The 63,940-nt window shown below is 36.0% G+C and overlaps 2 long non-coding RNA genes and 1 other non-coding gene across 3 annotated transcripts; 1 reads left to right on the top strand and 2 right to left on the bottom strand.

Moving 5' to 3' along the window:
- The first annotated feature begins 3,592 nt into the window (after positions 1-3,592).
- LOC116595163 lies at positions 3,593-54,132 on the top strand. The gene is made up of 3 exons (XR_004287546.1): positions 3,593-3,808; positions 45,795-45,945; positions 53,684-54,132. It is a non-coding gene; the product is annotated as an uncharacterized LOC116595163 (long non-coding RNA).
- LOC116595156 lies at positions 23,538-45,137 on the bottom strand. The gene is made up of 3 exons (XR_004287544.1): positions 44,732-45,137; positions 33,942-33,995; positions 23,538-23,772 (listed from the first exon to the last, which is right to left on the bottom strand). It is a non-coding gene; the product is annotated as an uncharacterized LOC116595156 (long non-coding RNA).
- Positions 54,133-61,725: 7,593 nt separating the features above from the next.
- On the bottom strand, positions 61,726-61,855 carry LOC116581777. The gene has a single exon (XR_004282222.1). It is a non-coding gene; the product is annotated as a small nucleolar RNA SNORA20 (small nucleolar RNA).
- Between the last annotated feature and the right edge of the window lie 2,085 nt (positions 61,856-63,940).

The raw sequence follows: 63,940 nt of genomic DNA, 5'->3' as shown, positions 1-63,940 counted from the left end.
GGCATTCTAAAAGGGAACAAGGGATTACAAATTTAAGATTGTGACAAAAAAGAATGCTCTTTGTAACTGTTTCCATAACTTTCTAAACTTCTTAAATGACTTTGATTTATGTTGTGCCAAGAATTGAATACCATGTTTATCACTAGGATTGTGAATATCTATCTATCTATCTATCTATCTATCTATATATATATATACCCTTGGCAACTGGAATAACTATATGTATGGAGGCTTTTTTTTTTTTAAGAGTCTATTTATTTATTTGACAGAGTTCACAAGCAGGCAGAAAGGCAGGCAGAAAGAGGAGGAAGGAGGCTCTTCACTGAGCAGAGAGCCCGATGAGGGACTTAATCCCAGGACCCTGAGATCATGACCTGAGCTGAAGGCAGAGGCTTTAACCCACTGAGCCACCCAGGCTCCCCATATTGTAGGCTTTTAGTTTTTATTTTTTTGCTATGTTTTTAGGTTTGATTGACAGATTCCACAAATGAGTCTTGAAGGTTAAATCATCTTCTTCATCTCAATACCTTCCAAGCATGTTTAGCACAATTCTAAAGTTTAGAATTTGCAAATTTATTCTTGTTCTACCCTATTTTATTATATACACCAGGGATACCACATTTCTTTAGATTTTCAAACTTTTGTGGCTATAATTTTTCCCATTTTCATGAATATGAAAAGCCCATGGCTCCTTTTAGGATCGTTGTCCATCCATAGATTGCTGTATCCTGTGATCCTCACCCCTCTCTCAAGTCTGGTTGCAGCTTCTCCAGCAAAAGAATATTTGTCTAACCGAGAGATAGCCACCTAAAGACTAAGCAAAGGCCAAAAAAGGGTCCGGCTAGAGAACTCTACACAAAATGGTGGAGTGACTGATCCCATCAAAGCTCTTACTTGGAATCTGGCTGGGAGTTGTAGAAAGACAGTGAGCAGTGGGAAAGGACTTGAGAAATAAATGAAAGAAAATAGAAGATACACAAAAGGGTAGAAGCCTGAAGGCAGCAAAAAATATGTAGAGAACAAAGCAGAAGGAAAACTGAACCATGAACATGACAGAATATCATTAGGGTTGCCATGTATTACCATGGAGATTATTAAAAGTACTGTTCCATTCTGATTCTCTAGGTCTCTGTCAGTTTAGCTCTGGAGTTGCTGAGACTGGTTCCATTCCTTCTTATAACACATCTCTGTTAATAGGGATACAAAAACAGGCTTGTTAGAGTTTCTGACAAGTGTATTAGAACCTAAGTCAAAAATTCATTTACTATGAAATGAAGCACCTATTTTATAGATAAATGTTCTGACAAGTTCTATGAGGGCTATAAAGATGAAATTTGCAATTACCCTTCTAAGGGGATCATTAGTTTAAAGAGTAAGACCATAGACTACTGATGAAGGCAGTGAAGGGTTAAAATTGGGCACTTTGAAGACATACTGCCTGCTTACAAATCCTGTACCAATATCAACTAGCTGTATGGCTGTCTCCTTGAGGTCAGGTTTCCTAATCTATAAAACGGGGCACCACTCTCCAAACTACCAATTAATGTTCTTGTGAGGATTATAAGAAGAAAGTTCTGTAAAGGGTTTGGAACAGAGTTCAGAATAACTGAGATTGCCCACACCCTTCCTAGGTATCTGAGGCCTTCATGGCAAAGAAAGGAATTGGGTGGATTAGAAGCAACTCTGCACAAACCCATTCCTCATAGGAAGACATGCCGTACACGAAACCAGGCAGTGTGGTTGGAGAGTTACACCTGTATCCCAAGGCAACTTTCTATAGAACAGATATCCACTTGGTGACCTTGATCCTTGGCACAGAGGATTCCTCCTCTCATCGGTCACTCATATTCCAAGGAAGGAATTTGGCTGTCCTTCCTCATCACCCTCTCTTTGCTCCTCTCTTTGCCAGACATCTGCTACATATGCTGGTCTTGTGTCTGCTTCATCTTTCCCCACATGATCTTCATCTCTCCCCTTTTCTTTCCTCCTCATACTTTCTTACAGGAAAGAACCAGGGGCAATTTTCTTGCAACATACTTAACCACACAAAACATATATTTCCCACTTGGCTCTGGTGTGTTCATGAGTCGATCAAGACCATCTGCGCTTGCATATCCAATATCCCCCAGTATACCCCACCCCCTAAATCTAATCCTTTCTGTGTAATGTAACAGGGTCTTTGTGCTACAAAGCCCTTAATAATTTTTAAACAAAATTGCCTTAATATATAGCAATTGCTAAATGCAATACGGAAATATTTATTTCTCTTGCCAACTATAGATTCCAGTCTGTGGCTGCTTTGCACAACTTGCAGAACTCTATGTGATACAAACCATACAAGACACAGGTCTTAAAAGCTACTCCTTTGGGGAGTCTAGCAACACATCATATTCAATTCTATAAGAGATGAACATTGCAAATTATCAGCAAATTAATTGCCCAGGGCAAGAACCCAAGCCAGCTTTATAATGTTTAATTTCCTCTTGACCCTTCTATGACTGATATTTGATAGGCAATACTGAGTCTTTCCTGTGGCACCTGATTTCTAAGTGTGGACTTGTGCTTATCATCATGGTAAAACAGTCAGGCATAAACTCTACTGACAGAAATCCAGTTGGAAATTAACACCATCAGAATATCCTGGAATGTAATATATTATTGTCATGTATAAGCACTAAAAATAAAAAAAGTAATTTTTGTAAGCTAATGTTCATAAATTTTTTAATGTTCATGAATTTTCCTTATACGTGGATATATTAAATTACTATTCTTATAGGAATTCTTAAAACCCCACAATATCATGTGCCAATGAATCTTTTAAATTTTCTGAATTCTACTGCATCATTCAACAAATGCTGGTTGAACCCTTTGTTGTACTCAATACACTTGGATAGTATTCTTCTGTGAAGAATACAACAAATCAGATACACATTTTGGTCCTAAAACTTTATGATTCAGTAGAAGAAATGAGACAGACATACATGTGGTAGGCAGATTATTAACCACACAAAGATGTCCACTCCTCAGTCTCTACAACCTGTCAGTATGTTACCCTAGATGGCAAAAGGGACTTTTGTGATTTGTGATTAAGATTAAGCACTTTGTGATGAAAGTGATTATCCTGGATTATTTGAATGGGTTTGAATTAATCCCATGATTCCTTAAAATCAGAGAAACTTCTCCAAATCTGCAGTCAGAAGGAGATGTAAATGATTCACATTGCTGGTTTTGAAGGTAAAGGGGGCCATAAGCCAGATTGTGAATAGCCTCAAGAATCTGGAAGAGGCAAGGAAATGAATTCTCCCCTAGAACCTCCAGAAAGAAATACAGTCCTGTCCACAACTTGATCTTAGCCAAGTGAGAGCCATGCCAGATTTCTGACTTCCAGAACTATAAGGTAGAAAATGTGCATTGCTTTAAGTTATTAATTTGTGGTAATTTGCCATAGTAGTAATAGGAAACTAATATAATGGATAATTTATACGAGTTAGAAAGGGCCAATTGTTATAGAAGAAATACAATGAATGAGATATTAAATTAAGATTAGCATGACAAAATTGACTATTTTTATCCTCTTTCTTAACTCCAGATTTGTATTCCTTTTGTATTTGTAACAAATAACACCCATATCAAAATAGCGTCATAATGTCTTCCTTATCTTCCCGGGAGCTCTGCAGCAAAAAGCTAAGAAGACCATGCACATGAGGTGAGTGACTCATACAAGATGGGAAGCTGGCTAACTGGTTAGCCCTGAATTGAACAAAGTTAACACCCAAGAGAAAGTTTCCAAACTTTGACTAAGCCAAAAGTAAGTTTCTGGGATCAAAATGACAAGTTCATGATAGAATCCTACATGGTATTTATTTAAATACCATGCTATTTAAATAAAACCTTGTTTTCCCTTTAAAATGTATTCATAAAACATTCCTCGAGTCCTCAGCAAGATAAAGAAACTGGGACCAAATATTGATACTTTTGCTGTAGTCTGCATGGTGAGTCAAGGATAGAGTTGTAATTGCTAAAATGTCTGGCCAAATGGAAAAGATTTAAAAAACGAAAGAAGGGGGAAAAAAGTAAATCCAGGTGGGATTCAATAAAAATAATACCTTGTACATATATATATGCATATTTATGTATGATCATGCTTAATATTTATAACAGTGCTGAAAAGTTATTATCCTGGCTCACTGATGAGCAAACTAAGGTCCCATAGGTTCAATGACTTATTACTAAGCAGCAATGCCCAGATTTAAAATCAAAGAGTAACTAGAAATTTATACATCTTTTTTTTTTTTTTTCTAATACCATCCAGAAAAAGGTACTAGATTGTAGGTCTCTGGAGGACAAGGGCCAGGAATATTAGTAACACTATTATATATCCAGCAGTAAAGACAATGCCTGCAATAAGAGGAACTCAAAAATAATTGTGAAATGAAAGAATGCTATTCTCCCTGTATGCTCCATCACCATGCAGTTCTTGGCAAGAACACAAGACAGCATACATTTTGATAAACCCCTCAAGTCATTCTAGCCACAGGTTTTAACCTTTCAGACATATCTACATCACCTGTGGAGATTTTAAAATTCAGACACCTTGATGGATAAAATAAAGAACCCATCTCTAGGTTGTCTACAAGAGACTCAGTTGAGATATAAAGACACACACACAGAGTGAAGGAATAGAAGATATTCCATGCAAATGGAAATGAAAAGAAAGTTGGTATAGTAATATTAATATCAGACAAAATAGGCATTAAAACGAAGGCTGTACCAAGAGAAAAAAAGAAAGGGATTACATAATAATAAGAGAGTCAATTCAACAAGAAGATATATTTGCAAACATTTATGCACCCAAGAGAGGACTACCTACATACATAAAGTAAATATTAACAGATGCAAACAGAAAATAACAGTAATGGAATAATAATAGAGAATTTTAACACCCCACTTAAATTAATGGATAGATCATCCAGATGGAAAATTAATAGGGAGACAGTAGCATTGAAAGACACATTAGACCCGATGGACATAATAGATATATAAAGAATATTCTATCCAAAAGCAGCAGAATACACATTCGTCTCAAGTAGACATGGAACATTCTCCAGGACAGATCACATGTTAGATCACAAAATAAGTCTCAATAAATTTAAAAAGCTTGAAATTGTATGAAACATTTTTCTAACCACAATTCTATGAAACTAGAAATCATTTACAAGAAGGAAATTGGAAAAAAAACAAACATGTGAACACTGAACATGCAACTAAACAACCGTTGGTGAATAAGGAAATCAAAGAGGAAACCCAGAAATACATAGAGACAAATAAAAATGAAAATCCAATGCTCCAAGATCCATGTACTTAATAAAAGCATCTCCAAGAGGGAAGTTTCTAGCAATATGGGCCGACTTTGAGGAACAAGAAAAATCTCAAATAAACAGTCTAACCTTATACTTAAATTAGAAAAAGAAGAACAAACAAATCCTAAAGTTAGTAGAAGGAAGGAAATAAAGATCAGAGTGGAAATAAATGAAATAGAGGCTACAAAGACAATAAAAAAGATTAATGAAACTAAGGGCTGGGTCTTTAAAAAAAATACAGCTGATAACCCTTTAGCCACACTTATCAAGAAAGAAAGAGGGCCCAAACAAATAAAATAAGAAATGAAAGAGAAGAAGTTACAACCAATACCAATTCTATGACCCTATAGAGGGTCATAGAAGACTACTGAAAATGATTATACACCAACAAATTGGACAACACAGAAGAAATGGATAATTTCCTAGGAGTATACAACATACTAAGAATTGGAACATACCAAAGAAGAAATGGAAGATATGAACAGACCTATTATTATTTCTATTATTTCTATTATTACTATTATTTTTTATTTTTTATAAACATATAATATATTTTTATCCCCAGGGGTACAGGTCTGTGAATCGCCCGGTTTACACATTTCACAGCACTCACCAAAACACATACCCTCCCCAATGTCCATAATCCCACCCCCCTTCTCCCAACCCCCCTCCCCCCAGCAACCCTCAGTATGTTTTGTGAGATTAAGAGTCACTTATGATTTGTCTCCCTCCCAATCCCATCTTGTTTCATTTATTCTTCTCCTACCCCCTTAAGCCCCCATGTTGCATCACCACTTCCTCATATCAGGGAGATCATATAACAGTTGTCTTTCTCTGCTTGACTTATTTCACTAAGCATGATCTGCTCTAGTACCATCCATGTTGTCGCAAATGGCAAGATTTCATTTCTTTTGATGGCTGCATAGTATTCCATTGTGTATATATACCACATCTTCTTGATCCATTCATCTGTTGATGGACATCTAGGTTCTTTCCATAGTTTGGCTATTGTGGACATTGCTGCTATAAACATTCGGGTGCACGTGCCCCTTCGGATCACTACGTTTGTATCTTTAGGGTAAATACCCAGTAGTGCTATTGTTGGGTCATAGGGTAGTTCTATTTTCAACATTTTGAGGAACCTCCATGTTGTTTTCCAGATAGGTTGCACCAGCTTGCATTCCCATCAACAGTGTAGGAGGTTTCCCCTTTCTCCACATCCTCACCAGCATCTGTCATTTCCTGACTTGTTCATTTTAGCCATTCTGACTGGTGTGAGTTGATATCTCATTGTGGTTTTGATTTGTATTTCCCTGATGCCGAGTGATATGGAGCACTTTGTCATGTGTCTGTTGGCCATCTGGATGTCTTCTTTGCAGAAATGTCTGTTCATGTCCTCTACCCATTTCTTGATTGGATTATTTCTTCTTTGGGTGTTGAGTTGCTAAGTTCCTTATAGATTTTGGACACTAGCCCTTTATCTGATATGTCGTTTGCAAATATCTTCTCCCATTCTGCCAGTTGTCTTTTGGTTTTGTTAACTGTTTCCTTTGCTGTGCAAAAGCTTTTGATCTTGATAAAATCCCAATAGTTCATTTTTGCCCTTGCTTCCCTTGCCTTTGGCGATGTTCCTAGGAAGATGTTGCTGCGGTTGAGGTCGAAGAGGTTGCTGCCTGTGTTCTCCTCAAGGATTTTGATGGAGTCCTTTCTCACATTGAGGTCCTCCATCCATTTTGAGTCTATTTTTGTGTGTGGTGTAAGGAAATGGCCCAATTTCATTTTTCTGCATGTGGCTGTCCAATTTTCCCAACACCACTTATTGAAGAGGCTGTCTTTTTTCCATTGGACATTCTTTCCTGCTTTGTCAAAGATTAGTTGACCATAGAGTTGAGGGTCTATTTCTGGGCTATATATTCTGTTCCATTGATCTATGTGTCTGTTTTTGTGCCAGTACCATGCTGTCTTGGTGATGACAGCTTTGTAATAGACCTTGAAGTCCGGAATGTGATGCCACCAACTTTGGCTTTCTTTTTCAATATTCCTTTGGCTATTCGAGGTCTTCTCTGGTTCCATATAAATTTTAGGATTATTTGTTCCATTTCTTTGAAAAAGATGGATGGTACTTTGATAGGAATTGCATGAAATGTGTAGATTGCTTTAGGTAGCATAGACATTTTCACAATATTTATTCTTCCAATCCAGGAGCATGGAACATTTTTCCATTTCTTTGTGTCTTCCTCAATTTCTTTTATGAGTACTTTATAGTTTTCTGAGTACAGATTCTGTGCCTCTATGGTTAGGTTTGTTCCTAGGTGTCTTATGGTTTTGGGTGCAATTGTAAATGGGATTGACTCCTTAATTTCTCTTTCTTCTGTCTTGTTGTTGGTGTAGAGAAATGCAACTGATTTCTGTGCATTGATTTTATATCCTGACACTTTACTGAATTCCTGTACAAGTTCTAGAAGTTTTGGAGTGGAGTCTTTTGGGGTTGTCTACATATAGTATCATATCATCTGCGAAGAGTGATAGTTTGACTTCTTCTTTGCCGATTTGGATGCCTTTAATTTCCTTTTGATGTCTGATTGCTGAGGCTAGGACTTCTAGTATTATATTGAATAGCAGTGGTGATAATGGACATCCCTGCCATGTTCCTGACCTTAGTGGAAAAGCTTTCAGTTTTTCTCCATTGAGAATGATATTTGCGGTGGGTTTTTCATAGATGGCTTTGATGATATTGAGGTATGTGCCCTCTATCCCTACACTTTGAAGAGTTTTGATCAGGAAGGGATGCTGTACTTTGTCAAATGCTTTTTCAGCATGTATTGAGAGGATCATATGGTTCTTGTTCTTTCTTTTATTGATGTGTTGTATCACATTGATTGATTTGTGGATGTTGAACCAACCTTGCAGCCCTGGAATAAATCCCACTTGGTCGTGGTGAATAATCCTTTTAATGTACTGTTGAATCCTATTGGCTAGAATTTTGGTGAGAAATTTCGCATCTGTGTTCATCAAGGATATTGGTCTATAGTTCTCTTTTTTGATTGGATCCTTGTCTGGTTTTGGGATTAAAGTGATGCTGGCCTCATAAAATGAGTTTGGAAGTTTCCTTCCATTTCTATTTTTTGGAACTGTTTCAGGAGAATAGGAATTAGTTCTTCTTTAAATGTTTGGTAGAATTCCCCAGGAAGCCATCTGGCCCTGGGCTTTTGTTTGTTTGGAGATTTTTAATGACTGTTTCAGTCTCCTTACTGGTTATGGGTCTGTTCAGGCTTTCTATTTCTTCCTGGTTCAGTTGTGGTAGTTTATATGTTTCTAGGAATGCATCCATTTCTTCCAGATTGTCAAATTTGTTGGCGTAGAGTTGCTCATAGTATGTTCTTATAATTGTTTGTATTTACTTGGTGTTAGTTGTGATCTCTCCTCTTTCATTCATGATTTTATTTATTTGGGTCCTTTCTCTTTTCTTTTTCATAAGTCTGGCCAGGGGTTTATCAATCTTATTAATTCTTTCAAAGAACCAGCTCCTAGTTTTGTTGATTTGTCCTACTGTTTTTTTGGTTTCTAGTTCATTGATTTCTGCTCTGATCTTTATAATTTCTCTTCTCTTGCTGGGTTTAGGCTTTCTTTCTTGTTCTTTCTCCAGCTCCTTTAGGTGTAGTGTTAGGTTGTGTACCTGAGACCTTTCTTGTTTCTTGAGGAAGGCTTGTACCACTATATATTTTCCTCTCAGGACTGCCTTTGTTGTAGCCCATAGATTTTGAATCATTGTGTTTTCGTTATCATTTGTTTCCATAATATTTTTTTAATTCTTCTTTAATTTCCTGATTGACCCATTCATTTTTTAGAAGGATGCTGTTTAGTCTCCATGTATTTGGGTTCTTTCCAAACTTCCTCTTGTGGTTGAGTTCTAGCTTCAGAGCATTGTGGTCCGAAAATATGGGAATGATCCTAATCTTTTGAGTCCTGATTTAGGACCAAGGATGTGATCTATTCTGGAGATTGTTCCATGTGCACTAGAGAAGAATGTGTATTCTGTTGCTTTGGGATGAAATGTTCTCAATATATCTGTGATGTCCATCTGGTCCAGTGTGTCATTTAAGGCCTTTATTTCCTTGTTGATCTTTTGCTTGGATGATCTGTCCATTTCAGTGAGGGGAGTGTTAAAGTCCCCTAGTATTAATGTATTATTGTTGCTGTGTTTCTTTGATTTTGTTATTAATTGGTTTATATAGTTGGCTGCTTCCACGTTGGGGGCATAGACATTTAAAATTGTTAGATTTTCTTGTTGGACAGACCCTTTGAGTATGATATAGTGTCCTTCTCATCTCTTATTATAGTCTTTGGCTTAAAATCTAATTGATCTGATATAAGGATTGCCACTCCTGCTTTCTTCTGATGTCCATTAGCATGGTAAATTCTTTCTATGCCCTCACTTTAAATCTGGAGGTGTCTTCGGGCTTAAAATGTGTTTCTTGTAGGCAACATATAGATGGGTTTTGTTTTTTTATCCATTCTGATACCTTGTGTCTTTTGATTGGGGCATTTAGCCCATTAACATTCAGGGTAACTATTGAGAGATATGAATTCAATGCCATTGTATTGCCTGTAAGGTGACTGTTACTGTATATTGTCTCTGTTCATTTCTGATCTACCACTTATAGGCTCTCTCTTTGCTTAGAGGACCCCTTTCAATATTTCCTGTAGAGCTGGTTTGGTGTTTGCAAATTCTTTCAGTTTTTGTTTGTCCTGGAAGCTTTTTTTCTCTCCTTATATTTTCAATGATAGCCTAGCTGGATATAGTACTCTTGGCTGCATGTTTTTCTTATTTAATGCTCTGAATATATCATGCCAGCTCTTTCTGGCCTGCCAAGTCTCTGTGGATAAGTCTGCTGTCAATCTAATATTTTTACTATTGTATGTTACAGACTTCTTTTCCCAGGCTGCTTTCAGGATTTTCTCTTTGTCACTAAGGCATGTAAATTTTACTATTAGGTGACGGGGTGTGAGCCTATTGTTATTGATTTTGAGGGTCGTTCTCTGAACCTCCTGAATTTTGATGCTTGTTCCCTTTGCCATATTGGGGAAATTCTCCCCAATAATTCTCTCCAGTATACCTTCTGCTCCCCTCTCTCTATCTTCTTCTTCTGGAATCCCAATTATTCTAATGTTGTTTCTTCTTATGGTGTCACTTATCTCTCGAATTCTCCCTTCATGTTCCAGTAGCTGTTTGTCCCTCTTTTGCTCAGCTTCTTTATTCTCTGTCATTTGGTCTCCTATATCGCTAATTCTTTCTTCTGCCTCATTTATCCTCGCAATGAGAACCTCCATTTTTGATTGCACCTCATTAATAACTTTCTTGATTTCAACTTGGTTAGATTTTAGTTCTTTTATTTCTCCAGAAAGAGCTTTTATATCTCCCGAAAGATTTCTCTAATATCATCCATGCCTTTTTCGAGCCTGGCTAGAACCTTGAGAATTGTCATTCTGAACTCTATATCTGACATATTACCAATGTCTGTATTGATTAGGTCTAGTCTTCGGTACTGCCTCTTATTCTTTTTTTTGTGGTGAATTTTTCCGCCTTGTCATTTTGTCCAGATAAGAGTATATGAAGGAGCAAGTAAAATACTAAAAGTGTGGCAACAACCCCAGTAAAATATGCTTTAACCCAATCAGAAGAGATCCCAGATTGTGAAGGGGGAGAAAGGGGATAAAAAGAGGTTCAGAAAGAAAGAAAGAAAAAAAAAAGGAAAGAAATAAAAGAATTAAAAAAGAAAATGAATAAAGAAAAGTATAAAAAAGAAAATATATATACATTAGATAAACTAGTTAAAAAAGGTTAAAAAAGAAAAGGGTAGAAGTTAAAAAAATTTTAGCAGAAGAAGAGAAAAAAATGAAAAAGAAAAGAAAATTAAATTAACTGCAAGACTAAAGAATCATAGGGAGAAATCCATGAGTTCCGTGCTTTGCTTTCTCCTCCTCTGGAATTCTGCTGCTCTCCTTGGTATTGAAACTGCATTCCTTCATAGGTGAACTTGGTCAAGGCTGGATTTCTTGTTGATCTTCTTGGGGAGGGGCCTGTTGTAGTGATTCTCAAGTGTCTTTGCCCCACGCAGAATTGCACCGCCCTTACCAGGGGCCGGGCTGAGTAATCCGCTTGGGTTTGCTTTCAGGAGCTTTTTTTTGTTCCCTGAGCGCTTTCTGTAGAGTCTTGGAGGATGGAAATACAAATGGCAGCCTCCTAGTCTCAGGCCTGGAGGAGCGGAGAGCCCGGGGCCCCACTCCTCAGTGCACCCTCAGAGAACAGTGCCCAATTACTCCCATCTCCATGGCCTCCGGCCACACTCTGAGCTCACCGAGGCAAGAGGTTCAAGGTAACCCCGAGCTAGGAGCTCACTCCTCGGCTCTGTCTCTGTAGCCAGCTTCCCCGTTCTAATACCTGTAAGATCTGTGACACTCAGACACCCCCGATCCTTCTGTGACCCTGCGGGACCTGAGGCCACGCTTTCCCTGCGTGGGCTTCACCCCGGTTTAGCCTCTGGAGCGATGTACCTCAGCAGAACAGACTTTTAAAAGTCTTGATTTTGTGCTCCATTGCTCTGCCACTCGCCGGGAGCCGGCCCCTCCCTCCGGGGTCTATCTTCCCGTCGCTTTGGTTCACTTCTCCGCCAGTCCTTCCCTTCAGAAAGTGGTTATTTTACTGTTTCTAGACTTGCTGTTCTTCTTCTCTTTGATCTGCCGATGGATTTGTAGGTGTTTGCAATCTTTAGATAAGCTATCTAGCTGCTCTCCAGCTAGCTGAAGTAGTCTCAGCCTGCTACTTCTCCACCATCTTGACTCCTCCCTCCTAGACCTATTACTATTAATGAAATTGAATCAGTCAGCAAAGAATTCCCCAAAACAAAAGTCCAGGACCAAAGAGCTTCACAGGTAAATTCTACCAAACATTTAGAGTTAATACCTAGGCTTCTTGAACTATTTCAAAAAATTGAACAGGAAGGAATGTTTCTAAACTCATTCTACAAGGCTACCATTATTTGGCTATCAAAATCATACAAAGACACTATAAAAAAAGAAAATTATAGGCCAATATCCTTGGTGAACATAGACACAAAAATCATCAACCAAATATTAGCAAACCAATACAATAGCAACAGTACATTAAAAGAATCACAAACTGTGATCAAATGGGACTTATTTTAGGAAAGTAATGATGGTTCAATATCCAGAAAACAATCAATGTGATACACTATATTAACAAAATGGAGAATAAACATCATATAATTATCTTAATAGATGTGGAAAATGAATCTGACAAACTCAACATACCTTTATGATAAAAATTCTCAACAAAGTGGATATAGAGGGAAAGTACCTCAATATAATAAAATCCATATATGACAAACCAACTGCCAAAATCATACTCAAAAATAAAAAGTTTAAAGTTTTTCCTCCAAAATCATGAACAAAACAAGGATGCTCACTCATGTTTATCAAACAGAACATAGTATTGGAAGTCACAGTCAGAACAATTAGGCATGAAGAAATAAAGGGCATCCAAATTGAAAAGGAAGGAGTATAATTGTCATTATTCACAGATGTGAAGATTCTATATGTAGAAAACCCTAAAGCTTCTACCCAAAAAACTATTAGAAGTAATAAATAAAATCAGTAAAGTTGCAGATACAAAAGTAGTATGCAGAAATCTGTTGCATTTGTAGACACTAACAACAAACTGTCAGAAAGATAAATTATGGGAGGAGTCAAGATGGCGGAGAAGTAGCAGGCTGAGATGACATCAGGTAGCAGGAGATCAGCTAGATAGCTTATCAAACCATTCCAAACACCTACAAATCCAACAGGAGATCAAAGAGAAGAAGAGCAGCAATTAAAGAAACAGAAAATCGACCACTTTCTGAAAGGTAGGACTGGCAGAGAAGTGAATCCAAAGCAAAGGGAAGATAGGCCATGGGGTGGGGGAGGGGATGGCTCCCAGCAAGCGGCAGAGCAATGGAGCAGAAAATCAGGACTTTTAAAAGTCAGCTGTGCTGAGGGACATCACTCCAGAGGCAAAGCTGGGGTGAAGCCCACGCGGGGACAGCATGGTCTCATGTCCTGCAGGGTCACAGAAGGATCAGGGGTGTCTGAGTGTCTCAGAGCTCACAGGTATTAGAGCTGGGAAGCCGGCTACAGAGACAGAGCTGAGGAGCGTGCTCGCAACTTGGGATTACCTTAAATTGTGATCCGTGGCACAGGCCACTTCTCTGTGTGTGGAGATTCCACAAGATCCAGGGAGACACCCCTAGAAGAGCACAGGGATCTGCAGAGTTTGGAGACTCCAGGCAGGCTGTGTGCCAGAGACAGAGACACTAGTTCACAGTCTGGGTGGGCTCAGAGCACAGCCAGAGGCCAGGGAGATGGGAGTGATTGAGAGCTTTTCTCTGAGGGTTCACTGAGGAGTGGGGCCCTAAGCTCTTGGCTCTTCCAGGCCAGAGATTGGGAGGCCGCCATTTTCATTCCCATCCTCCAGAACTCTACAGAAAGCAGTCGGGGAGCAAAAGCTCCTGAAAGGGAACCCGAGCGCATTACTTGGCCTGGCCCCTGGTAAGGGCGGGGCAATTCTGCCTCCGGCAAACACACTTGAGAATCACTACAACAGGCCCCTCCCCCAGAAGATCAGCAAGAATTCCAGCCAAGAGCAAGTTCACTTACCAAGGAGAACAGCAGAATTCCAGAGGAGGAGAAAGCAAAGCATGGAATTCATTGCTTTCTCTCCATGATTCCTTAGTCTTGCAAAGTAGATTAATTTTTTTTAATTTTATTTTTTTCCTATGCTAAATTTTTTTAACTTTTACTCTTTCCTCTTTTAACATTTTTTAACTAGTTTATATTAACAATACCTTTCAAAAAATATTTTTTGAACCTTCATTATTATGGTCATATTTTATCCTTCATTGTATCTAACTACTTTTTGTATACACATAGGGTTTTTTCTTCTAAAAAAATTGGGGATACAAATTCTTCTAATAGGTCAAAATATATCCTAACTCTAGCACAGGGCTTTGTTCTAGTCTCAAGCCTGAGCAAATTCTCTACACTTTCTTTTTCTTTAATCTCCCAACCAACTTATCAACTCCTTTTTTAGAAATTAAAAAAAATTTTTTTTACATTGTTATAGTCATATTCCATCCATTCATCATGTGTACCCTTATATATGTTTTTCATTCTTTAAAATTTTGGGAGGTGGTTTCTTCTAAGAGACCAAAATACTCCCCAAATTAAGTGGGTGACTCTGTTCTATTCAACAGTCTAATATATATATTTTTTCCTTTTTATGTTTTTTCTTTATTTTTTTACTTTTTAAATTTTTTTTCCCCCAAACTTCTTTTTACTCCTTTTCTTCCCCCCATGGTTTGGGGTCTCTTCTGATTTGGTTAAAGCACATTTTCCTGTGGTCTTTGCCACCCTTCTAGTATTTTATTTGCTCTTTCATATATTCTTATCTGGATAAAATGACAAGGCAGAAAAACTCACCACAGAAAAAAGAACAAGAGGCAGTACCGAAGGCCAGGGACTTAAACAATATGGACAATAGTAATATGTCAGATCTAGAGTTCAGAATGATGATTCTCAAGGTGCTAGCTGGGCTTGAAAAAGGCATGGAAGATATTAGAGAAGCCCTTTCTGGTGAAATAAAAGAGCTAAAATCTTACCAAGTTGAAATGAAAAAAGCTATTAATGAGGTGCAATCAAAAATGGAGGGAGGCTCTTACCTCTAGGACAAATGAGCCAGAAGAGAGGATTAGTGATATAGAAGACAAAATGACAGAGAATAAAGAAGCTGAGCAAAAGAGAGACAAACAACTAGTGGACCACGAGGGGAGAATTCAAGAGATAAGTGATCCCATAAGACAAAACAACATTAGAATAACTGGGATTCCAGAAGAAGAAGATAGAGAGAGGGCAGCAGAAGGTATACTGGAGAGAATTATTGTAGATAATTTCCCTAATATGGCAAAGGGAACAAGCATCAAAATCCAGGAGGTGCAGAGAACCCCCCCCCCAAAATCAGTAAGAATGAATCCAAACCCCGTCATCTAATAGTCAAATTTCCAAGTCTTAGCAACAAAGAGAAAATCCTGAAAGCAGCCTGGGACAAGAAGTCTGTAGCATACAATGGTAAAAATATTAGATTGGCAGCTGACTTATCCACAGAGACCTGGCAGGCCAGAAAGAGCTGGCATGATATATTCAGAGCATTAAATAAGAAAAACATGCAGCCAAGAATACTATATCCAGGCAGACTATCATTGAAAATAGAAGGAGGGTAAAAAGCTTCCAGGACAAACAAAAACTAAAAGAATTTGCAAACACTAAACCAGCTTTACAGGAAATATTGAAAGAGGTCCTCTAAGCAAAGAGAGAGCCTAAAAGTAGTAGATATGAAAGGAACAGAGACAATATCCAGTAATAGTCACCTTACAGGCAACACAATGACACTAAATTCATATCTCTCAATAGTTACCCTGAACGTAAATGGGCTAACTGCCCCAATCAAAAGACACAGGGTATCAGAATGAATAAAAAACCAAAACCCATCAATATGCTGTCTACAAGAAACTCATCTTAGACCCAAAGAAACCTCCAGATTTAAAGTGAGGTGGTGGAAAACAATTTACCATGCTAATGGACATCAAAGAAAGCTGGGTGGCAATCCTTATATCAGATCTATTAGATTTTAAGTCAAAGACTATAATAAGTAATGAGGAAGGACAATATGTCATACTTAAAGGGTCTGTCCAATGAGAACATGTAACAATTTTAAATATCTATGCCCCTAACATGGGAGCAGCCAACTATATAAACCAATTAATAACAAAATCAAAGAAACACATCAATAATAATACAATAATAGCAGGGGACTTTAACACTTCCCTCACTGAAATGGACGATCATCTAAGCAAAAGATCAACAAGGAAATAAAGGCCTTAAATGACACACTGGACCAGATGGACATCACAGATATATTCAGAACATTCCATCCCAAAACAACAGAATACACATTCTGCTCTAGTGTACATGGAACATTTTCCAGAATAGATCAAATCCTGGGTCATAAATCAGGTCTCAACTGGTACCAAAGATTGGGATCATCCCCTGCAAATTTTCAGACCACAATGCTCTGAAGCTAGAACTCAATCACAAGAGGAAATTTGGAAAGAACCCAAATACATGGAGACTAAACTGCATCCTTCTATAAACTGAATGGATCAACCAGGATATTAAAAAAGAATTGAAAAATTCATGGAAACAAATGATAATGAAAGCACAACAGTTCTAAATCTGTGGGACACAGGAAAGGCAGTCCTGAGAGGAAAATATATAACGATTGCAAGCCATTCTCAAGAAACAAGAAAGGTCTCAAATACACAACCTAACCCTACACCTAAAAAAACTGGAGAAAGAACAAGAAAGAAAGCCTAAACCCAGCAGTAGAAGAGAAATAATAAAGATCAGAGCAGAAATCAATGAAATAGAAACCAAAAAAAACAACAGAACAAATCAACGAAACTAGGAGCTGGTTCCCTGAAAGAATAAATAAGATTGACAAACCCCTGGCCAGACTTATTGAAAAGAAAAGAGAAAGAACCTAAATAAATAAAATCATGAATGAAAGAGAAGAGTTCACAACCAACACTAAAGAAATACAAACAATTATGAGAACATATTATGAAAACTATATGCCAGCAAATTTGCCAATCTGGAAGAAATGGATGCACTCCTAGAGACATAGAAACTACCACAACTGAACCAGAAAGAAATAGAAAACCTGAACAGACCGATAACCAGTAAGGAGATTGAAACAGTCATCAAAAATCTCCAAACAAACAAAAGCCCAGGGCCAGATGCCTTCCCAGGGGAATTCTACCAAACATTTAAAGAACTAATTCCTATTCTCCTGAAACTGTTCCAAAAAATAGAAATGGATGGAAAACTTCCAAACTCATTTTATGAGGCCAGAATTACCTCGATCCCAAAACCAGACAAGGATCCCATCAAAAGAGAGAATTACAGAACAATATCTTTGATGAACATAGATGTGAAAATTCTCACCAAAATACTAGTCAATAGGATCTAACAGTACATTAAAAGGATTATTCACCATGACCAAGTGGGATTTATTCCAGGGCTGCAAGGTTGGTTCAACATCCACAAATCAATGTGATACAATACATTAATAAAAGAAAGAACAAGAACCATAAGATACTCTCAATAGCTTTTGACAAAGAACAGCATCCTTTCCTGATCAAAACTTTTCAAAGTGTAGGGATAGAGGGGACATACCTCAATATCATCAAAGCCATCTATAAAAAAACCCACCACGAATATCATTCTTAATGGAGAAAAACTGAGAGCTTTTCCACTAAGGTCAGAAATGTGGCAGGGTTGTTCATTATCACCACTGCTATTGTACATAGTACTAGAAGTCCTAGCCTCAGCAATCAGACAACAAAAAGAAATAAAAGGCATCCAAATTGGCAACGAAGAAGTCAAACTATCACTCTTAGCAGATGATATGATAGTTTATGTGGAAAACCCAAATGACTCCACTCCAAATCTGCCAGAATTTGTACAGGAATTCAATAAAGTGTCAGGATATAAAATCAATGCACAGAAATCAGTTGCATTTCTCTACACCAACAGCAGGACAGAAGAAAGAGAAATTAAGGAGTCAATCCCATTTACAATTGCACCCCAAACCACAAGATACCTAGGAATAAACCTAACCAAAGAGGCAAAGAATCTGTACTCAGAACACTATAAAGTACTCATGAAAGATATTCAAGAAGACACAAAGAAATGGAAAAAATGTTCCATGTTCATGGATTGGAAGAACAAATATTGTGAAAATGTCTATGCTACCTAAAGCAATCTACACATTTAATGCAATCCCTATTAAAATCCAATCCATTTTTTTCCTAAGAAATTGAACAAATAATCCTAAAATTTACATGGAACCAGAAAAGACCTCGAAAGCTGAAGGAATGTTGAAAAAGAAAGCCAAAGTTGGTGGCATCACAATTCCAGACTTCAAGCTCTATTACAAAGCTGTCATCATCAAGACAGTATGGTACTGACACAAAAACAGACACATAGATCAGGGGAACAGAATAGAGAGCCTAGAAATAGACCTCAACTCTCTGGTCAACTAATCTTTGACAAAGCAGGAAAGAATGTCCAGTGGAAAAAAGATAGTCTCTTCAACAAATGGTGTTGGGAAAATTAGACAGTCACATGCATAAATATGAAACTGGACCACTTCCTTACACCACACACAAAAATAGACTCCAAATGGATGAGGGACCTCAATGGGAGAAAGGAACCCATCAAAATCCTTGAGGAGAACACAGGCTGCAACCTCTTCATCGTCAGCTGCAGCAACGTTTTCCTAGGAACATTGCCAAAGGCAAGGGAAGCAAGGCCAAAAGTGAACTATTGGGACTTCATTAAGATCAAAAGCTTTTGCACAGCAAAGAAAACATTTAACAAAACCAAAAGACACATGACAGAATGGGAGAAGATATTTGCAAATGACATATCAGATAAAGGGCTAGTATCCAAAATCTATAAAGAACTTATCAAACCAACACCCAAAGGACAAATAATTCAATCAAGAAATGGGCAGAGGACATGAACAGACATTTCTGCAAAGAAGACATCCAGATGGCCAACAGACACATTAAAAAGTGCTCCACATCACTCAGCATCAGGGAAATACAATAATACAAATAGCCAGTCAGAATGGCTAAAATTAACAAGTGAGGAATTGATAGATATTGGCGAGGATGCAGAGAAGGGGAACCCTCCTACACTGTTGGTGGTAATGCAAGCTGGTGCAACTACTCTGGAAAACAGCATGGAGGTTCCTCAAAAAGTTGAAAATAGAGCTACCCTATGACCCAGCAATTGCACTACAGGGTATTTACCCTAAAGATACAAATGTAGTTATCTGAAGGGGCACATGCACCTGAGTGTTTATAGCAGCAATATCCACAATAGACAAACTATGGATGGAACCTAGATGTCCATCAACAGATGAATGGATAAAGAAGAGGTGGTATATTTATACAACGGAATACTATGCAGCCATCAAAAGAAATGAAATCTTGCCATTTGCGACGACATGGATGGAACTAGAGGGTGCCGTGCTTAGTGAAATAAGTCAATCAGAGAAAGACAACTATCATATGGTCTCCCTGATATGAGGAAGTGGAGATGCAATGTGGGGGGTTTGGTGGGTGGGAAAAAATAAATGGAAAAAGATGGTATCAGGAGGGAGACAAACTAGAAGAGACTCTTAATCTCACAAAAAAACTGAGGGTTGTCGGGAGGATGGGGTATGGAGAGGGTGGTGGGTTATGGACATTGGGGGAGGTAGGTACTATGGTGAGCACTGTGAAGTATGTAAACCTGGGGATTCACTGCCCTCTACCACTGGGGCTAACAATACATTATATGTTAATTTTTTTAAAAAAAGAACAATAATAAAAATCTCCATTAAAGCTTTAAAAAAAAAGAAAGATAAATTATGAAAATAATCCCACTTAAAACTGAATCAGAAGGAACAAAATACCTGGGAATAAGTTTAATTAAGGAGGTGAAAGATCTTATATTCTGAAAACTATAAAACATCAATGAAAGGTAACTGAAAATGATACAGATAAACTGAAAGATATACTCATGAATTAGAAGAATTAGTATTGTTAAAATGTTCACCCTACCCAAATCAATTTGTAGATTCAATACAACCACCATCAAAATACCAATGAAATTTTTCACAGAACTAGAACAAATAATCCAAAAATTTGTATGGAACCACAAAAGACCCTAAATAGCCAAAGCAATCTTGAGAAAGAAGAATAAAGTTGGTATCAACTTCCCAGATTTCAAACTATACTACAATGCTATTGTAATCAAAACAGTATGGTACTGGCTAGCAAGAAGTTGTTTCAGGTGAGGTCAAAGAAGTTGCTGCCTGTGTTCTCCTCTAGGGTTTTGATGGAGTTCTGTCTCACATTTTTTCACTGTTGATGGGAATGCAAATTGGCACAGCCACTCTGGAAAACAGTATGGAATTTCCGCACAAAGTTAAGAATAGAACTACCCAATGTCCCAGCAATTGTAGTACTAGGTATTTATCCAAAGAATACAAAAGTAGTGATTTGAAAGGGCACATGCATCCCAATGTTTATAACAGCAATGTCCACAATTACCAACATGTCCACTGATAGATGAATGGATAAAGAAAATGTGATATATACACAATGGAGCATTACTCAGCCATCAAAAAGAATGAAATCTTGCCATTTGGAACAACAAGAATGGTGATTTTATTATGCTAAGCAAGGAAAGTTATTCAGAGAAAGAAAAATACCATATGATTTCACTCATATGTGGAATTTAAAAAATAAAACAGAGGAATATATAGGAAGGGAGGAAAAATAAAATAAGATTAAAAGAGAGAGAGAGGCAAACCATAAGAGACCCATAACTATAGGAAACAAACTGAGGGTTGCTGGAAGGAAAGTGGGTGGGGAGATGGAGTAATTGGGTGAAGGGCATTAAGAAAGGCACTTGATGGAATGAGCACTGGGTGTTATAGGCACCTGATGAATCACTGAACTCTACCCTGAAACTAGTGATACACTATCTGTTAGTACACTAACTTGAACTTAAATAAAAACAAAACCAAAAATGATATGGTACTGTCACAAAAACAGACACATAGATCAATAGAACAGAACAGAGATCTCAGAAATAAACCCATGCTTATATAATCAATTAACTGACAACAAAGGAGGCAAGAATATATAATAGGGAAAAATAGTGCCTTTAATAAATGGTGTTGAGAGACTGGACAGCTACATACAAACTGGATTACTGTCTTACACCATATACAAAAATAAACTCAAAATGGATTAAAGACTTACTTTTAGAAGAAAACATGAACAGTAAGATCTTTGTCATCAGCCTTAGCAGTATTTTTTGGATCTGTCTCTCAGGCAAGGACAACAAAAGTAAAAGTAAATGGGACTACGTCAAACTGTATGGTTTTTGCACAGTGAAGAAAACCATCAATAAAATGAAAACAGAGCCAACTGAATGAGAGAAGATATTCACAAGTGATATATCCAATAAAGGGTTTAACATATAAAATATATGAAGAACTCATTAAATTCAATATAAAAAAGCTCTGATTAATAAATGGGCAAGGGGGGATGCCTGGGTGGCTCAATTAAGCATCTGCCTTCTGCTCAGATCATGATCTCAGGGTCCTGGGATTGAGTCCTATGTCAGGTTCCCTGCTCAGTGGGAGGTCTGCTTCTCAATCTCCCTCTGCCCCTCCCTGCTGCTCGTGATTTCTCTCTCTCTCTCTCTCTCTCTCTAATAAATAAGTAAAATCTTTTTTAAAAAAATAGGTAGTGGAGGGCACCTGGGTGGCTCAGTGGGTTAAGCCTTTGCCTTCGGCTCAGGTCATGATCTCAGGGTCCTGGGATCACGTCCCACATGAGGCTCTCTGCTTGTTGGGGAGTCAGCTTCCCTTTCTCTCTCTGCCTGCCTCTCTGTCTACTTGTGATCTCTCTCTGTCAAATAAATAAATAAAATATTTAAAAAAAATAGGTAGTGGATCTGAATAGACATTTTTCCAAAGAAGACATCCAATGGCCAACACATAAATGAAAAGATGTGCAATATCACCAATTATCATGGAAATGCAAATCTAAACCTCAATCTAATATCACCTCAGACCTGTCAGAATGACAAGTATCAAAAAGACAAGAAATAATAAATGGTGAGGATGTGGAGAAAAGGGAACCCTCATGCACAGTTGGTAGGAATGTAAACTTGTATAGTCACCATGCGAAAGAATATGGAGGTTTCTCAAAAAATTAAAAGTAGAACTACCATACAATCCAGAAATTCCAATTCTAGGTATTTATCTGAAGAAAATGAAAAGCTAATTTGAAAAGACATGTATTCCTATGTTGAATGTAGCATTATTTATAATATCCAAGATATAGAAACACGCTAAATGTACCTCAATAGATAAATGGATAAAGATGTGGTATATATACACAATGGAATATTACTCAGCCATAAGAAAGAATGAATCTTGCCATTTGCAACAACATGGATGAACTTAATATCATGCTAAGTGAAACAAGTCATATAGGGAGACAAAAACTATATATTTCACTTATATGTGAAATCTAAAAAAAAATTTTTAAAAAATGAACAAACAAAACAAAATGGAAACAGATTCATAGATAGAACAAACTAGTGGTTGCCAGAGGGGTGTGGGTGGTGGATGAGCAAAATAGGTGAGGGTGATTAAGAGGTAAAATCTTCCAGTTAGAAAATAAATAAGATACAAAGATATAATGTACAGCATAAGGAATATAGTTAATAATGGGAACTAGTTTTTATGGTGGCAGACAGTACCTAGACTCATTGCGGTGACCATTTCATGTTTCAGATAAATATTGGACCGCTACTGTAAGATACTGTTGTAGCCCCTCTTTGGGTTAGCTATATCTTACTATCAATCTTTTAATCTCATTGAACACAGGTTTTAGGACATCAAAGAAAAGAAACAAATGGTTTTTTCTCCCTTTTTTGCCCTATTAAATAAGATATTAAATAATTAAACAAATGATACTCAAAATTTTCCAGGCTGCTGATACAAGTGATTATCATTTTGGACCATAAACAGATCTAGTTTCTCTTACAATGGGGTACACAGAGTAGTTTTGCTCACAACTGACAACTGAATTCTATTAGTGGAGGAAGAACAATGGGAAATTGAATAGCTGTTCTTCTGTTGGAGATGTCTATATGTTTGTATGTGTAGTCAGAATTTGAAATTTTATGAGAATATTATACCATGATCTTCTTACCTCATTCTTTACTCTGAGGGCCTTATTTTTCTGTATTATCTAATAGAACACTAAAAACAATGAGCACTCTTAATTCTAAGTAGAGTTATAACTACATGTTCTCTTATAACATGTAGTTTATTTTCAGCAAAAGGGGTACAGAGATCTGAGTTAGTTAAAAACAATGGTCACAGTTTATTGAACTCATCTGTTTTCTTAAAAAGACAAAATTGTGCAGGCTTTTCTTAAGTTCATCTCAGGAGAATGGCCAGACACAGAGATTTTTGAAAGAGGTCCATGGGTCATTTGGATAAACACCAGAATTGATGACCAATGTTCTGTAATCAACACCTCAAATCCCCCATAAGTGAACTGTAGCCAACCTTTCATTGATCATTCATAGAATAGGTATGAATCTTTAATCCACAATGCCTTTCATTGTCTTAATGAAGCCACTTTTCTCAGTTCACCTAAATAAAAAGAAAGGGACCAATGAAACATAGGGAAATAGTACTACACACTTAAACCCTTAAACACACACACATACACACACAAACCATACCAAAAAAACAAAACAAAACAAAACCAAAAACAAAACTTTTGAAATTATAGCTTAAAAAGATGTGGGGGTAGTAATACATTATTTTAAATGGTCTAATCGTAGAATTTTCTCAAAAGGAGAAAAACAAATGTTCAAGTAGCCCTTTTGCAAGACAGTCCCAACAATGAGGTCAGTCAAACCAAGTGGCATTTTTCCTTGGAATTCATTGAGGTATTCAGGTCATTATTGGCTGTGGCATTTGGGAAAATATGGAGGAAGAAACTTGGCTCCCGGAAAGGAGGGAAAATTTATCTCAATGCCCCAGAAGTTCTCTTTCAAACTCCAGATTTGCAATGGGATATTTAGAGTTAGAATTTCCAGTAAAGAAGAGAATGTATCAAAGTTACATATTTTAAAGAAAGTCAAGGAGATGGTTAAACAAAGTTAAAAAAACAACTCTGGAATAAACAGTCTTGGATTGTTGAATGGTCAAATAATCCTACTGAATCATAGGAAAAAATGATGTCATGTCTAAATGTTAAATTGGTGGCGGGTGTCTTGTGCTTATAATTTGATTACACATTTCTTGAGTGCAGGTGTACTGGAGGGATGCCTCTCCCATTAAAAAGATCCATTTATCAAGTTTAACATGATAATTATTTATCATATTTCTTTCTTGGAAGCTGTCTCATTTATCTTTTTTTTAATTTTTCTTTCCTTGAAAACATTGAGGATTATTAATATTTATAATCCATCACTTGATCATATATTTCAGGAGCATGCACAATGTGCCTGGCACTGTGTCAGGGAATATATGAACCACAAAACAAGTAAAATGTGGCATCTATATACATGAAACTTAAAATATAATTATAAAAATAGAATTTACACACATACAGACATTAAGCAACAATTGTCTATGTGATGCCAAATGGAAGTATAACATGTTTTCTAGAATGAGAGGGAGCTATATAGCCTAGGATATTTGGGGAAAGACCTCAGAGGAATATTGGGCTTGATTTAGACCTTGAGGAATGGAATGGAGATGGAAGGCATTAAAGAAGAGTGTGAAATGAACTCAGAGGCAGTAAAAACACCAGAGAGTACAAGGAAGTGAATATATCTGCTTGACCATTGGGCTTGAAACATATATATCTGACATTTAGAACATGAGTAATGGAAAAAGTCTGTAGTACAGTGGAATGAGCCCAGATTTTAAGATGAATTCTGATTTTGCCCTATAACCTCAGCTTCTATGTAATATGTATTGAAAAAAACAGAAATTTTAGTTTTACTTATTTGAAAGTGGCTCCGGACTTATTTTTTCTTGAATACTGCTCCTCAGTCTCTATGCATCTCAAAATTGCTTCTACCTCTGATCTAGGACCTTTGTCCCTCTTTCTGCTGCAGGTCACTAACCAGAATTGTTGGGCATCCTCCACTTAAAAGGCTATTTATTGCTTATTCTCACCTGGAGAGAATCATGTTGAGCAAGATGCAGTTTATTACCATATACTTTCTCTTTTTCCATAGTTCCATTAGACTAAAAGCTCTATAGGCACAACAGGCTTAAGGCAATGGTCCTCAAATTGGTCAGTACATTAGAATTATCTGGAGAGTTTCTAAAATTCCGATATTCAGACCCCTGAGTGAGAATCTTTGTAAGGTGGAACTTAAACATTGGGATTTTTTAAAGCTCCCTGGTGATTACAATGTGTAACCAGGTTTGAGACTGTAGCTCTAAAGCAATCATTTGAGAGATTCCACTAGACAGTAATGACTGTCACACTCCAGTTTCCAAAGAATGAAATTGAGGAAGAGAGACTTGCTGAAAGAGGTTCTGCATCTCAGCTCAGATAAAGCAGGAATCCTTTTAGCAGTTCTTTTTGAGATCTGTCCACCAATATGGGTTTCAGAAAAATCCATTCCCTCCTGTAATTGGTCAATGAGTAGATGTTGAGATGTGTTAGCATGACTTCCAAGAGCAATTATTCTCAGAGATTATACAGTCTAAACCCATGAAAGAAGTACAAATATATTCAAAACTGCCTCATAAATTTCTCATGATTGAGTCTACATTTTACAAAATTCTACAAAGGTGAGTTCCTTTCTTCCCTTTCTCTCTCATCCCATGTCTTTTTCAGTTTGTGGCCACTTTTGTACCATTCAAGAGCAGGAAAAAAATTCAATATTGCACTCTATCCATTTAATACCACTCTTTTGGCCATACACAGAGTAGCTGAAGATTGAGGATTATACCTCAAAAGAATTACATGCTCAAACACTTCAGCTTCTCTGTAAGGATGAGAAGTACTGTTGAATTCTTCTAGATAATGTTTATATTCTAGCTAAATTTCTTAAGATTTCTGAGCCTCAGTCTTCTTAACTAGAAATAAATAATATTGGTATCAAATTGCAAGATTCTCAGGATATTATATCTCATTTATGAAATACTATATATGAAGCATAGTGACAATATGGGAGTATTCAAAAGTTGATCATTAGTATTCCAATTTGAAAACATCATAGGTCAGCTTTTTATGTTAAATAGGAAAATAAGGGACATGTGGGTGGCTCAGTCGGTTACTGCTTCAGGCTCAGGTCATGATCCTGGGATCGAGTCCCTCATCGGGCTTCCTGCTCAGGAGGAAGTCTGCCTCTGCTTCTGCCTTCTGTTCCCTCCTGCTTGTGCTCCCTCTCTCTCTGTCTCTCTCAATCTAACAAATAAATAAAATCTTTAAAAAATAGGAAAATAAAACACACAAAAAAAGGAAGAAGGAGAGTTGGAAAGAAAAGGAAGAAATAAAATTCATATTATTTAAAAGCCCATTATGTGCCAAACCATATGTTAAGGTCTTTATAAGTATGTTGTCTCATTTATATCTACCCATGCAATAAGTTTTAATATGCTCTTTTTGTAGATGAGAAAATAGAGACCTATGGAGTTTAAGAAAGAGGAAATGACTAAGCCAAGTTTAGAAAATAGATTTTTTTTTTTTTTTATTTTAAAGATTTTATTTATTTATTTGACAGAGAGAGATCACAAGTAGGCAGAGAGAGAGAGAGAGGAGGAAACAGGCTCCCTGCTGAGCAGAGAACCCGATGCGGGACTCGATCCCAGGACCCTGAGATCATGACCTGAGCCGAAGGCAGCGGCTTAACCCACTGAGCCACCCAGGCGCCCTAGAAAATAGATTTTAAGCAACTTTTAGTTATGGACTTTTCTGAGCTACCTTCTTCACCACCTCCTTTAGATGCCTATGGTTTCCACAAAGGCTTCTGACTCTTAATATCTGTCTTTAGGAGGGTGAGAATTTTGAGAAATTATCAGAATTCCTGCACATGTGGATGATGTAGTGTGTGTGTGTGTGTGTGTGTGTGTGCATGTGTGTACACACATATATTATTGTCTATACATGCACTCAAGCAAATGCATGATATCTTGAATATCATACATATATTCAATTTTAATTTTTAATAAATCTATTCCTATTTCTCTGTAAACATCAAGTATTTCTTTTCTCATTGCATATATTCCCTAGTGTGTACTAAACCACATGACCAGTGGCAGACACCAAGTTTTGCTGTAATACTTCAATGTCAGTAACAGTGCCATTCCTCTCTAGACTTATGTGAGATTTTTTTTCTGGGGTAAATATCTAAATGTGAAATTTATGGGCTATGAGGTGAAGCTATACTTTTTTTTAACTGTATTCTGTTCACTAGAATGGTCTACATGTAATCTACTTGTACAGGATGGTTCCTACTATATTTCCATATTGTCTCCAGCATCTGACATTATCTGAAAAACATGCTATTTCACCTCTATTAATTTTAAAATCTAAAGAGAGAGTCCAAAGAAGAATATTTCATAAATCAAATTCAGTTCTTTTAAAAAGCCTGATTGTCGGGCACTTGGGTGGCTCAGTCATTAAGCATCTGCCTTGGGCTCAGGTCATGATCCCAGGGTCCTGGGATCGAGGCCAGGCCAGCATCAGGCTCCCTGCTCAGCAGGAAGCCTGCTTCTCCCTCCCCTACTCCCCGCTTATGTTCCCCTCTTTCTCTGTGTCTCTCTCTGTCAAATAAATAAATAAAATCTTTAAAAATAAAAAAAATTAAAAAGCGTGGATGTGATCCCTTCAGTATAAGATACTGGAAACAGTACAGAGACATGGTTTGCATCTCCACTAAAGGACATCGTATGTCCTTTATTTGGAGGGATAGTCAGTGTTTTAACTTAATGGAAAGATTTAAAGCTTTCTTTTGTAACCACTGTGAACTGCAAAAAATAATTTCTAAATGAGAGAGTGAAACGAACACTAGTGCCTGGACTTCTGGTTGGCCTGCCAAAGACAAAATGAGAACACTAGAGTTTCACATTACACATGGGCCTGAAAAGGCTGTAAGGCTACAGTGGCAAATGGATAGTCCTATGACCTCACAGAACCTACAAGACAGTGGAAAAGACAGAAAGCAAACAACAATTACAAAAGACACTTGTAAGTCTGAGATTTAAATAGTTTTACTGAAATGAGCTTTTGCATCATCTGAATGTCAGAGCCTGGTTACATGGAATCTGTAGTTCATGGGTTCTTATCACCCAATTTAGAAGCCTTTCCCAATACCCCTGTCTGCAAGAAAGATGAAGTACCTTGCTCGCATAAGATACTTTCCAATTCACAATATATCCAGGCTCTTGTTCTTTTTATTTAAGCAACAGTCTCTTAATTTTAATTTGTCTTGCATGTCCAGATCCATCTTTACGGCCAGAACATTATTCAAAGATTAATGGTCTTGAAAGAATAATGCTCTTCACACTAGATTTCTAAGGAGCTGTTCAATCTCTTTGCTAATTCGGCAGTAAGAGTGATGAGCTGAAACAAAAGTAACCTTGACAGGAATTGTCTTCATCTATTATTTTTCCTATATCCCAAGAGAATCTGGTGGGCTCTTAAACTTGCCCTTTGAGCTAAGTAGTTGGAAAGTACTTTGACTCCTGGCAACTTACCGAGTAGTCTGATAAATGTGACTTAGCTACCTTAGTTTTGGTTTGTGGGAAACAGCAGAATTTTCTATGGTTATTTTGTGCACTCTTAGAAAAGGGAATTATTTTCTTTCATATGTGTGGGCTCAGTAGACAGGAAAGATTGTGAAGGAAAAATTATATGGTAGCAACATATCTGACTGACTCCTGGGATTTCAAGTATGACAAGTAGTGCTTTTTTCTCCACATTATCAATTTCATGGTGTTTAGAAGTAACTGCTGGGTTTTCTTTTAAGTCTATTAGAAAATATTGGTGTCTGACTTACTGTTGATATGACACATGGAATAAATTTTAGCAGAAGGGCTGCTCACTTCCTACATGATATGTAGGTTATTATCTGTGTTAAATGAGAAAAATGTTGTGCTTTTATTTTACTTTGTGGAATTGAAAGTCTGCAACAAAGGGTATATGAAGATTAAGGGAACTCTAGCATTTTCTTTTCTTTTTTACAGTCATCTTTACACTAATACACTTATAAATAAATTATGTAGTTGAGAGGGTCCTCTAATAATACTATTCACTGGACACTTACTTTATTCAATTGCTCATTAATTTATACATTTAACAAATATTTATTAAGTACTTACTATGTGATGAATACTCTGCCAAATATTGAAGCTATAATATCAAGACTTAATCCCTAATCAGTGGGAAATATAAAACCTAAACAAAAAACAAGTATATAGTCATAAAATGTTCTGAACTCTATAATAAAGAAATGGAACTCTGGGAGAACAAAATGAGAATTAGGCTAAGGGACAGGAAAACAGAAAAAAATGAAGTTTAAGCTGAAAAATGAGGTTTAAGATGAAGAGAGTGAGGCATGGGGATAGAGACAAGAGAAGTAATTTATAAGCAATGGAAATAGCCTTTGGGAAGGTCACAACCAAAAGAAAGACTGTAGTATATTCAAGGAACTAAAATGAGTCCTGGTTTCCTTGACCTGATGTGTTCAAATAAGAGGTTGTAAGCAGTGGCCATAATATGGAAGCCTTTTTAAGGTTATATTTAGGACCTCAGGATTTATTGTAAGATAAATCTTATCCTATCCTAAATAGTACTATCCTCACTTAACGGATAAAAAAATTGGCCTGGAGAGGATAAATATGCTCCTATTTATCCAGCAAATAATTGATCAAGTTAGGTTTTTAAACAAGTACTATTTGCCTCCAAAATCCATGACTTTTACCCTTTACTGTATGGCCTCTTTTCTAATCTACATGGGTGGTCTTATCTTGACAAAGTGTTATCTCAGAGAAACTTTAATACAACATTTATACATTATTTTTAAAGATTAAATATATATTATTGTCTCTCAAGAAAATTCCAGAGTGACAGGAGTTTCTAATCACAATTCAAGGTAAAGCTTTAGATCTCTTTTCCCGCCTCTTTTCATTTTCAGTAACCCCCATGCTTATTGAGTCATTTGCCAACTCTCTTCCTTCCATGCTTTAAACATAAATGCTCTAAGCCATGTCTGTATAAGCATTCACACTTCATTTCCTCATGCTTATTGTAATATTCATTTTTTTTCTTTCTAGTAATTCTCTGTACACTCCAATGTGAATTCAGCCATCATCTACAGATTTTTCAGTTCTTTCATGTCTCTTTCCACCAATTGGCAAGGCAATTAGCTAAATGGGAAACCTCCTGACAATTCCCTGTGGAAAGATATAAACACCAAGATGATCTTGGCTGAGAAGAATACAGACATATCTCAGACCTTATAACCTCATAAATGAGGTGTATGTGTGGGGTGTAACTGAGACTCCAGTGTCTTAGAAAGAGGTTTGTGTCTCTGCAAAAACAAAACACCAAGATGCGCCTGGCTGGCTCAGTTAGTAGAGCATGCAACTCTTGACCCCAGGTTGTTAAGTTCAATAACTGTGTTGGGCATTGAGCTTGCTTAAAACAAAAATAAAACCTCCACTAATTCTATGTACTGTGGGATGGGAATCACATAGGATATCTGGCTAGCCATTAAAGTAAATCTATTGTATGGGGAAAAATTTGGCTTGCTACATGCAGCTCTGGGAAAAGGAAGATATTTCCTTAATGTCACTGCCACAGAAAGAAATTGCAAGCCATTTCTACTTTCACCTAAATAGAAAAAGGCTTCTTCTGAAATTTATTAACAGATAAATTTTAATTTGCCAAAATTATTATCACCAATTACCTGGAGAAAAACTCCTTATAGGATCATTTACTCTCTCACTTATACCTATTGATAAAAGCAGGTAATGGAGCTATTTAAGGAAACCTGATGACTTCTGGGAAGATGGTGGCATCAAGAAAGAATGGAAGTATAATTAATGGCAGAAAAAGAAGAAAACTCGAAGCAAAATCTTAATCTTATTAAGAATATAAATTATAGCACATACATGTGAAGAGTTTTTGGAACAAAAACAAATAAACTTAAAAATTAGAGAAATTGAAAATAAAGAGGCTACCACTGATTAGGTTTTATAATTAGAAAAATAAATCAAAAAGTACTAAGAAAGGAAAATAATAAATGAAAACACAAGATATATGAAGAAGAAAAAAATATATGTGATAAAGGTGGTAATCATAGAAATATTAGAATGTAAACTATATGGGGACATAAATCTTGTACTTTTTTATCATTGCCAATATCTTCAATGGTGCTAAACCCATAGTGGGTCCTCAAAGAACAAATGAAGGAATAAATGAATACAAGAAAATTTACCTAGAGTGAGGATTTAAAAGGTACACTTATAGATGAGGTAAAGCCATTTTTCCCTGCTTCTTTCTGGCAAGTACAACTGTAAACCTTGGAAATGGTATAAGGCATCAAGAAAAGAGAATTATAAAAGATAAAGAGAGGATGATGAGCTGGCTTGGAGGGCAAGGAACTGGTAGAACTGCACAATGGCAGGAAGTCTTGCATACTTCCATCCAACACAGGAAAGTCACCCAAAACAAATATTTTCAGATACCTAATCTAGCAAAAGAAGGCAGCTGAGACAAGCTCTTCCTTTCCACAGATTGAACAGAAATCTCCCTGACAACATCAGGGGAGTGAGACTCCTTAGGTAAGGACCGGGAACCCAAGCTAAAATAAGTAGTCTGTGGAAGTATTCTCTCTCCTTGAAGAGCCTGAGTCTGCTTTCCACACAGTAGATATGAAATGAAATTGGTAAAAGAGACAGCTGAGTTTGGAAAGCTCATTGCCTCAGACACCTGAGAATCTCCTATCTCTGGACAGAGATATCAGACAACCAGGAGGTATCAGACCTTCCTCACTGAAAGATGTTCAGCAGCTCACCATAGGACCCCCCTTCTCTCCCTAAGGCAACACTAGTAGGAACAACAGGTACCCCCAGATCACCAGGTAAACCAAACAGACTAAACTAAAACCAAAAGCCTCTAAAAATAAAACTACCATTGGAGACAGTCCGTAAAGTAGGCCAAACCTCATGTGATAAATCTGAACAGGTACTGCTTGGAAAGTAAAAGATTTAAATAAGATCCAGTGTCCCCTAACAACAGACAAAAATGTTAACAATATAATAGAAAATCATCCACCATATTAAGACTCAGAAAATCAAAACTTGAATGAAAAAAGATGATCAACTAATACCAAAAAACAAAGATGAATCTAATGTTGGGATTTATCTGACAAAGATTATAAAGAAATTTCATTAAAATGCTCCAGCAACCAGTTATAAACTCTCTTGCAACAAGTGAAACAATAGTTTCAAATATTAGTTAAGAAATAGAAATTATTTAAAAAATCAAGTGAAAATTGTGAAGCTGAAATGCAATAACAAATAAAAACTCACTGAATGGATTCAATAGTAGAGTGATGATGACAGAGGATATGATCAGTGAATTTAAAGATAAAACAGTAGATTGACAGGTTCTTTATCTAATCTGAACAATAGAAAGAAAATAGACCAAAAGAAATTAACAGAGGTTCAGGGATCCGGGAGTGGGGGGGATAATAACAAAAATCAACATGGATATCATTTGGTATTCCAAAATAAGAAGGAAAAGAAAATGTGAATGAAAGAGTATTTGAAGAAATAAGGTCTGGGGGGTGCCTGGATGGCTCAGTCAATCGAATATCTGTCTGACTTTTGGTTTTGACTCAGGTCATCATCTCAGGGTGGTGAGATCAAGCCTTGAATCAGGCTCAGTGCTCAAGGGGGGAGTCGTTTTTGAATTCTCTCCCTCTGCCCCTCCCCTCACTCTCTCTCTCTATCTTTCCCTCTCTCAAGTAAATAAATCCTTAAAAAAAAAAAAAAGAAAGGAAGGAAGAAATAGTGTCTGAAAATTTTCCACATTTGGTGGAAGTCATACACCTACAGATCCAAGAAGCTGAGCAATGCCCCCAAACAGTATAAAGTCCATGCAATCCACACTAAGACATATCATAAACTTTTGAAAATTAATAGTAAGAAAATATCCTGGAAGCCACCAGATAGAAACTACACATTATCTATAGAATAGTCAAAGAATTTTTCATTGAAAATCCCAAAGACCATAAATATGTGGCATAATATTTTTCAAGTACTAGGAGAAAATAAGCATCAATCATCAATTCTGTATCTGTGGAATTGTTCAGGAATTAAAAGAAAATAAAAAACATTCTCAAGTGAAAAGAAACTAAAAAAAAATTTCACTAGGAAACCTACTTTTTAAGATTAGCTAAAGGAAGTTCTTCAAACAGAACAGAGAATGAAAGAAGGAAAGAAAGAAGAAAGGAAGGAAGGAAAACCTACTTTTAAAGATTAGCTAAAGGAAGTTCTTCAAACAGAAGAGGGAAGGAAGGAAGGAAGGGTGGAAGGAAAGGAGGTAGAGAAAGAAAAGAGAAAAAAGGAAAGAGGGAAAGGAAGGAAGAGGAAGAAAAGAAGGAAGACAAAGAAAGAGGGAACGTGACTGAAGGAACCGCGGTTTTTTTTTTTTTTTCAGTAAGCATAATTCCTTGAAGAGTCATCCAAGTTATTATTTATATCAATTGTCCTTTCCTGTTATATTTCTGAGCAGTATTTTGTGGTATGTTTATACTACCATTTGTTTTACCACTTACCTGTAGAAATGAGGATGGATTGGTGATTACCAGGTTTAGGGTTGGAGAAGAGAGCTAGTGCAAGAGGGAAGAAAGATGCTTATAAAAAAGCCACAGGATTCTTGTGGTATTAAACTCTTTAGAATCTTAAATAAGGTGTTGAATATATGAATTAACACTCATAACTTAATTGTATAGAACTTAATACACAAAAACAAGCATATATATACATACACAAATGAGTAGGAGTAAAACTGAGAAAGCTGAATTGGATTTTATTAATGGTAATATGCTGCTTGTAATATTATACTACCGTTTTGCAAAATGTACCATTGGAGGAAATGTGGCAAAGTGTGCATTGATCTTTCTGTATAGTCATTGAATTTCAATCTATAATTATCTTAGAAAACTCTTAATTAAATGAAAAAATAAACTACTGTGCTAGCCACCATCCAAGTTGGCTTCCACTGAGTCTGCCCCTGGTATCTACCCCTCATGTAGGTCATAAAAGACATTGCAGCTTCCACCTTACTTTCTTCTGGATCATGCACTTTGGGGAAGCTACCCATCTAGCATCAGGTTTCCCCTCTAAAACAATGAAAAATTTTAAAAAGAGCTATAAATTTATTAATACTTATATTATTTATATTTTATATATTTACATAATATAATACTTATATTTATTTATCATAAATATTATCATAAATATTCTTATATTCATATATATGATATGTATCATATATAAATATTCTTATATTCATAAATATCATAAATATTCTTGTCTTTCTCCAAGATACCCTTTATTTTCATCTCATAAGAATACAAATATTACACACCCTTTCTCTCCATGTATTCGATCACTGCAGCAATTACCTGAGAAAGCACTCTAACCAAGAAAATTATGTGTGAACTCTAGATAGAACAAGTGTTTAAAGAAGACAATTGTGAGCAATAAATGGTAATAGTCATAGTAAAATCTGAATAATTCATTTAATATAATTGAAAATTATATGTAATAAGCAAGAACTATGCCATAAAACTGACATTTTGTCAGGGAAAAATGCATTAACATGGAAGCAAAATACTACTTCAGCAAACTCGGGAGTTGGAAGACGGGTTTATTTTGAAAATACAACCATCCTACAGGTCTGGTTTCTGTGAGGATGATGGGCAGAATTAGCCAAACAAATATAGTGAGTGGGAACATTATTAATTTTTGATACACTCTATAGCGATAACTATTACAAATAAGTTATTTAAAATAAGAAACAGTCACTAGTCATACTTACCAAGTCAGAGAGAGAGAGAAAAATATTTGGAAAAAAAACCACAAGAAGTTACTTGCTTTAGATTTTATAACAATACAGAGATAAATGGCCATCTGGCTCCAAAGCCCATGTAGTTCTACACTATTATTTGGTTTTCCTCTATGATCCTAACAAATCTATACTGAAGACATTTCAAGTTAACACATCTGCCTTATGTTTCATCATTTCTAACGTCAGAGAACAAAGCAAATATTGTTAACAACTCACCCTCATAGCTTCAATTGGCACTGTAAAATATCAGGAATAGCAACAAAAATGAATGAAAAGGGAACAGAAATTACATTGTCTGGCACTAGTCATTGACCAAAGGAGAAATGCAATAAATATGAGAAAGGGAGAGAGAGGATATGTTTCTTAAAACATCATGTTCCAATGGTATTTCTAGCACTGGTTAGTAAGAACCACTGCCACAAATGAACCTGGAGATCTGAGGACCTATTTATGGGGAGAGTAAAGTAGGTTGGCAAAGAATTTTTGAGGGAAAAAATTTTTTTAATTAAAATTTTATTTTTTGGAAGAATGTATTCCTCTTTCAGGAGACTGGTGCCTCTTTGGGGGATGTTTTTAAAAATTCTGAGGCAGAAGAATTCCTTTCCTTCAGACAGTGAAGTATCAGTCCTCTTTATAACAGTGCCAAATGCTGTGAATGAGGTTTCAAGAAAGAGATAAGACTTGAAATAGAAGCTTTTGAACCAAGAAGAAGCACCATCACTTAATATTACAACTGAAGCTACAGGTACAAGAGGCCCTGAATTATTTCTGTCCTGCATTGTGTGTGTATATCACTTCGAAGTTTCTAAGAGAAAAGTCTCATATGGAGATTTGGATGTTCCCATTCCCAAAGATTTAGAACATTTTTTTTAAATGGCAAGTTCTGAGCACAAATACCTACCTATTGAAATAGCTAGAGGCACTGGATAACAGGAAAAGATGAAAGACCTAATTCAAATGGTTGGGCCAAATAATGACTAAGGAGAAATAATAACCATCTGCAAATATTTGAGGGAAATATGGAGCAAGAAGGGGAGAGGAATTTCTTTAAGTTATCCAAGGAGGTATAACTAAGAGAAACAGGATTAAATTGAGCAAAGAAAAATGTAGGCAGAGCATGAGGAGGAAAATGACCATGTAATGGGATCTGTCAGTCTGTGGAATAGTCATTCACAGGAAGTGGTGGAAACCCCATCACTTGAATCATTTTCAGCTAAGTGGAAAAATTGCTCTATTAAAGAAGACGATTCCACCCTGGAAGAAGAGGGACTTGATGAGCACTGTGTCTTTTTCGTCTTTGATTTCAATAATTTTGGAAAAGAAAGAAAGAAGAGGAAAACTAAGAGAGCAACCTGGTAGAATAACTAGAATTTTTTTTTTTTTAATTTAGAAATCACAGAGTAGCAGTGATGAGCAAAATGAACAAATGAGAGAGAAATCCCACTAAAAGACACCGATTTGGGGGCACCTGGGTGGCTCAGTCAGTTAACTGTCAGGTTGCAATCTTGGAGTCCTGGAATGGAGGCCTGTGTCAGGCTCCCTGCTCAGCAGGGAGTCTGCTTCTCCCTCTACCCTCCCCCCACTAATGTTTGCTCTTTCTCATTCTCAAATAAATAAGTAAAATCTTTAAGAAAACACACTAATTTCAATAATTATGGAAAAATTTAAAACAAGTCTAAAGATGAAATGACTTCAAAGACAGGTTGGGTATTTATTTAGGGGCTTTTGTTGTCTATCCACAATAAAATATTAAATTCGTTACTGCAGCTTTTATTGCAGTATACTTTGAAATATGGGATTGTGATACCTCCAACTTTGTTCTTTCTTCATTGCTTTGGTTATTTGGGTCTTTGTGGTTCCATACAAATTTTAGGATTACTTGTTCTAGGTATGTGAAAAACACTGTTGGTGTTTTGATAGTGATTGTATTAAATCTGTAGATTGCTTAGGGTAGTGTGAACTTTTTAATAACATTAATTCTTCCAATTGATGAGCATGGTATATCTCTCCATTTGTCTGCATCATCTTTAATCTCTTTCAATTATACCTTATATTTTTCAAAGTACAGATCTTTCACCTCCTTAGTTATATTTACTTCTAGGTATTTTATTGTTTGGAGTAATTATACATGGGGTTGTTTTCTAATTTCCCTTTCTGCTACTTTGTTACTAGTGCATAGAAATACAACAGATTTCTGTGTATTAATTTCATATCCCAAAACATTAACAAAATAATTTATTCTAAAATGTTTCTGGTAGAGTCTTTAGGGTTTTCTGTAAATGGCATTATGTCCTCTGCAAATAGGGACCCCTCTATTTCTTCTTTACCAACTTGGATGCCTTTTCTTTTTCTCATCTGATTGCTGCAGCTAGGATTTCCAGTACTATGTTGAATAAAAGTGGTGAGAGTGAACCACCTTGTCTTGTTCCTGATCTTAGAGAAAAGCCTTTGAATTTTCACCAGTATTAAGTTATTTTTTTATATATATATATATATATATATATATATATATATATATATGGCTATTTTTAGGCTGAAGGATGTTCCCTCTAAATCCACTTTGTTGAGATTTTTATTATGAATGGATGTTGAATATTGGCAAATGCCTTTTCTGCATCTTTTGAGATGATCATATGGTTTTTATTCTTCCTCTTGTTAATGTGATGTATCACACTGGTTGATTTGCAAATACTCAACCATCCTTGCATCCCGGAATTAAATACCACTTGATTGTAGTGAATAACGCTTTTAAGGTACTGTTGAATTTGGTTTCCTAATATTTTGTTGAAGACTCTTACATCTATTCTTCAGAATACTGGCCTGTAGTTTTCTTTTTTGGAGTGTCTTTAATTCCAGGGTAATTCTGCCCTCATTGAATAAATTTGGTAGGGTACTTACTCTTCTATTTTTTGGAATAGACTGAGAAGAATAGGTATTAACTCTTCTTTAAATGTTTGATAGAACTCACCTGTGATGCCATCTGGTCCTGGCTTTTGTTTGTTGGGAGGTTTTGATTACTGATCCAATTTTGGTAGTAGTTAATAAGTCTGCTCAAATTTTCTATTTCCTTTAGTTTAGTTTTGGAAGATTGTGTGTTTCTAGGAATTTACCCATTTCTTCTAGGTTGCCCGATTTGTTAGCATGTAATTTTTCATAGTATTCTCAGATAATCCTTTTTATTTTTGTGGTATCATTGTTATTTCCCTTTCATTTATGATATATTTGAGTTTTCTTTCTTTTTTGTTTATCAATCTGGCTAAAGGTTTATTAATTTTATTTCTCTTTTCAAAGAAATACCTCTCTGACAAACATCTTAAAATTGGTGAAGAAATTTTCTTCATGTATACCTCAGGAGTTTTTCAACTATTGCTTCTGTGCTGTACATCAGGTTGAGTCATTTAGTGTACTGGCCTTTTATGGGTAAAGACTTGGTTTCCTATAGCCCTCTGGCTTTCCTGAAATTAAGCCCCACTGACTTTCATAGCCAGAAGTTATGGGGACTTGTATTCCTATACAGGTCTCCAAGGCCAGGAGTGCCTGCTGTGGAATCTGATATCCTTGCTCCTCCATGTTCGTGGTGTCCCTCCCACTTGTGGTTAGTTGCACCAGGGGTTGGTTCCTGACTGCATGTCCACCCCTATATCTTTTTCTATGTGGCCTTCTCTTTATGCCTAGCTTTTGAAAGATGTGTTCAGCCAGTCCCCCGCTAATTTTCAGAGTTTGTTGCATAGAAGTTGCTTCAGTAATTTTTCGGACAAGATGAGCTCAGCATCCTCCTATTCCACCATCTTCCCTGATCTCTTCTAGGTTCACCATATCTTAGTGTCATGAAGGAATGAATACAATCTCTTTTCATTTTTCAGATTAAATTAGTACTGGGGTATCATCAGGAATCCAAAATAACAACAAGTGTTTATTGTGTACTTATCCTATGCCAGGTACTGTGCTGAATCCTTAAAATTCACTGCTTCTTTGATCTATTTCAAAATCCTATGAATTGAGTAGTTTTCCACATTATAGAGATTATCAAATTAAGGCTAAGTGATTATTATAATCTATCCAAGATGAAACAAGAAGAAAGTAATGGAGCTATAATTGAGCACACGTTGCTAGGGACTGAATTTTGTCCCCTTAAATCCATATATTGAGGCCCTAATTCTTAATATGGCTATATTTGGAGATAATTAAGGTTATACACATAATTAAGGTTAAATAAGGTCATAAGGGAAGGCCCTAATCTGTTAGGATTTAAATTCTTATAAGAAAAGAGAAAGACACTAGGTATATCTCTATCATCTCTAGCTCTAGCTCTATTTCTAGCTCTAACTCTAGCTCTCTCATTACAGAGAGGAAATGCCATATGAGAACACAATAAGAAGAGTCCATCTACAAGCCAGGAAGAGAGGCCTCCCCAGAAACCAATCCTAAGAGCATCCTGATCTTGGACTTTCAGCTTATAGGGCCATAAGAAAATAAACTTCTCGTTTAAACAACCCAGCCTGTGGTATTTTGTTATGGCAGACTGAACAGAATCATTCCATAGCCCTTTGTTTAAACCCCTGCTCTGTTTTATGAATTCTTATTCACTAAGTCTCTGCAGGCATGTTATTGTTTAAGAAAGTAAAAGTCAAAGTACAAAAAATTTTAATTTAAATATTAGTTTCCATTCAAAATATTTTTTTTAAAGATTTTAAAAAATTTATTCATTTGAGAGAGGGAACAGAGAGACAGAGAGCACAAGCAGGGGCAGAGGCAGTGGGAAAGGAAGACGCAGGCTCCTCACTTGGCTGAGAGCCCAACATGGGGCTCTATCCCAGGACCTGGAGATCACAACCTGAGCCAAAGTCAGATGCTTAACCATCTGAGCCACCCAGACACCCCTCCACTCAACACATCTTTTTCTGTTTAGCAATTGCATGAATAATCCTTTTCCCTTTCTTTGAAACTCTATCCGTGTATGGATGATTATCCAATTTTATAAATATAAAAAAGTGTACTGGGGAATCACAGGCATAGCTATTGAGAAATAATGACCTGAAAGAAGGAAACAATGACAGTGATAATGTCAGAATAAACACTTTAAAAGAGAATGGTTTTGAATAACAAACTGTAAAAGACCATTGGGAAAAATTGATAAAGTTTCCATATATCTTTGTAAAAATGACGCTTTATGTTCTATAAAATGTCAAATGTAAAATAAAAGATGTTATAGCATTATACAAATGCTTCTGTCTGATTTCTCCACAAAAAAAGAGAATTTGATTTATACTTTATTTCTTCCCATTCTTAGTACATAATTAAAGAATGTTTGCTATAATAACCTAATTACAGTAATTGGTTTAATAAATATATTTTTATAATTTTTAGTTCTAGCTTTCAATATAAAGTTCCACAAAACTTTTGTTCACTATGAAATGTGAAAATCTGGTCTCTATAAGAATAAATTCACTTTAAGTAGACTTTTGGCAGAAATAAGTTATAAATTTTATAAAACTCAAATAACAAAAGTTATTTCATTTGTATTTTTCCACTTACTTCTTAGACAATAAATAGAAGCCTCTGGTATATTGCCTGTATTTTTATTTCTGAGAAGCAGAGTTAATAATCGATCTTCATCTTTCCCTTTCTGGTTTCTGTCACTATAACAGTGATAACAGCCAACGAAAAATATTGTTTTGTGTTTAAGCCCTAAATTAAAATCAAATTTTTATTTTTGGTTTGATTTTGACTGACTTCTTTGATGAAAATCCAGGCTATAAAGATATGCTCTGTGTTCTCCAGTAGGACAGTAGTTCAGGCTAAAGATGAATCCAACAAATTCAGAGGAAAAAACTCCAAGAACAAATTAGAATGCTATCTGGGAGTAGATAATCATCATTATTAGAAAGCATGCATTGTACGTGCATTTATGTAATAAATATATATTCATGATGACAAATAGAATAAATGTTAATGTCCTGGGAAAATGCTGTTTTGGCCAGTTTCCCAATTCAATTTAGTATCTTGACTTCTTGAAACACCTCGTTAAGACTCCACAAGGTTGTGGCACCTGGGTGGCTCAGTGGGTTAAAGCCTCTGCCTTCAGCTCGGCTCATGATCCCAGGGTCCTGGAATCGAGCCCCGCATTGGGCTCTCTGCTCCGTGGAGGGCCTGCTTTCTCCTCTCTCTCTGCCTGCCTCCCTGCCTACTTGTGATCTCTCTCTCTGTCAAGTGAATAGAGAAAATCTTAAAAAAAAAAAAGAAAAGACTCCACAAGTGCACCTTTCCTGAGAAGGTGTTGCCTTTCAACCATCAGTCTGAAGCAAGACACCTAACAGTCTGATATATCCTTTCCATTTTTGAGGAAAATTCTGTTCATACTAAGCGATTTGTGAGTACTTCTGAAAAATTCAATCTTTTCTCCTGTATTTTTTCCTGGCACTATGTTGAAAGGGTGATTTAAACATTGTGATTTATGTGTCATTTAAAGTAAAGGCAGTCAGTTTCTTTTTCTTTCTCAAAGAGGTGTGATTTGGCTGCCATCTGGCTAAAATAAGTAGTTATTTCCTGTTTAGTGACAAGACAAAAAGAAAAAAGAAGTGATGAGGACCAGAAAATCAACTCTGAACAGCAGGTTTGGGAAACCATTTGTGTCTCAGCATGAGTTTTGATGTCAAACAGACCTGAGTTCTGGTTCTGAATCTTCTTGCCAGTGTACAAATTTGACCAAGTATGTAAATATGTAAAGCTTCAGCTTCATCACTAGTAAAATCAAAACAATAATAGATTTGTTGTAAGATTGAAAGTATAATATGTATAGAGTGGTAAGCACAGAATTCCTTGTGGCAGGGAAGTAAATAAAATGATAGATTATTATTTTCATCAAAATATTTTAAAATAAATAATAAAAGTTGTTTGTTTGTCTTTCGGGAGAGAGAGAGCAAGTGGGGAGAGGGGCAGAAAGAGAGGGGGAGAGACAATTTTAGGAGTTTAAGCAGGATCTAGACTCAGTGTGGAGCCCAATGCAGGCTTGCTCTTACAACCCTGAGATCATGACCTGAGCCAAAATCAAGAGTCAGAGACTCAGTCAACTGAGCCACCCAGGTGCCCCAGTAATTTATTTTTTAAATAACTCATATCTTATCAAGGAGCACATACATACATCTTATCAAAGCCTCCAACTTATTCACAACTTCTTAATTATTTGTTCCAATTTATATGAGTCCTCAGTATGGGAAACTAATGTGGTGACCTACAGAGTATCCAAATAGTTTAGGTTTCTTGGAGCTATATTTTAAGAGAGAATTGGAAAGTTAACATAGCTTGAATCAAGACCAAATGTATTTCATTTTTTTCTATTTCATATGAATGCAAACTGGTCTTAGTATACTTTTTGGACAATGGTGGAAAATAACACATTTGTCGTATCAATGGCTACAAACCATATACCTGAGTCTATGCTAATCTGCTCTAGCACACCTGCATAGAAACTGCAATTGGGGCTACAGTTTTCTTGAGTTTGCAATAGTGTACCACTATCCAACAGGATCTAAAATGTTCATGGGGACAAGTCTGGTAAATTAAATGATAGGAACAACCATCTCTGCCCCTTTTAGGTCTTAATCTCTGTCATTCTTTCTGAATGCAGTGTTGGTTTTTTTTTTTGTTTGTTTGTTTGTTTTTACCATTTTGACTAGGTATAAGATAGGCAAATTCAATGATTTCCACTTATCCTCCCTTACTATCATAGCATTTATTCCACAGGCCAAGGAACAAGTGTGGGAGTGTACCAATTACCAATTATATGTTTTGTTTCAGATATCTGGGTATCAATGTCAATTCACACCCTATATCCAAGAGCCCTTAAAATGTCTGGATATTCTTTTTTCCTCAGTGTATCATTAACTGAATAAATGGTGATAGGTTCCTTTGGGGAAAGAATTGAGGGAACTATTACCATATACATTTACCATGGAGTTATAGAGTCATTCCTTCTGTGGACTCAGCATCTCCTTTAGTCAGTAGGTTCAAGAGCCTGAGACTTGACTTAGGTCTGGAAACTGGGCAAGGGATTGCCATATTGTCCACATAGGACTGGTCCTCCTAGCCTCCTAATCATAGATTTTTAATTTCTTTTGGTTGCATAAATTAATCAATATCATTTTTGGTTGTTCATTTATATCTTTCTCCTAGTAATATTGTGCCTTGTTAGTCATTTCATAGCTCTGAAGGTCAGGCCCTGAGTTGCCATTCCAGTCTTGCCTCTCATTACAGTAACTATGCACAACTTGTTTCTGACGACTATGCACCCAGCTTCTATCTTTCCTGTTCTAGTTCAGTAATAGCACTTCTCCTATCATTCTTAGCTGAAGTGGAAAGACATCACTGAGCTTTCCAGTGACATGGATGTCCCTCTCACCAAAGCAATCCTTGTTCCTTTGGTAAACAGCATGTCTCTGTAGCTCCCTTACAAACTTCTCACTGTCAGCTGGTAGTTTTCTAGGTGTACACTTCTGCCTATTGAGCCCTATCTCAGCTGTTAGTTAGAATAGGTCAAAAATTTACACTTCATTTAGAATAGGCATTTGTTTTTTTTTCTAAGTTCCCAAGGATCATCCTAGAAGTATGCTAACAATTTTTTTCTTCTAAAGTCTTGTCAGGGAGTTAAATCCTGTATTCCAGAAGAATGGCAAATAAAATCTCATTTATCCAACTTTATGTTCTGCACTTCTGATCCAGAACCTCAAGAAGAAATCTTGTAAAAACTCTCTTGGTCCCTGCTACTATATATTAACCAGGTCTTACTGAATCTTTGAGTTGGATAGATAGATAGAAAGAAATCTTGTTTAGCACATCTAGCCATCTAGCACTTTCCTGTCTGGGTTATACAGTAAATTTATCCTAGATATTTGTCTGATGGTCAGGAGAGGAGGTGGAGATAGATCCTGAAAGGAATGTATATTGTCTTACAAAGCAGAAGGAGGAAGCCCTAGCCTTTAGTAGGGATTCTGGACCACTTCTATGGGCTTAGAGAGAGCTAGAGGATCTAAGAATTCAAGATTTTTTGATAAATTGACCCAGATGGCAAGACCCCTAGACCCAGGATTCCATATGTTTTCAATAGGCTCCTGATCATGGCATATCAAATTTGATACAGTTAAAGTCAACTTTCTTTGGAGCTCTACTACTCTTGTAAAATTCTTTCCTTCCCTTCCAGCTGCAGAGATTGAGAGTCTCTTTTTGTACTATTAAAGAATGCCCTTTGGCTTTCAGAGCTCATATTTAACAAATTATTTATTACCCTTAGCATTTTAATGTCTTTACTTAAAACTGAGCAAAGGCTGTCTGATTCCACAGTACTTAAAATTATGATCCGTAGAACTTTCCAAATACCTAAGATATTCTCCTAATGGGGAATTTCCTTTCACTAGCACCCCATTTCAGTTCACCATTAGTCAATGTTTTAAGAATATACCTCTACAACCTGTTGAGGTCTATGAGTACTCTACTTACCAACTATGATGGCATCATTACCAGTTGGCCAGCAGAATATCCAATTCACTTTACACTCTACTTCTTAGAACCACTCCTGACATAGTCAACTGTCAGAAGATACATTCCCTCCGAGAGAAACACTGAGATGAAGAGTTGTATGCAGGATATTTTTTGGTGAAGTGCTCTTGGAAATAACACCTATTGAGGAAGGGAAAGCAGTATTAGGACACAGAGACAAGTTGAACTGCAATGTAGTCTTTCAGCAAAAGCCTCAGCCAGTCCTCTAGGAAGTTCTGGAGCTGGGAATGACCCTTAAAAGTAGTATTAAATGGAGGCAATGAGGTTGAACCTTTGCACCTTCTTTGATAACCAGTTATTGGATACAGGCTGCCCCAGGGAAGAGAGCAAACTTGGATGAGGTGGATTCCTCTAGGTTAGGACAATTTCCAGAGAAAGATTTAGCTAAGAACTATTAGTAACCAACACTTCTCTAACCTGGAGTAAGGAGTGCTGTGGCTGTAGAAGCGTAGTAGTATCCGGATTGCATACGATAGCATCCACTATATCCTACTGAATCTACTTTTGGGTGAGCCTAGATCTCTATACACCTTTCATAATCACTCTGTTGGCAAAGAAACTTAGATCCAAGAGAGTTCTTGGATTTGTGATTAAGCAGATACTTTGAGAAAATGGAATCTGCCCAAGAAATGGCTCATCTCAAGTGTCCAAGAGTTTGACATTACTGCAGCTGCCTTCAGTATAATCTATAATTGTTTCTAAAGATCCAAGAAAATTACTTATTTCTTCCCAAGAAAATCTCTCCCAATTTTACAAGTGAAAAAGGAATGTCATAATATTTAGAATAATAGAATGAATTGGTATGCTTCTAGTAAAGCCAACCCTACAACTGAACTTGTTATTAAACTGATACTCCTGTGATAAATGGCCAGCAGAGCCAAAGCCTTCTCACCATCTTCTGAGTTTAATCTATGGGCCTGCATAGTATAATTTTCAGCAGAAGAATTTCTGTTAACCTTTTGTAATCTGCTGTATTAATGTAAAATTGCTTTTCCTTACTCAGCAGGTGTTGTTCCCAAGAACACTTTACTAAAAAATATCCTGCATACAAATCGTCATCATCATCCACCAGTCAAAACACCTGTTAAATTCTTTTGTGTCTATGACAAGATATACAAGATACTGGATCACTGCAACATCAGTGACTCTCAAAGGTAAAATATGCAATTTCTTTCATCAGCATTTAATATGTTCAGTGTGACTTCTCTGATTTTTCATTATGCATTTTTAAGAGTCAATAAGAAATCCTTTAGTAATCATTAACATATCAACTTCCTAGAACTAAAGAATTCACCAGGTTCAGAAACAAATTCCTTGGTTTAACTTCAATGTCTGAATTCAGTTTAACCTAGATCAAAATCCTTGCAGTCTTCAAAGTGAACTAATGAGTCCTGATACTTAGGAGTACCACATTTCTGATGATACTTATATGACATTTTACCTGTGGTGGAAGAAGAAATCAATTATGTGTTGCTGTTAATCAATAAACCATGAGAACTGGCCAAAGGATTGAACAGGGCACTACACTTTTTAGCTGTCAGCAATATTTAAATACTTTACAGAATGCTAAAATTTGAAGACTTAATCCAAATACAATTTAAATAAACCAATTAATATAGAACATACCTAAAGAAATAAGTATCTGCATGTGAATTCATGTTAAATTTTTAATAAATAATGAACAGCTCAGGGAAGTTGGTTTTATATAGAGTACATTCTTCACTTGGTGCATACCATACATTTAGGAAAATGAAAATGTATTACCGTTGGAAAGTCATTAAACTGCTTTTTGCCAATGCCTAACACTTTTCTTCCGGATCCCACATTCAAGGAACCACTTGAGACTATGCAGAATATTTAACCTTTTCTAGACGCAATCCAAGGATAGAAGTGCTTGGCTTCTTTCTGTACAAAAGAGGCACTGAAATTTTTTCAAGCTCCAGAAACACATTACTCATCAATATGCAAACCATACTACAACTTACTAAAATTCTATGAGAGCAATACTATTATTCCCATTTCAGTGATGAAGATTCTAAAACACAGAGATGTTAAATGTCTTGTCCCAAGTCACACATTTAGTAATAATAGAAACATCATTCAATCCCAGACAATTTTCTTGGAGAACTTGTGGCTTTAATGATGGCAATTCTGACTTCCACCTGTATTATTTGTTAAAAACATTAATAGAATCAGAAGTATATGAGAAGAAGACTGAGAAATTTAAAAAAGCATATGAGGGGCACCTGAGTGGCTCAGTGGGTTAAAGCCTCTGCCTTCAGCTCAGGCCATGATCCCAGGGTCCTGGAATCGAGCCCCGCATCATGCTCTCTGCTTAGTGGGGAGCCTGCTTCTGCCTCTCTCTCTGCCTGTCTCTCTGCCTACTTGGGATCTCTGTCTGTCAGATAAATAAATTTTTTTTTTAAAGCATATGAATCATGCAAACTAAGCTAATTACACCATTTGATCATGATTTTTTTCACCCTGTCAGGCATTTCCATTTATTTGCAAATCTTCACAAGAATCATGCCTCTCAGTGGACCATATATGATTTGGACACTTACGTGGAATTAGGTGGATAATTTTGTAGGTGGCATTGGTATGTTTTCTATTGAGTTATAGATGTTGCTTATATATTTTGGATATTAATTTTTCATGAGATGTGGTTTGCAAATATTTTCTCCCATTTTATAGGTTGCCTTTTCACTCTGTTCAATGTTTCTTTTGCTGTCCAGAAGTTTTCAGTTTGGATGAAATATTGTCTATTTTTGCTTTTTTTGCCTGTGTTTTAGGGTCATATAAGAAAATCATTGCTAAGGCCTATTTACGTGAGCTTTTCTGTTATGCTTTAGGATTTTTATGGTTTTAGGTCTTACATTGAAGGTTTTTATCTTGATTTTTTTAATATGGTGTGAGATATGGATTCAATTTCATTCTTTTGCTTACAGATATTCTGTTTTCTTAAAACCATTTAGTGAAGAGACTGTCTTTTCACCATTTTGTGTTCATGGTGCCCTTATTGAAGTTACGATGACTCTGGTGAGTTTATTTCAAGGCTCTCTATTCTGTTTCATTGGTCTACATGTCTTTTTTTAATGGCAGTACAGTGTTTTGATTTTATAGTTTTGTCATATTTTGAAATTAGAAAATATGATACTTCTAGCTTTTTTTCTTCTTGCTCAAAATTCTTTTGGCTATTTGGAGTCTTTAGTGGTTCCATAACAATTTTAGGGTTTTGTGTGTGTGTGTGTGTGTGTGCCTGTATGGATGTGTAAAAAATGTTATTGGAATTTTGATAAAGATTACATTGACTCTGTAGATCTCTTTGAGTGTTAGGGATATTTTAATATTAATTCTTCTAATCTATGAACATGAGATATCTTTGATTTATATTGCCTTCAATTTCTCTCACCAATGCTTTATAATTATAATTTTGAAGAAAGAAATTTTCAATTTCTTTCACCAATGTTTTTTAATTTTCAGTGTACAAATCTTTCACCTCCTTGGTTTAATTTATCCTTAATTATTTTATCCCATACAGTGCTATTGTAAATAGAATTGTTTTTTGTTAATTTCTTTTTCAGATAGTTTTTGTTCATGAATAGACATGCAAATGATTTTGGTTCACTGATTTTGGTATCCTGCAAATTTCTTGAATTTATTTATTAATTCTGAGAGAGTTTTTGGTAGAGTCTTTAGTGTTTTCTATACATAGGATCATGGATGCTACTGTATGCAATCCAGATACTACTACGCTTCTAGAGCCTATGCTTCTAGAGCACTCATTACTCCAGGTTAGAAAAGTGCTGGTTACTAATAGTTCTTAGCTAAATCTTTATCTAGAAATTGTCTTAACCTAGAGGGAGCCACCTGGCTAGAACTTCCAGTACAATATTAAATGGAAGTGGCAAAAGTGAGCATCTTTATTTTGTTCCTGATCTTAGAGGAAAAGCATTCAGCTTCTCACTGTTGAGTATAATCTTAGCTGTAGACTTGTTATATATGGCCTCTATGAAGTAGAATTATAGTTGTTCTGTACCTAATCTTTTGAGTTTTCAATCATGAAAAGATGTTTGTTTTTTCTGTATCTACTGAGATGTTCAAGTGTTTTTTTTAATCTTCCATTCTGTTAACATAGCACATCACAATGATTGGTTTGCGTATGTCGAACAATCCTTGAATCCAAGGATAAATCCTGCTTGATCATGGTTTATGACTTTTCCAACATGCTGCTAAATTTGGTTTGCTAGTATTTTATTGAGGATTTATGCATCAATGTTCATCAGGCACAACGATCTATAGTTTTCATTTCTTGTAGTTTCATAGTTGAGCTTCAGTATCAAAGTAATGCTGGCCTCATAAAATAAATCTGGAAATGTTCCCATCTCTTCAATTTTTTGGAAGAGTTTGAAAAGGTTGGTATTAATTCTTCTTTAAGTTTTTGCAGAATTCACCTATGAAGCCATCTCATCCTGGGCTTTCCTCATTGTAAGGTTTTTGATTATTGACTCAATCTTCTTTCTTATTATTTGTCTGTTCAATTTTTCTATTTATGGATGAATAAATCTTGATAGTTTTCAGTACTTCTTCATATCCTTAAAGCTTTGTATTATTGTCTTCATATTCAAAGAAGGAGTTATCTTCTCTAATCTTATTGACTGGCTTCAAGAAACACCATAACCAGTCAGCCTGGTTAGAGAGTCTGGTAAAGACTTCTCAGACCTTTTCTAATGGTACACCTGCTCCACTGCTCTTATTCCTTCATTAGAGGGAAAATTAGAATTGCATTCTTCCCTTTAATTTTGCAAAGCCAGGTAGGGTATTTACAGTCTTTTGTTTATTTTCTCAAGGAAAGTGCCCTGAAATGTCAAGGCTGTGTGTCATCTCCCAATGCAGCAGAGTTGAGCCAGTTGCTGATGTTTATGTGTTGCATGTGGGAGTTTCTGGAAGGTCCATGATGACTCCCATGTGCCATCCAAAGAGGCTTCTTTGTGCTCAGTTGGCAGGGGGATGCCCATTGCTGGTCACAGTGGGGCACAGAGAGATGTGGAAGTGTACATCTACTCACTGTGGGGTTCCCCAATGAGGGATCCTACAGAGGTGTGGATGGGGCCCTTGGGCATGTTTATAGGAGCTGCAGCCTGTTGTTAAGATCCCCTGGGTGTTGTGAACCCTAACTTCTCTCTGCTTCTAGCGGTCCTGAGATTTCTCAGCTAGTCCCTTTAGTGTTCTGGGTAGGGCAAGACAGAAATGGACCTCTGGGACAACATTCTAAATGACTGGTAAAAGTGGGGACACACTTTGTTGTCACTCTCCCCCTTGGGAAAAATCAAGACTGAAGAGATTTTTCTTTCCCCAGAGTTGTGCTTCCTTGGGGGAGGGGTGACATGGGTGAGGTGAAACTGCTTTTGCCTTTTTCAATACATCTACTCTCAGATTTTTTGGTGTACCAAAGGTGCTGGAACTTCTCAGGTACTTGTGGTGTCCCGTAAAGGTGTTCTCACCGGGACTGGTTGTAAAAGTCAGTGTTTCTATGGGAGGTATGAGTGCTGAGATATCCTATTCCTCCATCTTGCTGACATCCTTCCCAATCTTAATTTATTAAGGATTTTATCATGATTTTTTTCTACACCTATTGAGGTTGACTTACAGGCTTTCTATTTTAACCTATCAATATGATGAATGATGTTTAAAGATTTCTGTGATATTACATCTTCCTTGAGTTCCACAGGTAAACTTTAACTTCACCATATATATTGTGTTTTTTATACACTATTATATATTTAGTTTGCTAATTTTCTGTTCAGAATTTTGGCACCTATATCCTAGGCCAATATTTCTCATTTTTTCTGCCCTTGTGTGGTTGTGGTACCAAATTTGTGCCTTATAGAATGGACCCTTTCCAGTACTCCTTGACAGTTTTAAAGATTTTATATAAGATTAGATGATCTGCTCATAGAAAGCTTGTTATTATGTGTAAAACGATTTAGAATTAATTTTTTCTTTATGGGGAAATTCTTTCACAATAGGGTTTTTTAAAAATTTCTACTACAAGAAACTATAACTTAGAAAATTAAAAACTATAATTTCTTAACTCTATTTCATCCAATTTTAAAAACTTAGATTAACTTTGTAATTTGACATTCTTACTACAAAATAATATGAATTATAAAAATTCATCAATGTCAGTTAAAGGATGAAAACTATGTATTAGTCCAAAAACTCTTAATCATTAAAACTGTTAAAATATATATATATATATATATATATATATATATATATATATATATATAAAACCATTCATGTTTTTCTAAGGACAATACTAGTAGACTTCCATTACTACTTCTCTTTTTGTTTACTATTTCTCTCTTTTTTTTTTTTTTTTTCTTTTTTTTTTTTTTTTTCTTTTATTTTTTTTATTTCCAGCATAACAGTATTCATTATTTTTGCACCACACCCCGTGCTCCATGCAATCCGTGCCCTCTATAATACCCACCACCGGGTACCCCAACCTCCCACCCCCCGTCCCTTCAAAACCCTCAGATTGTTTTTCAGAGTCCATAGTCTCTCTTGTCCAAAGTTTTCAATATTTTAATTATACTTGTGTTATGGTCAAATAATTTCCCCATTTACAAAACACTTGTACTGTTATTTACTTTATTTATTTATTTATACTTTTTGTTGGTAAATTTAAACATCAGAAAAGACTTAGTATGTATCTGATATATTCCTCATTCAGCTTGAATAACTATCAAATTATAGAAAATAATGTATCAAATATAGTCGCTTGTTATTCTCTATCCCTAGATGATGAAGTTAATATCAAAATTTTTTTTTTCATTTTTAAATACATCAGAATGGAATATATCTCTAACAAGTAGTTCTAACAGTATGGTCTGTTTGACCCCTATTGGTCCCCACCACCCTTAAAGGAATTTATTTTTAAAAAAAATAAAGATGTTGGTTGCCTTTTTCTTTCTGATTCTCATGAGTGGACAGTGAGGTTTTCCAGAGGCTACATGACATGTGATATCACAAAGGAATGAATGCAAAGCAGATATTAGAATTCATCTGCTTTCTATAAGAAAAGTTATTTTAAAGGTTTGCAAAATGTAAAATGTCACACTTCTATTTTTCTTGTTTTGAAAAAATATATTTTTATGAAAATATGTTAATATTTACTAGATTATTATTTTTATTTAAATGACCCAATTAATACTTTAATTTTTGTGTTTTAATTACAATACATAGATATCAATAGATACACACCACTTAAACAAAATAACTTTAGGGTCCTCAATGATTCTTTAAAATGCAAGAGATCCTGAGACTCAAAAGTTTGAGAGCAAGTGCTCTCATGTACAATACCACTCTTAGGTAAAAACTATCAACAGTCCCATAACGTTATAAAATAGTCCAGTCAGAATTAAAATTTCCTCCATTTGTAATCATTTCTTAAATTTGTCAAAATCAGAATGCAAATAAGGTCTATATGTCACAATATAAGTCCCTTTAAGTCTATAAATTCCTCACTGGTTGTTTTTTGTAGTGGTTGTGTTTTTTTTCAATTTATTTGTTCAAGAGAATAGGTTATTTTTTTTCTGTATAGCTTGCACAGTTTTGTTTTTGCTGATTACATCCCCATGCTATCATTTAACATGTTCCCCTGATCTGGATGTTTTCTATATAATATTACTTACATGTACAGGCATGAACAGATTCAAATTTAATATTCTTGGCAAAACAACTCATAGGTATTATAATGTAAGAGTTTTTTTCTCTTTTTATGAAGTTACTAATCATAGATGATCATTACTTTGAACTGTTAATTTGCTTGAGGTTACAAAATGATAATATAATAAGTCTTTTATTCCTTAAGATAGTAAACAGAATACCTCCATAAAAATAATTTTTTTGTCTTTAACTATTTCATCTATGTGGGACTATTTTCTTCTGCAATTCAGAATAATTGCAGAAAACCCACTAAACCTATTTGGGCTCTTTGTAGTCCATCTCCACTCCAGGGAAAAAACAGAACATTTGTGATAATAATTAAAAAATAACATTCACACCCAAAACCAGTTAAACCAGTAGTAAAGAAGCAGTAAAGTAGTAAAAAAAAAAAAAAAAGTAAAAACGTTGTAAATAACTTTTTTCTCCATTCTGCCCTCTGGGTTGGGAAGTAGGGCAGGCAAGAGACTATAGAAAGAAACATCTTATCAAAAAGTATTTGTGTATTTCATGGTGTCACATGTTGCTCCTGCTGTTTATGTCCATTTCCTGTGTAATTCAAAGAAAAGTAAGGAGAAATGTAAAATAAAGTAGCTTCAGTTTTCTGTTAAAAAAAAAAAAAAAAAAAAAATATGTGAAGTGCTTTACTTAACATACTCTCAAAAAAACTATAAACTGAAAATCGTGGTTATTTCCACTTGTGATTTCATTTGTTGAAAGCTACCTTTGTCCCTTAGGAACAGGACTGAAAACCTGAAATAAACTCTACTGGTGTGTGCTCTAATGACTTTAAAAAAAAGTCATTACAATCCCAGTAATTTCACTGCTAGCCCTGGAGAAGGCCATCAGGTTTTATGAGTCTGCTTAGTCCAACAGCAGCAGAGTGAAAGTGAAATGCACTTACTTGGAGCAGGAAATATTGTTAGGGCCTCCCGCAGCATACTGGACCTTCTGGCCCACACTGTCAAGTTGTTTGTCTGTCCATTGCCTAAGTACCAGCATACATTCTTCACACAGATGCTGTATATTTTGCTTTCACCCTGAATAAATTGTCAGCATAAATTCAGAGCAGCATTTATGCATGTTATCTAAAATTTTAAGTGTTTCAGTTCTTTTGAATAAACAACAAAGTATGAACCATGATTTTTTTTCCTTCTCTAGTTTCTGCTGAAAACTTCAAAGAGGCTGAGAAGACATGTGAACTGTCATGATCTTAAGAGTGCAGTCAGTGTTTTCAATCAGGCTCCTTCAAAAACTGGTTGAAAGTGTTTGGTAGATTGATTCAGAAAGGAGTCTAAGGTTGCATACTTCAGAAGATCCTGAATGTGCTTGCCACAAATTCACATACAAAAAGGTGTGTCCTTTTTTCCAATTCAAAAAGGGTGAACAAAATAAATAAACTTTAAAAAAATCCAAAGGGATAGCATAAAACATTAATTCAACAGTGACAAACTTCAGCTCTTTAATTCTAAACATTCTGGTTAGAAATGAAAGGATTTCAGAATATAAGAAAAATGTCCTATGTAGCTAGAGACAAAGGTATGGTAATAGCCAAGCCATGAAAATTTGCAATACAGTGCTTCAATTTAATAGTACTTCTTCTTCTTCTTCTTTTTCAGCATAACAGTATTCCTTGTTTTTGCACCACATCCAGTGCTCCATGCAATCCGTGCCCTTTCTAATACCCACCACTTGGTTCCCCCAACCTCCCACTCCCCCACCACTTCAAACCCCTCAGAATAGTACTTCATTTTATAAATTTCTGATGCTAAGAATGACTTTGGGTGGTACATTATAAGGTAAAAGAATTTTTATTCACATTTTCTTCATAAAAAATCACAAATCCCCAAGAATTTTCTGTCTCTAAAGCCCCTTGTCTCTCTTCTATTCAATCCCCACCTAGGTTTCATCTGGTTTTGTGCTTTAGTGAAGTATTTAAGTACATAATCTCCTCAGTCTTCCAGCCTCCAGAACTATGAGAAATAAATTTCTATTGTTTATAAGCTACCCAGTCTATGGCATTTTGTTATAGCAGCCCAAATAGACTAAGGCATTACATAATGAGAAAAAAACAGCATCATTGACGGAAATAGAGATTCTAGATAGAGGGGTATTCTCCTCATACAAAACTACATATTTTCATTTGAGGCTCCCTTAATTTCAGATTCAGTTAATTAAAAGATGATTCTTTAACTCTAATCTTAACCAAATCCCACATAATCCAACTACCTGACTGATATTCTCACTTGGACAGCTATGGGCATATCAATTATAATTTTGCCTATCAGAGCTCTTAACTTCTACTCCTTGACAGTTGTTCTTTCCTGAATCTTCCTTGTCTCAGTAAATGTCATTTTCTACCCAATTGTTCAACTGAAAAATCTTGAGTAGTCCTTCATTCTTCTATTTCCTTCACCTCAACACCACCACTACTATTATACGATCTACCAAACAAACATGTTCCACCTAAAAAACATATTCCACATCTGTCTACTTCTCTTTATTTTCACTATTTTTGTACTGGTATAAGTCACTGTTAACTACAGCTTTGATTCCTGCAAAAATCTCCCAGATGGTTGTTTCCCTTCTATTTGTGTTCCCTTATAATCCACATAAAAGCCAGAGTAATGCTTTAAAAACATGAAATGGATTTTTTTTTCAAACTCCTACATCAAATCCTTTAGTAGTCTTCTATTGAATTTAGAATAAAATCTAAATTCTATGGCCCATTAGGTCCCACACAATCTGACTTGCCCTTACCTGTGACTTCTCTCTCCTTTATCCTTTCTTCCCTGTGCTCTTGCCACATTGCCCTCCTAGAATGGGCCAAAATCTTTCCCTCCCTGGAGATTTTGTCCTTGTTTTCCCTTCATTCTAGAATTGTCTGTTTCTAGATCTCTGAATAGCTGGTGCCTTCTAGTCACTCAGTCTCAACTCAAATGTCACCTCCTCACTGACATTCAATTGTAAGTAGCCTTTCCCACCATCCTAAACCATCACTTTCTAGTACAACATCTTCCTTTTATTTATTTCATAGCATGCATAAAAAATCTCATTTATTCGGTTATTTGTTTACTGCTGCCTCCTTACCCCAGTGTCATCCCATGGAGTGAGCATCTAGTCTGTCTGGTTTACCCCTCCATTTCTTGCGTCTGGAATACCCTCAGTCCCCACCGAATATTTGTAAAAGGAGCAAATGAACATAGTGGCTCTTGTGTAAATCGGTATAATTCTGGCTATATAGAATTCCCATTCTTCTAGTATCAAAGATGGGAAAATATGAGGGTAAATATACACTTTTGTGCAAAGGTTGCTACAGATTCAGATCTGCACAGTGGAAACTTTATTTCCATAAAGGAAAACAAAGGTTAAATTGTAAGAAATATTTGGAGATACTTGTGGACAGTTATGACCCCATTCCAAGGGCTCTGCAAGTCTATAAACAACAGAAGCCCAAGCCACATCTTGGCTGGTATGCTACTGTTTTCTATAGAATGGGGAGAAATCTTGGCTTGTGTTCCAGTGGAACAGGACTGGTGGCTTGAGGGACAGCAGGATTAACACTTTCCGATGTGACAGGATTCCTCACCTTAGATTCCCAGAGGGCAGAGAGCAAGGACCACATAGCCACACAGGCCAGTGTTCTGACTTCTGGCAAATATACAGGCCCCAGGGTGGATAATAAATTAGGCCTGGCAGATTACATGTTGCCCCAAGAAGAGATGAAGAGAAACAGAACAGGGATGGACAAGTGCCCATGGGAAAAGAAGAGTATTAGCTCTCACATAAACCACTGTGCCCTGAGTGACTGGCTTAATCAGAAATCTGGCATCAAGAAAAGGAACTGAAGAAAGCAAAAAATAGCAGACAATCCCCTTCCCTCTTATTCTTTAACTTTCTGATGAAGGAATAAAATATTGTTACCAGATGTATCATGTGATGATGTTAATTCTTTCTTCCATCATCAAGAAAGAATTGATTCATATCATCATTAATATAAGACCACTTTAGAAAAAGTAGTATATGGAAGTTATTAGTAATTCTAACTGGTCCCACACAAACTTGGACTCAGATTATGGTTTTATCACTTAGAGCCATGGCAATGGCACCTTTTACACTGGAAATACTTTACTGTTACTACATAAGAACAAGTAAGGCAAACATAGACTACTCATGTAAAAAGTTTAATTCAGGACATGGAACACAGAACTCTCAATAAATAACAAAATATAAACAAGATATAAAATTACTATTTTAATATCTAATCTTTTCTATTTTCTGTTGATGGATAAAGCAAGTGGCCTAAATAAGTATAAATTTTCCCCACATAGAGTCTATTGGATGTTTTGAATTTGACAGAAATCAGAGGCTAGAAAAAGTAATTGTTCTTTATCTAAAATATGTATATGTCTACATATTCCCTTAAAGTCTAGCATGAGCTGCAGAATTTAATTATTAAAAGCAATAATCAAATAGTCAATGAATAAATATAATTTTAGAATTAAAGTAGAAACTTTATTCCAATTCAACATACTATTATCTCCCACTCACCAGTTTAGCAAGAAATAAAAAGCTGAATAATATATTTCAATAATAATAGTGGGTAAAAATACAGGTGCACTGTTGTTGGAAGCATAAGTAAATGTAAACTCCCTGGAAAACAATTTCTCAATATGTTCCAATCCCGTGAAAAATGATTCCTCTTTGGTCCAGCAGTCTCATTTCCAAAAGCTTATCCTAAAGAAGTAACAGGAGTTACATAAAGATATATGCATAATTGTCTCATTTTAGGAATTTTTCTAAAAGTCCTCACTCCCAGAAAACTTGACCATCCATTATTTGAGATTTTGCTAAATTGTGATAAATATTTCATAGTCACTAAAAATGACAATGTAAATATGCATTGGCATTAAAATAGTCCTATGTTATTCATTTAACAATTAGACTATAGGAGAGAGGTTAGGAGAATAGCAGAGTAGGACGACTCTAAGTTCACCAGATCTCATGGATACAATTAGGTAACACTTGCTTCAGTATAAATAACCCAGAAAACAACCAGAAGACTGGCAAAACAAATTCCATAGCTATAGGTAGAGAAGAGCCCACATCAAAGAGGGTAGGAAGGATGGAGATGTGCTGGGGAATGAAATGGACTGCGACTGTCTGTGGTTGGGAGGGAGAAATAATAATGCCTGTCTGCAGGCATGATGAAGGGTGAGAAATAGACTCACACCAGGGAGATAGCATGGGAACACAATTCCTATAACATTTGGCTTTGAAAGTGAGAGGGGCTGGATTTTGTGAGTTCTTACAACCAAAAGGACTTAAAGCCTAGAATTTTAAAAATCAGTGGGCTCAGTTCTGGGAGAGCCTTGAGGGCAATAGGAAGCTTAGTCCCCTCCCTTTTTTTTTTTTTTTTTAAAGATTTTATTTATTTATTTGACAGAGAACACAAGTAGGCAGAGAGGCAGGCAGAGAGAGGGGAGGAAGCAGGCTCCCTGCTGAGCAGAGAGCCCGATGCAGGACTCGATCCCAGGACCCTGAGATCATGACCTGAGCCGAAGGCAGCGGCTTAACCCACTGAGCCACCCAGGCGCCCAGTCCCCTCCCTTAAAGAGACAACACAACAAACAGCCCACAGAGATATAGGGTAGAAGCAGCAGCAGTTTAAGAAACTCCTGGGACATATGGGAGGGAGAATTATTTACTCATCTCAGAGGGATACCCCTCCAGGAACAAAGAAGCTGTCAGGTGATATCTCCTTCCCTTGCTCCTCAGCATAAACACATGGCCACATGTAGGAACCACAAAGTGCCCATGATCACTAACTTGTTTACATCAAGTTTACCTGCCCACCCCCAGGTCTTCAGCAGATCCACCCTACCCAATCATGTCTGCCTCAGTCCCAGTGCTATAGGTCCCCTACCCCAGGAGACCAGTGCCACTTCCATATCTCCCAACCCATGCATTTTGGTGGTGGCTGTGGCAGTAGTGGGCCCTGCAGAAGCCTGAGGCATACCTTTTAAATCTGAGTGCCCCATCCCATGCTGGACCAAATCCTGCCTACAACAGGTAAAGAGAACCTCTGCAGATGACTGGACTGAAAGAAAAATCAACCAGGACAAAAGAGCAGGGTCCATATAATAGACATAGGAGATACTCCCCGAAGAAACAGGTTCTGGGTGACTAGGGACACTTTATTGCAGGGCACTACAGGAGCTTTTCTTCATACAGCCATTTTTTTCAAGAGCAGGAAAAACAGTTGACTTTCCTAATACACAGAGAAACAGACAAAAAGTCAGAAAAAAAATGAGAAGACAGAGTAATATGTCCCAAATGAAAGAATAGGACAAAACCACAGCAAGAGACCAAAGTAAACTGCATATAAATGATATGCCTGGTAGAGAATTTAAAGTAAAAGTCACAAAGATACTCACTGGACTTGAGAAAAGAGTGGAGGACATCAGTGAGACAATAAACAAAAAAATAAAAAAGAACCAATCAGGGATGAACACAATAAATGAAATTGAAAATACACTAGATAGGATAAATAGCAGGCTAAAGGAAACAGAGGAACAAATTAGTGACCTGGAAGACAGAATAATAGAAGTAATCAAGCTGAACAGGTAAGAGGAAAAAAAATATGTAAAATAAGAATAAGGGAATTCAGAACCTCCATCAAGTGTTATAGGAATCCCAGAAGAAGAAAGAGAAGAGAGGACAGAAAATTTATTTGAAGAAATAATAGTGATGAGCCCTGGGTGTTATATACAACTAATGAATCACTGAACAGTACATCAAAAACTCATGATATACTACTATATGTTGGTTAATTGAATTTAATAAAAATAAAAAATAATAAATAATAAGGAAAGGAAAAGAAAAGAAGAGAAGAGAAAAAGAATAATAACCAAAACATCCCTAATATGGGGAGGAAACAGATATCCAGATCCAGTAAGTACAGAGATTCCCCCAACAAAATCAACCTGAGGAGGTCCACACCAAAATACAGAGTAATTAAAATGGCAAAAAAAGTAATGATAAAGAGAAAATTTTTTAAAGCAGCTAGAGATGCGACAGTTACATACAAGGGAAACTTCATAAAGCTATCAGCGGAGTTTTCAGCAGAAACTCAGGCCAGAAGTGAGTGCCATGAAATATTCAAAGTGCTGAAAGGAAAAATCCATAGCCAATAAGGCTATCATTCGGAATAGAAGACATAAGGAGTTTCTCAGATAAACAAAAGCTAAAAGAATTCATGAGTACTAACCCAGCCCTATAATAAATGTTAAAGAGTACTCTTTGAGTAGAAAGGAAAGAACATAAGAGTATGAGAGGTAGAAAACACAAAAGCAGTAAAAATATATTTATCTATAAAAATCACTCAAGGGATTCACAAATAAAAGGTATAGCCACCGAATACATAAAACATGGGGGAAGAGGAGTAAAGAGTGGGTTCAAATATAGGGAACCATTGACTTAATATATAGACTGTTGTACGAATAAGATGTTATGTACAATCTAATGATAACCATGAATCAAAAATCAGTAATAAATATGCAAAGAAGAGAAAGGAATCCAAGTATATCACCAGCATATCACCAAAGAAAGCCAGCAAAAATGAAAGAAAGCAAGAAAAGAAAGGATCAGAAAAAAGTTATTAAAACAACCACAAAACAAGTAATAGACTGGCAATAAATATATATCAATAATTACTTCCAAAGTAAATGGACTAAATCTTCCAATCAAATGATATGGGTGAAGGGATGGATAGAAAAACAACACCCATCTACATGCTGCCTACAAGAAACTCATTTTAGACCCAAAGACACATGCAGATTAAAAGTAAGGGAATAGGGTGTCTGGGTGGCTCAGTTGGCTAAGCAACTGCCTTTGGCTTAGATCATGTCCCAGAGTCCTGGGATCAAGTCCCACCTCAGGCTCCCTGCTCAGCAGGGAATCTGCTTCTCCTGCTGACCTCTCCCCTCTCATGCTCTCTCTCTCTCTCTCTCATTCTCTCTATCACTCTCTCAAATAAATAAATAAATTAAATCTTTAAAAGTTGAGGGAATAGAGGTTTGAATTTATGATGCAAATGTATGTCAAAAGAAAGCCAGGGTACCAATACAAATTACAGACACACTAGACTTTTTTTTTTTCTGGACAGCTCATTATTTTTAATGTACAATACTCAAGGTACAAGAAAATGGCACCTAATAAAGTTATAAATAAAAATCAGATCAGTCATCAGGGACTCCTGAGTTAATGACATCTTCATAACTTCAATGCTTATCTTTGCTTTCCAGGTGTAATTTGATAAGATCATCCATTTGAAGAATGTTAATTGAAGCTTCTATTCAATTTTGAAATTTCAAACTCTGTTCAAATTTCAAACTCTTAACTTTCACTATGGTTGGTTTAAATACCCCTGCTCATTCGTTCTTTCAAGGTTTACCATTGACAAAATCAAGACCAATCCATTTTAGATTTTTGCATTCTTGGTTAACTTGAACCTTATTACTGAAAGCTCTTAAATTTGCAATAAAATATGTGGAGTTTGAGGCAGCATTAATTGCCAGTGTTGTCAGGAATAATAAGAGATCTCACGGGGCACCTGGGTGGCTCAGTGGGTTAAGCCTCTGACTTCAGCTCAGGTCATGGTCTCAGAGTCCTGGGATCAAGCCCCGCATCTGGCTCTCTGCTTGGCGGGGAGTCTACTTCCTCCTCTCTCTCTGCCTGCCTCTCTGCCTACTTGGGTTCTCTCTCTCTGTGTCAACTAAATAAATAAATAAAATCTTAAAGAAGGAGGAGGAGGAGGAGGAGGAGGAGGGGGAGGAGGAGGGGGAGGAGGAGGAGGAGAGATCTTGCAAACTCCACAATAGCAAGCTGTTTTTGAGATCCCATACTGGTTGTATGGTTTTCAAGGTATATGAAAGGGGTTGCTTCTACAGCATCCCATGGATTTTGAGTCCAAAACTCTCTTCAAAACACAAAATTTATCATGTAAAGAGCACTCCATCTCATCACATGTGAAATCATTTGTCCCAAATAAGATAATTAATGCAGATGTATGAGTCTTAGTTCTACTTTAAAAAACAAAGTGAAATTCTTAAATCAATATTTTCATAAAATCAGTCTATATAGATATTTGCCATAAACAATTTGATTGACTCCTGCTTACATGGTTCATTCAGACATGGAAGCAATACCTGGACTTTGTAGAAGAGATGAAATGGTTATTCCATCTTCATTTACAACAGCCTAATATTGTTCTCTCCCATGTGTATAACTGCTCATATCACTAAAAGACTAGAGTAGTAAATCAATGGAAAGGAACAAAATACACTTTAGCAAGAGACAAGGACACTATATAATAATAAGGGGGACAATATAATCAGATATAACAACTGTAAATATATATGTACCCAACATAGGAGCACAAAAATACATAAAACAGTTCATGGTTAACATAAAGGAATTAAGCTATAGTAATAGAATAATAGTAGGGGACTTTAACACCTCATTTACATTAATGGATAGATCATCCAAACCAAAAATCAACAAGGAAAGAGTGGCTTTGTATGAACTAGATGGACTAGATGGATTTAATAGGTATATTCAGAAAATTCCTAAAAGAGCAGAATACACATTATTTTTGAGTGCAGATGGAACAATCTCAGATTAGATTACATATTAGACCATGAAACAAGTTTCACCAAATTAGAAAATATTGAAGATGTATCATGCATCTTTTCTGACTAAAACTCTGTGAAACTAGAAATAAACTGCAAGAAAAATCTGAAAATAGCACAAATATATTAAGGTCACACAGCATGCTAGTAAACAATGAATGAGTCAACCAAGAAATCAAAGAAGAAATGAAAAAGTACATGGAGAGAAATGAAAAAGAAATTACAATGGTCCTGAATCTTTGTGATACAGCCAAAACTGTTTCAAGAGGGAATTTATAGCAATATAGGCCTACCTCAAAAAGCAAGAAAAATCTCAAATAAACAACCTAACCTTATATCTAAGGAGCTAGAAAAAGACAGACAAAACCTCAAACCAACAGAGAAGAAAATAATAAAAATGAGAGCAGAAATAAGTGCTATAGAAGCTTTTTAGCTCATTTTAGTTTTTTAAACAAAAAAAAAAAAAATAGAAAGATCAATAATACAAGGAGCTCTTCAAAAAAATCAATAACATTGATAAACTTCTACCAGGCTCATCAGAAAAAGAGAGAGAACTCAAATAAACAAAACCACAAATGAAAAAGGAGAAATCACAACTGACACACAACAAAAATACAAATGATTGTAAGAGAAGGTTATGAAAAATTATTTGCCAAAAAATTGGACAACTTAGAAGAAATGCATAAATTCCTAGAAACAGATAACCTAAAAAAATGAAGCAGGGAGAAATAGACAATATGAACAGACTGATTACCAGCAATAAAATTGAATTAGTAATCAAGAAATTACCAACACAAAAAAATACAGAACAGCAAATTCTACCAAATATTTAAAAGGGTTAATATCTATTCTTCTCAAACCAGCCCCCAAAACAGAAGGAAAACCTTTGCATTCACTTTATGAAGACAGCATTGTTCCAAAAACAAAATCAGATAGACACCACAAAAAAGAAAATTACAGAGTAATATCTCTGATGAACATATATGTAACAATTCCCAACTAAATATTAGCAAACAGAATCCCAGAATACATTTAAAAAAATCATTCTCCATGATCAAGCAGGATTTATTCCCAGGATGAAACTATGGATCAATATTCACAACTCAATCAAAATGATACATCATGTCCATAAGAGAAAGGATAAAAATCATACCATTTCAACAGATGCAGAAAAAGAATATGACAAAGTACAACATCCATTTGTGATAAAAATTCTCAAGAAAATAGGTTTAGAGGGAACATACCCAATATAAAGAGGTCATACATGAAAAAAACCACACCTAATATTATTCTCAATGGTGAAAAACTAATAGCTTTTCCTCTAAGATCAGGAATAAGACAAGGATGTCCAGTTTCTACACTTTTATTCAATATAGTACTGGAAGTCCTAGCCACAGAAATTAGACAACAAAAAGAAAAAAAATGTATCCAAATTAGTAAGAAAGAAGTAAAACTTTCACTATTTGAAGATGATAAGATACTGTATATATAAAAATCTTAAGAGAGCACAGGAAGTAACTTCTCTGACATTGACCATAAACATTTTTCTAGAGATGTCTCCTGAGGCACAGAAAATAAAAGCAAAAATAAACTATCGTGACTACCTAAAAAAAAAAAAAAAAAACTTCACAGCAAAGCAAACAATCAATAAGACAAAAATACAACTTATGAAATGGGAAAAGATATTTGCAAATGACATGTTCAAGAAAGGGTTAGTATCCAAAAT

Source organism: Mustela erminea, chromosome 1 (assembly GCF_009829155.1).
Source record: "Mustela erminea isolate mMusErm1 chromosome 1, mMusErm1.Pri, whole genome shotgun sequence".
NCBI lineage: Eukaryota > Metazoa > Chordata > Mammalia > Carnivora > Mustelidae > Mustela > Mustela erminea.
Note: the sequence above shows the minus strand (reverse complement) of the source record. Positions and strands in the feature narration are given on the sequence as shown.